Genomic DNA, 72089 nt, shown 5'->3' with positions numbered 1-72089 from the left:
TTTGAACCCCCCACCAACAGACCCAGGCCCACCGCACGCATGCACACAAACAGCCAAATGCATCCGGAGTATTCTGTGGTTGACCCCTCCTTCTGGCAGAAAACCCCGGATTAATTTGGACACCGTGATGTCATTGTATACAGTTTTCCTAAGGGTTCCCATCTCAAATATAGAAAGTAAAATGTTTTCTTTCTTATGTGTGCGTGACTTACAGCTGGAATCCTTAATGGTGAAACAGCCACGTCCGTTTACGATATTACAACAGCAAAGTACTCCTAGTTCTTGTACTGCAAACAACAAACACAGTTTTTTCCCCTCTGACATTATTGTACACTTGATAGAAGAGCACAATATGTATGTACTGCAAAACAAATGTACTATGATGTGCGACGCTCCTCAGCGCAGCAACAAAACTATAACAACGGTGGTGGGGCGGTCAGTGGCGCTGTTTCTCCCTCCTGTGGATTCCAGCCACATGACTCATGGATGGCCTCTGGCGTTGTAGCCCGTTGTATGTATACATTTCAGGAGACCGATAATATACTGTACAATACATGTCTTTCAACACTTGTGTCATCCGAAACAGCCCACACAAGTCTATTTTTTTATGTCTTAGTCAATGAAATAAGATGCTGAGAATGATAACGTCAGACTTGACGCGCGAATGAGAAAGCTATCAACCTTTTGGCTCAAGGGCTCTGGCAAGAGATGATGCATCGAAAAGGAGCCCCTCCCCCAAAAAAGAACGTTTTATGCGTCCCTATACGTCATCGCTTCACTATTGACCATCTCCAGAGGCAGCAGACAGAACCAGGCTGAAACATATTCGACCTAGATGGAGATCAACATGAACACATATCATTGAGCAATGTTTGGGCCAACGATGTAACATCACATTCACTCCTGGGTTCCACTGCTTTAGTTAAAGCTACGGTCTGGGATCTGGGAATCTGTTCAACCAAAACAAGTGGTTCGCTATTCTGCTATACAACAAATCCCAGACTGTAGCTTTACGGGATAAGAAATAGCACACGGGCCCAAACAGCAGATTCAGGCGGATTGATGCCTAATGCTTATTCCTAATTCAGGAAGAGTGTTCTAAGGGAACACATTAGCATTTTGTGGCAGATAGTTTGTGTTATAAATCACACAAACAGTGACTGAGTATCCTGTAAGATTGAATCACCAGTTAGCACTATGGGCTCATGCTCACACAAGGACACGGTAGCATTTGAGGTGAACAATGCTACAATGAGTTGGCACAATATTTGCCGTCACAGACAAAACACACACCACATGTTCATGTGCACAAACAGACACACATGCACTCATACAATGGAAACAAGGCCCAGTTTTATCCATTGGAAATATACCACATTGAACGTTCCAGTTCCACTCAGCTAGTCCTTCACATATTCCCAAACCAGCATGATCATTCTGCTCATTTTATTATTATCCCAATGATTAGTTGTTGAGGATCTCCACACTGTGTCAATCCGATTGCCAAGAGATATTCTGGAAATAGTTTGTGCGTTAAGCAATCACATGAGACTTTATCCACTGTTATATGTTAACTAAGGCATATATCAACTTCACTTCAGAAAGCATTCATACCCCTTGACTTAATCCACATTGTGATACAGCCTGAATTCAAAATAGATTCAATATATTTTTTTCTCAGCCATCTACACACAACATCCCAAAGTGAAAACATGTTTTTAGAAAATTTAGCAAATGTATTGAAAATGAAATACAGAAATATCTTATTTACATAAGTATTTACAACCCCGAGTCAATACATGTTAGAAACACCTTTGGCAGTGATTACAGCTGTGAGTCTTTCTGGGTAAGTCTCTAAGAGCTTTGCACACCTGGATTGTGATTCTTAAAGCTCTGTCAAGTTTGTTGTTGATCCTTGCTAGACAGCCATTGTCAAGTCTTGCCAAAGATTTTGAAGCAATTTAAGTCAAAACTGTAACTATGCCACAGGAAGATTCAATATCGTCTTGGTAAGCAACTCCAGTGTATATTTGGCCTTGTGTTTTAGGTTATTGTCCTACTGAAAGATTAATTAATCTCCCAGTGTCTGGTGGAAAGCAGACTGAACCAGGTTTAACTCTAGGATTTTGCCTGTGCTTAGCTCTATTAAGTTTATTTTTATCCTAAATAACTCCCTAGTCCTTGCCGATGACAAGCATACCCATAACATGATGCAGCCACCACCATGCTTGAAAATATGAAGAGTGGTACTCAGTGCTGTGTTGTGTTGGATTTGCTCCAAACATAACACTTTGCATTCAGGACATAACGTTCATTTCTTTGCCACATTTTTTGCAGTTTTACTTTACTGCCTCATACAGGATGCATGTTTTGGAATATTTTTATTCTGTACAGGCTTCCTTCTTTACACTCTGTCATTTAGGTTAGTATTGTGGAGTAACTACAATGTTGTTGATCCATCCTCAGTTTTCTCCTATGACCGCCACTAAACTCTGTAACTGTTTTAAAGTCACCATTGGCCTAATGGTGAAATCCCAGAGCGGTTTCCTTCCTCTCTGGCAACTGAGTTAGGAAGGACACTTGTATCTTTGTAGTGACTGGGTGTATTGATACACCATCCAAAGTGTAATTAATAACTTCACCATGTTCAAAGGGATATTCAATGTCAGCTTTCTTTTTTTAACCATCTACCAATAGGTGCAATTATTTGCGAGGCACTGGAAAACCTCCCTGGTCTTTGTGGTTGTATCTGTGTTTGAAATTCACTGCTCGACTGAATGTTCTTACAGATAATTGTATGTGTGGGGTACATAGACGAGGTAGTCATTAAAAAATCATGTTCAACACTATTGCACACAGAGGGAGTCCATGCAAAGTATTATGTGACTTGTTAGACTTTTTTTAACTCCTGAACTTATTTAGGCTTGCTTTAACAAAGGGGTTGAATACTTATTGACTCAAGACATTTCAGGTTTTAATTTTTTATTAATTTGTAAACATTTCAAAAAACAGAATTCCACTTTGACCATTTAGGGTATTGTGTATAGGCCAGTGACACAACATCTAAATTTAAACCATTTGAAATGCAGGCTGTAACACAACAGCATTTACAAAAAGTCAAGGGGTTTGAATACTTTCTGAAGCCACTGTATACAATGTTGCTTTGATTAATGCATAACCCAAAGGTAGACATGACACGAGGGCTGGTAATTAACCAGAGCTCTCTCTCTCTATCCTTCTCAGGCCCTACTGTGACATCATCATTAATACTGTGACTCCCCCAGTCTCACTGCAAACCCAACACCAGACACACAGTCTCACAGAGACAGAGCCAAATCTGAAAGTGAAGAGAGCTGCATTGTCTCAGAGGGAGAAGAAGTTAAAAAATGGCTCAGATATCTCTGTGGTTTGATGCATTAACAGACACACGCATGCATGGGGGCGCACACAGGCACACACTTGTTTTTAGCGTGTCGAGCAGAGTTTCCTGCTCTGTGGAAATGCCATCGCTGTCACTCACTGCAGTTATAAAGAGAGATTGTCCATGTTCACACCTCCCTCCTCTTAACGAGGAGTGGAGGAACAACGCAGGCAGGTAGATGCTGCTATAGGTGACTGCAGAACATCAGACTGGATCAGATACACACGTTTACATGCAGAGGCACAGACATACTGATATAGAAGGACAGACAGACATTGGGGGGGGGGTCAACATCTTTGAGTCGATAACTACTGTCAGCAGCAGCAGCTAGCCACTTCATCAAACCACCCTGAGTCGATCTGCAATGGGTGGACTGATGCTGTGCTTAGCCGCGCTGTCCAAGCAGTGCCCATCGATTTCCCCTCAACTTCGGCTAATGCATTACAGTACAGACATGGAATGGAGAACAGTCAACACCACTAGCCATCATTGATCTCCAGTCTACTGAGGCTAGTCTAATAGAGTAGGGTGTAGACTACAGGAGTGCTGTCCACAGTTTGGCAGCAATCTCTTTACTTTAGCCAACTATGTAGTGCTACACCCTTTTCTCCTGCACACACAGCGCATAGATACGAGGGCAGACCCATTTCTCCCCGACTTATTCTGCAGAGACAAGCATTGACACGCCTTTCTTTCTTGGGGCAGGGCAGAGAAAACAGAAAATATCTCTTATCTATGATCTCAGAGCCAAGCCAAGATACAACTGATTGCAGAGATGAAGATGTCGGTCATGGCTCCTGCTTAAGGACAGGACATGGTTTTAGAAATTACATGAAATTTGATGAGGAAGACACAGACAACCAATGACACGGTGACAGATGAGAGATTGATAAGAGATCGTTTCAAGTAGCAAAGCAACAAGGGTAATAAATGCTGACAAGAGTAAAGCCACAATTTCCCAACTGCATTATTAGGGATAGTACAATCCTGCCTCAATTTTTTGGTGTTAACTCACATTATGGGAATACCTATCACCTGGCAAGACAGGGATTCCTGACAGATCCCTGCAGTATGCCTCCGGTGATGCGTTGGGATGACCGCACCACCCCCTGGAGAGCCCTACAGTTGCGGATGGTGCAATTGCCGTACCAGACAGTGATACAGCCCGACAGGATGCTCTCAATGGTGCATCAGTAGAAGTTTGTGAGGGTCTTAGGGGCCAAGCAAAATTTCTTCAGCCTCTTGTCTGTGTGGTTGTCAGTGATGTGCACGCTGAGGAACTTGAAGCTTTTGACCCTCTCCACTGGGATCTCACCTTTTCCCTGTAGGCTGTCTGATCGTTGTTGGTAATCAGGCCTACCACTGTTGTGTCGTGAGAAAACTTGATGACTGAGTTGGGTGAACAGGGTGTACAGGACGGGGCTGAGCACTCACCCCTGTGGGAGTGTTGTTGCCTACCTTCCTGTCAGGAAGTCCAGGACCCAGTTGCACAGGGAGGGGTTCAGACCCAGAGACCTGAGATAAGTGATGAGCTTGGAGGGCACTATGGTGTTGAAGGCTTAGCTGTAGTTGATGAACTACATTGATGAACTACATAGGTATTCCTCTTGTCCAGGTAGGATAGGGCAGTTTGCAGTGCAATGGCGATTAGTTCATCCGTGGATCTGTTGGGGCGATATGCAAATTGTAGTGGGTCTAGGGTGTCAGGTAAGGTGGAGGTGATATGATCCTTAACTAGCTTCTTAAAGCACTTCATGATGACAGAAGTGAGTGCTACGGGGCAACAGTCATTTAGTTTAGTTGCCTTTGCTTTCTTGGGTACAGGAACAATAGAGTGGGGACAACAAACTGGGATATGGAGAGATTGAATATGTCCATAAACACTCCAGCCAGCTGGTCTGCACATGCTCTGAGGACGTAGCTTGGGATGCTGTCTCGGCCGTCAGCCCTGCGAGGGTTAACACGCTTAAATGACTTACGTCGGCCACAGAGAACAAGAGCACACAGTCCTCGTGAGCATCGAGGGCCCTCTTCGGCGGCTCAATGTTGTTTTCCTCGAAGCGGAAGCGGGTGTGTAACTCGTCCGGGTGCAAGGCATCGGTCTCCGCGACGTGGCTGGTTTTCCCTTTATAATCCGTGATTGTCTGGAGTCCCTGCCACACACGTCTTGTGTTGTCTTTGGGAAGAAAGAAATCAAGCATCCATGAACAATCATTGGAAGATTGAAAACAGATTGTTTGTTATTTTTCATTATCTCAATGGAGCATATCAATGGTCTTAAACTAGTAAACACAAATCAGCCAAATGTTTCACAATGATATGGCATAGTTGAACACATTTTATTGCACACCATCTACAATCATCTTCCGTAGCCTACGTACCATCTACAGTCCCCAATAAGTAGCTATGCCTACCTATGACACAACAACACTGCTCTTGAGAGCAGCCGGTGCTGTTCGCTTGTGCTGCCGAGCATCGACACCCACTCTCAAACCCATCTTCATTTATCTATTTAGTGCCCAGCGCCCCAGACGTTAAAGAGCACTGACCCTGTGCAACCGCCTGTGAAGAGCTAACCGGCCTCCCGTTGACCTCTGCAGGGTATGTCTGCAGTCAGGGAAGGAATGATTGTACAGGGACCATTAATCATTCTATCAATCCATCAATGAATATGGCCATCGCTCTATCTGTGCCCAGTTTCAAACAATAGATGACTTCTGTGGAACTGGACCCATGGAGGCGGTCACAGATTTAAAAATCCACAGTGGAGAGAGGGATGAATTTAAGAGATGGAATGAGCTCATTCTAGATGGGTGCCATAAATGTTTGTCTGTGTATTTCTTTCTCACACAACTCCTTAAATGAACAATATGGGATATTTCCTGCTGTTCAATGATCATTTCAATGAATGATATAGGACTACCCTACCCATTGACTGCCATTGGAATGAAACGCAAAGTCCAGATTGTGGCTTTAAGATGGGTAGAAATAACAATAAAGGTTTTTCTATTTAGACTGCAAACCCAGGGAAAGTGCTTGGTAGGACACTGCAATCATCCACGACAAGCATCAGAGTAATAAACCAGGAAGTGACTCAGCAGCAGTTCCATGCAGCAGTTACCATGGGTTACGGGGTAGGTCATCCCGGCCCCATCCTCGGTCCTCAGACACCCCGGTGACACATCTGACCCAATGTACAGCCCTGTCCTCTTCCCGCCCCCACCTCATTATGCATGCCCAAATGCACATAGGCATATCACATATGCACATACTAAGACATAAAATATGAGTCACCACACTATTGGATTGCTAATATTATTTAGAGATTATTACACAGTACATTCATCTTGGTAAATAACATCCTTCAATACGGTCTGTCAGTTGCTGACTACGAACAAGAGAGAGAGAGAGAGAGATAGAGACAGAGACACACAGAGAGAGAGAGACACACACACACAGAGAGAGAGAGAGAGAGAGAGAGAGAGAGAGAGTTAGTTAGTTATGGGGTTAATCCAGGGAGGTCACGGTGCCCGTGCATGTGAGCAGCGTGAGGCGCGAGAATGAGGCTGTGGCCCTGGCCTACTCTCTCGGACTGTCTCAGGAGTCCTCAGCCTTGTCCAGCCCGGGCAGCAGATGAATGCCTTATTAAGAGTAACTGATTTAACATCAATCCACTTACACTGACGTGTGATTAACCTACTGTTAGGTCTTGTACATCTTTTTTGGACACCGCAGGCTGGAATGAGAACTGGATTGAAATCCTTATACAGTACTCAGTGTTCTTTTGTCTTTTCACCAGCACATGGCCGATGGACAGAAATGTCAACAGAGTAGACTGCAGTATTCGTCTCAAGATTTCATTATTTTCAGTCATCGTAATTGATTGCTGTCGCAAAATACAGTATGAGCAGTGTCATCATTAAAAGCCCAATCCGCAACTTGTCTTTTTTATATTGATAAGGACGTGAAGTGAAACAGCCCTGGCTTGTGTACGGATGGAGGTGAGTATGTTTGTCATCGGTCTGTCCATTTCCAGGAAGTGGAGTGTCTGATGTCATGATAATACCATTAGGCTTTGCAGGTGAACACTAATTCAAGCTGAAGGGAGTCGGGCTGAATAAATCCCCAACTTAGAGAGGCAACACCCTATTGACCACACCGAGGACAAAGAACTGCTAACTCATACAAAACCTAATTCAGAGGTGAATCTTACTCATGTTTATTATGCGCTTACTTCATTTCTTTGAACGTTTGAGATAAAGTCTTCTGTCAAGAGTTTATATCTACACTGTGCCATTGAAATGTGTACATCCGTACATTTGTTCACATGGCTTTACAAACAAATACTCTATGAATCAATGTGTATTTCATGAATAACAGTAGATATGAATGCACCCACTCCTTTTTCACTCAACTCTAAGTGCCTACAGTGCCTGAGCTGATACTGAATGTGTGATAATCAATGCTGAGTCAGATCTTATTCCCCAATAAATATGGGATAAAAGGCCTTAATCATCAACGTGCCCGTGGATCTTTCTGGAAATAGAGTACTGCATTGTTCATTGAAATGTCCTGGATACGACTTTAAAAAGGAAAGATCTACTCAAAATCTCTCTTTAAAAAAATATTAACTAGTCCCCTGTTGATACAGTCCCAAAATGTTTTGCATGTCAGTTTTCAAGATATAGGATTTTCAGGAAGCAAAGTATCACCTGCCACATCATCATGATGTTGCGTGTTGAAAACTTGACTGCTGACATGCAAAGAAATGTGGGACTGTATCAACAGTGGACTAATGTGTTAAATACCCAAAGATATTACCGTTTTTGAGTGGATTTTCCCAGTGCAAACAGCCTCATCGCCTTGCAGGTTCAAGGGTCATGTAGAGTATGAAATGTGGGTTACCATCGGCAGACCAGAGTATTGGCCTTAGTTGACAAATACAGAACGTGGGTGGTCCACCAAGTATGCATCCCTCAATGTTAAAAAATGTATGGATAATAAGCATGTCGCAAGTCACTTCATAGAAACACTTTTTTATTACAACATTTCACTGTTTCCATTCTTGGTAAAGGTATGTGGCAGATTAACATGACCGTTGGGACTTTAGAAAACTCCAAATAATTTGATCGAAGCAGAACACATGGAATTAATTTCCAGTAATAATATTTTTTTCCTTACAATATTAAACAATTCAGAGACAGGGTGCAACACAAAAAGCTATCCCAAATCACATCGCTAAAAAAGGTCAACGTACAATAACGCTTTAAAAACATCAATGTAAATAAAATCCACACGAGTATCTTCGAAGACTAGATGGATTCTGTTTTTTCATCCTTGGTTCGATAAAAAAATATCTGACAGAAAACTTGTATTAACCGATGGGTATGTTAATCATATTACCAGCGTAAAAACAAAAAAAGGTTGTGCATTTTCCCCGAAAAGGAAATGAAAAAAAAGCCGGACATGGTTGGGGCGTGTGTTACCAGGTCGACAAGAGGCCACACAGGAAATTGGATGTCGAACGAGGGATGTAACTTCCTAGATCCAATACCACGCCCCCATCCTGTAGCCCTCTCTACCCCGTATCGATGTTTGGACACCACACCCCACACCTTTGGGCCCCATCCACCATACCGCCCCTGGTTGGTTGGTAGTACTTCCTCATTCCTGGCCTGGCTAGGGCCTGCTCCTCTATTGGTGGAGGGGCGGGGTCAGCGCCTGGACATGGATGGTCATCCATCGCAGTGCAGCTTTGTGTTGTTGGTGGGGGTTTTTCTTGACAAGTTATACAGCTAAAAAGAAGTGAGTGAAAAGAAGGCAATGGAGGAGGAGGGGGTGTACAGTGCATGATGGAGGGATGGTCTTCACGATGACGCCTGCTTCTCCTGTTCAATGGCTGGGGACAGAGAGAGAGACAAAATAACAGTGATGAGAATCTCAACACCCTTGAGGCGTAAATGGGTCTTTCACTTAGCCTAGGCCTATCATGTCTTCTGTAGCATAGCCTAGACCCAAAATGTTAGCGTTGAAAAGGTAGGATTATATTCTATAGCAGTACCAGTAGGCCTACAGTACAGTAGCCTTCTTATGATGCATCCCACTGGGCACTGATGTCAATGCAACTTCTATTCCACATTGGCTCAAGGAATTTCATTGAAATTATGTGGAATCAACGTTGATTCAACCGGTGTGTGCCCAGTGGGTTAAGTCTATTCAATAACAAAAACTCATTTTAAAATATAGTATTCATGTGTCATATCATAATATCAGACTATTGTATAAATGTCTGTATCCTTACTTTCTTTAGTCGGCAGCGGATTCTTCTCCTGCGTTTCGGTCTTTTTCAGCTTGGTCTTGTCGAAGCTGGCGACCTCCTCGAGATTTGGCTTGTCAGACATGATTGCGAAGTGTCTGTCAAAACGAGAAGCATTCTTTTAATTCAAAATATGCGCAGACAGCACTGCAGCCACAATAGCTTTTCCTCAAGTGCGCAACTAGCGACGTGACCAAAACGTGTAAGTGGTGCGCCTGCATTCTTTTGTTCGCCTCAAGCAGAGCCTGGTGCAATTTGCCTCACATCCCGTTACCCAATTCAGGGACCATGTCACAGACAGGGGCACAAAACCGCACCCCACAATGAATGGCGCCTAATATTCCCCAAAATGTACATTTACATAACAATAAGCGTTCCCATGCTGAGAACGGCCGAAAAGAGAAAAAGCGGTTGGCCACACATAACCAACCATGCGTTCACATCAACGGCTAAAGTATAAAGATACAGTATATTAAATCTATTTATTTTTTAAAATATTTGTCTTCAATGCTGATCAGACTTTAATTCCACGTGTATGGTCTAAGACTCGCCTCTCCCTTGGGCAGCGCAATCTGGAGAACCACCGCCCAGATCCGCTTTATCTTCGAAGATAGGCTTCCCAAATTGTACCCCAATTCCCTCAAATTGGCACATTCATAACTATACGTGTCACAACATACTATCTAAAGGCACATTTCAAATGTTATTACGCATGATTTAGACAATTGACCGTAGCCTATCACCACCACAAATAATCTGAACAAAGGATATGGATAGATATGGCTAGTGTTACACAGCGAAACTCAATTAGAACACATATCCATTCGTTTCTATTTACTAGTTAGATGTTTCTTTCAACAAAAAAATAGGTATACATCTGAACATCTTTATAGTCGCATCTTTTGTCCTTGGCATGGTACAGGTTAGAATGTTCTCGCAAGGATAAATTCAGGTTAGTTACACTATTCTGGCAGCATTTCAGCAGATATTAGTTATCCTACTTTTGTATAAGCAATACCATAAAGTTAATACGAATATCAGTGCTTACCAAAGTTGGACTGATTGACTAGTTGTACTTCTCCAGGCTTTGCGTTGCAGCAATGTGTCGCGCCCTTGCGCAAGCATAGGAGATATACTGGGCAATATGCAAATGAGAGTCTGACGTGACGACACAGCTCCCATCCCAGAACGATTTGGAAATGAAATACACGGTATATTAAAATTAGATTACATTTCAACCTCACTTTTCAACGGCGGGAATTTGAACAAATTACGGAGACGTGATACATGTGTCCAAATGTTCACAAATGTGTTTTTAGATCACTTTATTCACCGAGTTTCAGGCACCACTGAGAGAAGTATGCACAAGACGCCACCTGTCGGAAAACTGAGGTATGTACCACATGTTGTATTTATCGCCATCACCATGTTACTTTTTCTTGCATTCTTTCATTTCTAAAAGAGCAAAGAACATGTCCCTTCTATTAACTCGGTGTGGGCAAGTATTCATACAGTCTCTATAAACAGACGCATATGATTATTACCACTGGCAAAGTGAATCTATAGTTATAACTCAGATGTTTTAATAATAATCTAATAGCACTTATGTCTTGTTTTCTCGATTATCCTCTTTGTGAAGTATGTTATGGTTACGTGACAGTTTGGCCTGGTTCAGATGAAATACCTTGTAAGCACGTGGATGCCAGCTATGGATCTTTTCATCAGCCACTATCTATCACCAAGAAATAAAAAATGACATCAGTCCTCATGTCTACTGAGAAACTGATTTTGTACATTTGCCCACTGATAAAGAAATGATCAGTCTATTATTTTAATTGTAGGTTTATTTGAACAGTGAGAGACAGAATAACACAAAAAAAATCCAGAAAAACGCATGTCAAAAATTGATTTGCATTTTAATGAGGGAAATAAGTATTTGACCCCTCTGCAAAACATGACTTGGTGGCAAAAACCTTGTTGGCGATCACAGAGGTCAGACATTTCTTGTAGTTGGCCACCAGGTTTGCACACATCTCAGGAGAGATTTTGTCCCACTCCTCTTTGAAGATCTTCTCCAAGTCATTAAGGTTTCGAGGCTGACGTTTGGCAACTCAAACCTTCAGCTCCCTCCACAGATTTTCTATGGGATTAAGGTCTGGAGACTGACTAGGCCACTCCAGGACCTTAATGTGCTTCTTCTTGAGCCACTCCTTTGTTGCCGTGGCCATGTGTTTTGGGTCATTGTCATGCTGGAATACCCATCCACGACCCATTTTCAATGCCCTGGCTGAGGGAAGGAGGTTCTCACCCAAGATTTGACGGTACATGGCCCTGTCCATTGTCCCTTTGATGCGGTGAAGTTGTGCTGTCCCCTTAGCAGAAAAAACACCCCCAAAGCATAATGTTTCCACCTCCATGTTTGACGGTGGGGATGATGTTCTTGGGGTCATAGGCAGCATTCCTCCTCCTCCAAACACGACGAGTTGAGTTGATGCCAAAGAGCTCCATTTTGGTCTCATCTGAGCACAACACTTTCACCCAGTTGTCCTCTGAATCATTCAGATGTTCATTGGCAAACTTCAGACGGGCATGTATATGTGCTTTCTTGAGCAGGGGGACCTTGCGGGCGCTGCAGGATTTCAGTCCTTCATGGCGTAGTGTTACCAATTGTTTTCTTGGTGACTATGGTCCCAGCTGCCTTCAGATCATTGACAAGATCCTCCCGTGTAGTTCTGGGCTGATTCCTCACCGTTCTCATGATCATTGCAACTCCACGAGGTGAGATCTTGCATGGAGCCCCAGGCCGAGGGAGATTGACAGTTCTTTTGTGTTTCTTCCATTTGCAAATAATCGCACCAACTGTTGTCACCTTCTCACCAAGCTGCTTGGCGATGGTCTTGTAGCCCATTCCAGCCTTGTGTAGGTCTACAATCTTGTCCCTGACATCCTTGAAGAGCTCTTTGGTCTTGGCCATGGTGGAGAGTTTGGAATCTGATTGATTGATTGCTTCTGTGGACGGTGTCTTTTATACAGGTAACAAACTGAGATTAGGAGCACTCCCTTTAAGAGTGTGCTCCTAATCTCAGCTCGTTACCTGTATAAAAGACACCTGGGAGCCAGAAATCTTTCTGATTGAGAGGGCATCAAATACTTATTTCCCTCATTAAAATCAATTTATAACATTTTTGACATGCGTTTTTGTGGAATTTTTGTTATTCTGTCTCTCACTGTTCAAATAAACCTACCATTAAAATTATAGACTGATAATTTCTTTGTCAGTGGGCAAACATACAAAATCAGCAGGGGATCAAATACATTTTTCTCCTCACTGTGTGTGTATATAAAAAAATACTATATATGATATACTATATATGGCTGTAGCCATCAGCCACACCATCCAGCATCCCCCTTGTTGTCAGCTGTCTCAGCCTGAGCTAAACAAGGATATTCGCCCTGGTTAGCCCTTGGATAGGAGTCCAGGGCAAAGCGTCTCAGGCTCAGAGTGCTGTACTAGGACCAGTATTGCCTTTTAGATCACAATTAATAAGATTACATAGTCAAGGAGGCCCTGATCCTAGATGGTTGGGCGGTGGCGTTGCATGGCTCGTTTGATGAACTCACCCTTTTAAGACTTGTGACTGACAAACAATCAACCAAGGTCCTTTATTTTCCCAAGGCACTGGTGCTGTAAGTAGCAACACACGTTCCTCATATGGACACCTAATTACTCCCATCTTCCAATGGGATCACACAAGTCCTCCCAGTAGGGAAAATAACAGTGTACCATCTATAACAATTCATCTGAGGATCCTCAAAGAAAGGAAGACATTCAGCAGTATGAAGATGTCATTGTCAAAGTCTGTCGATGAAAATCCTGGTGGTGTAAAAAATAAAGTGTGGCCGCCGGTCCGCCAGCAGTTTTCAACTGGAAATGAACTCTGAGGAGTTACCCTTCTACATTATAACTTTATCTACAAGTAATTGGAGTGAAAAAAAGAACACTTAAGACATGAGGAAAGTAGAAGTTTGAAATTCATGACCTTTTGGGTGAGGCTTGCTCAACCATTCACCCTTTGAAAAGATGGATAAACCTGATATAGAAACTGTCCCTAGTTTCTCCAAGTTATCGGATCGAACCAAACGTATATAGAGTGATTGCATCATTGACTTGAATGTGGATACCCCTTCTATTAATTTAATCCCATCACCAAAATCTGATCAGATATCTCTTGCTGCCCAGTTTTTCAAAGTTTAGAAGTGGTGGAGTTTTAGTCAATGTGCAATTTCAAGACTGTAATGGAGCAAATGTGATCAGAAATACGAAGGTGAGCATGAGGCCCTGCAATGACACCAGTCCGTCACTAGAGGGAGCGCACCACCAGGTGCCTACTAAATGAAGGAAACTAAAATGGCAAATCAGATTTGGCCTTGTTACGTGGCACTAAAGAAAGGTGTTTTAGCAAGAATGTCAGAGAATGCTTACGACAATTCTCTCATATCGCAAGTTGAATTCCATGATACGATTTTTGTGACTTTAAAAGGAGACAATTCTAGATGCTTATAGACATTCCATAGGTATCTGCAGGTTGAACAAATACAGCCTCTACTCTGGATCTTTCTGAGAAAAAAACTAAACTCCAACACTATCCAAATGTTGCTGGTTAAAGGAATTAAAAATCAGCTGTTGATGACTAAACAACCCTGGGTGGCATTGATTAGCACACACCGTAGCAAAACATCGTGTAGATAGCAAACGGGGAGGGACTACCGTTTTGAGTCTAGTGAATAGGACCCTGGTATTTCGTAATCGGCGTGTATTGATGAAACAAATGTGCCTCTGAAACCAGCAGCGTTGCAGATTCCCCACGGAGCTGGTTAGAACAGTCAGATGACTCAAGAAATGACATCACACAATGGAATGCTTTCATTTATAGTGAAACGGACAGAAAATGAGGTACAACAAAACAGGAACATCGTTAGGCAATGGACCTTTGGTTAAAATGACAGCCAGATCCATTGGCTGGCAAAGCATGATATTGAAAACAAACAATAAGGAAATGTTAACATGGTAATATGCATAAATAGAAACTTGCTGGTCTCAAAGAGGTGATACTCTTTCTTGGGTCTCCACACGGAACAACGGAGCTGGGAAAGTGGGCGTGGCCTTTAGGAATCGGTCACGCGTAATTGGCCCAAATCATCAGGGCTTAAGGACTTCCGGGAGGGCGTGGCCGCTGAAGGTGCGAGCTGATTGGACCATGAGGAGAGAAACGGCCTAAATTGGCCGTTGTGACCTCTTCCTTGTGACCATCCTTTATAAGGGCACGTGGCTGAAGAGGTAGGACACCGACTCGCCATTGTGGGTTCTCCTGATCGCCTCAGCCAGGATCATGGCTATATCTATGATCTGGTGGAGACCACAGAAATACAACATCATATACATCTCTATGGCAGACCACCATCAACCAGTGCCTCAGGTCAGGTAACCTATAGGGCAGCCAATCAATCCTGGTTGGAATGGTTAGCTTTAACAGCAGCAGCAAGCTACAGATACTTCAAGACATGGGAGAGGCAAAATGCTGTATGTATCAACAAATGGATTCCTCATCGGCTAAGAGGTAGAAGGACATGTGAGTAAACAGAAAGTGCCTATCTGGACTGTGGGTACCTGTATCTTTGGGCAAGACTTCATCTTCTCCTCCTGGGGGATGGTGTTGGTGACCACCACGGCCTCGAAGGGAGCGTCGTTGATGCGCGCGATGGCCGGACCGGAAAATATGCCGTGCGTGAGGATAGCGTAGACCTTGATCGCACCGGCATCAATCAATCTATAAAGAGAGATATGAGTTGTGTAATATATGTTTTAAAAGTGACAGTAATATGGAAACTGTGTTTGAAATAATGCATGAGCAAAGTAGAAAAATGAAATATCAAACATCAAATAGAAGAGTGAAAGGTTGAGGATTTTCAGAGAGAGTGAAACGGGAGCCATGGTTGAGACTGGAACAAACGATACTGACTTCCAGGCCTTTAGATCCCCCCCCCACCCGGGCCACCTATGTCCAAACAGTAAAATAAAAATAGCTTGCTTTAAAACAGCTACATTTTGTCACTGCAGCAAACAGGAGAGCCTTACATGTTTAGGTCAGCGACTGTACCATTGGCCACACCCATGGCCAAGCCCCCATTTTGATGCAGAAACAAAAACCCTGAGTTGATTTTGAATCCCCACATCACTTCTCACCCTCTACACAATCTCTCTCATTAGGTTTGATACAACGGTTCAGGTCAATAAACCATACTGTGATTTGAGATCAACAGATGAGCCTACATAGCAACCTTCTATAAATACTGACTTGTATTGACACCACAAGCCAAACACAAATAACCTAGAGCAAGGACATGGCAGAATAATTTTGGCGATATTAGAGTTTGTGTGAGTGTGTGTGTGTGAGTGTGAGTGTGAGTGTGTGTGTGTGTGGTTGCTGTGACTCACTTCTCAGCAGCTTTGCAGATGGTACCGCAGGTGTCGGCCATGTCGTCGACCAGGATGGCCACGCGGTCCTTCACGTCTCCGACCAGGACCATGCGGTCCACCTCGTTGGCCTTCTTCCTCTCTTTGTGGATGAGGGCAAACTCCACATTCAGACGGTCAGCGATGGAGGTCACTCTGGATACAGGGAATTAAAACAAAGAGATGAGAAATGCATGTCAGCGCTCAGCTGAAATAGCACCGCATTCGCATGACCTCCAGAAGTCGAGCACAAGTCACCTCGAAGATGGACAAGTACAAAGAAACACCCAATGAAAAGGGTGAAACGCAAGGGAGAGATGAACGGGTCCAAACATTTCTGACTTTCCCCATAGCTTTGCCACATTGTTGGAGACCTCAGGACCAGCCGTATCTGGTTCATGTGACCCTGCCACATGGAATTGTTTATTACCGTTTGGCTCCTCCAGCGTCAGGGGACACAATGCAGCTGTTCTTCCACTCTGGAATGTTCTCCCGGATCCACTGGAGGACCGCGGGCTCTGCATACAGGTTGTCCACGGCGATGTCGAAGAATCCCTACGGAGAGATCAGAAAAAGTGAATATACTGCCTCTTTGATTAGCTTAATATTGAGCAAAAACATTGCGACAACTTTAGACTTCACTGCATTAACTAGGAATGAAACAAATGTAGCAACTACTAGTCGTTTCAATTCAATATAACTTCATTTATCGGCAGGGGAAACAGCACCCTGCAATTGCCTTGCTGTGACGGTGATGTGTTGGATGCTGCCTACCTGGATCTGCGAGGCGTGGAGGTCCATTGTGATGATGTGGTCGGCGCCGGCTACAGACAGCATGTTGGCCACCAGCTTGGCTGAGATAGGAGCACGACTCTGGGACACAGAGGGAGTTACAGGCTCTTTCAAATGAAGCACACAATTCAATTATTCAGCGTGACAACAATGGTTGTACTACAGTAAAATGCCCTGGATTGAAATAACTAGCGAAGTCTAAACCGTCCGCTCCTCCACAAGGAACACAATCCAGGTCAGGCGACGGACAACAGATGATGGTGATTGGCTACAGGCTGTCGCGTGTTCAACACAGACATCTCGGTCTTCTGTGGTTAATGCACACAGCCCTCTGTAGCAAAATAGCAGCACAAGGTGACCGTAGAGATTCTGGTTTCAGGGGACAACTCACTTCAACCCACAGGTTACTTTATTTACACACACACAAGTTCAACTCTGGCAGGACGCTTGTTTCACCATCTATTTTGTGCTAGGTCACATTCCACAGTGCCATGTATTGATTTAACATGCCTCGGGGAAAAGACAACAGTGATAGGCCAACATGTGGACTTAAACAGCCACCATTTGGTATAAGCAAACATACCCCGTCCAAATCCTTCTTGTATTAAACTTAGATTTACAAACATAAGTAGACCCTCTGTCTGAAATCTGTAATGTCCTGTTCTAGAACTTGTAGTTGGAGGGTTTGTATAAGATACAGATGTATTTCCCAACTCCAGACCTCCAGTAACCCCTACAGCAGACATTTTTGTTGTAGGCTCAGACAAGCACACCTGCTGCAACTTGTCAACTAATCATCAATGAGTTGAATCAGGGTTTTGACTAGATGGGATGCCCCTAATGTCAGAAGTGACCTTTTCAAAGCAGGTTAGGAACATTCAATTAAAGTTAGGAAGTTAGGGTTTGCTAAATTGCAAAGATTCTCCAACATGACCTCGGATATGCAAGTTATGACGTCAATTTGACATTAGCAAGATTCCTGCTAGACACGACCTTGAAATCAAGTCAGTCAGCCCAGGGCTACAACAAAATGGTGTGCTGTTGGGGGTACACTGGAGGACTAGAGTAGGTAAACACCGGGCTACAGTGTGCCACTATGTTAGAGGGGCCTTTGAGGTCTGGCATGTTACACCGTCATGTTCCAAAACATAACAGGGCTCCCGAGTGACGCAGAGGTCTACGGCACTGCGTCTCAGTGCAATAGGCGTCATTGTAGTATCTGGTTCAAATCCAGGCTGTATAATATCCTGCCGTGATTGGGAGTCCCATAGGGCGGCGCACAATTGGCCCGGCTTCATCCGGGGTTTGGCCGGAGTAAGCGGTCATTGTAAATAAGAATTTGTTCTCAACGGACTTGCCTAGTTAAATAAAGGTTAAATATGCTCCAAAACATTAGATCTCGTGCTTAGGGTCTCATGATAGTAACTGGTGCTTGATACACTGTCTTTGGGTTGATAAAGAAAGAGGGAGAAAAGGTGGAATATAGGTTAGGCCTGAGAACAACTGCGGCTTGCTACATGAGGAAACTTGTTTGTTACTTTATTAACTGGAACAGTGTGTGAATCATTCACCAGATAAGCGGTGTTCTGAACCTTTTCTCCCCTCTTGGAAAGCCTGACGTCACCTTTCAGTTAAGTAACATTTACATGAACTGGACGAGAATTTGGCCTAATTGTTGTCAGGTGATGAACCATGCTTTAATTCAAACCTACAGCTATATTTGGTTGTGGCTGTATTTTCCGTATGTTTTTTGTGTAATAACACAGAAGTTATTGGATGACATGCCAATCAACTCTGTCTGGGGAAAACATTCAATAGGAGGAGGTGTGTATGTTTATATATACAGTGCTATTCTAAAGTTGACACAACTACTCATGCAAAGGTTCTTAAAAAAATAATAAAATAAATAAATAATCTACATTGCAGAATAATAGTGAAGACATTAAAACTACGAAATAACACATGGAATCATATAGTAATCAATAAAGTGTAAAACTAATTCAGAGATACTTCAAAGTAACCACTCTTGCCTTGACAGCTTTGCACACTAGGCATTCTCTCAACCAGCTTGACCTGGAATGCTTTTCCAACAGTCTTGAAGGAGTTGCCACATACGCTGAGCACTTGTTGGCTGCTTTTCCTTCACTCTGCGGTCCAACTCATCCTAAACCATCTCAATTTGGTTGAGGTCAGGTGATTGTGGAGGCCAGGTCATCTGATGCAGCACTCCATTACTCTCCTTCTTGGTCAAATAGCCCTTACACAGCCTGGAGGTGTGTTGGGTCATTGTCCTATTGAAAAACAAATGATAGCCCCACTAAGCGCAAACCAGATGGGATGGCGTATCACTGCCGAATGCTGTGGTAGCCATGCTGGTTAAGTGTGCCTTGAATTCTAAATAAATCAAGTGTCACCAGCAAAGCCTCCACACACCATCATGGTGGGAACAACACATCCGTTCACCTACTCTGTCTCAAAGACATTGGTAGGAACCAAAAATTCAGACTCATCAGACCAAAGGATAGATTTCCACCGGTCTAATGTCCATTGCTTGTGTTTCTTGGCCCAAGCAAGTCTCTTCTTATTGGTGTCCTTTAGTAGCGATTTCTTTACAGCAATTCAACCATGAAGGCCTGATTCACACTGTCTCCTCTGAACAATTGATGTTGAGATCTGTGTTACTTGAACTCTGAAGCTTTTATTTGGGCTGCAATTCCTAAGGCTGGTAACTCAAATTAACTTCTCTTCTGCAGCAGAGATAACTTCAGGTCTTCTTTTTCTGTGGCAGTCCTCATGAAAGCCAGTTTCATTATAGCGCTTGATGGTTTTTGCGACTGCAATTGAAGAAACTTAAGGTTCTTGACATTTTCCGGATTGACTGACCTTCATGTCTTAAAATAATGATGGACTGTCGTTTCTCTTTGTTTATTTGAGATGTTATTGCCATAATATGGACTTGGTCTTTTACCAAATAGGGTTATCGCCTGTATACCACCCCTACCGTGTCACAACAACGCATGAAGAAGAAATTCCACCAATTTACTTTTATCAAGGCACACCTGTTAATTGAAATGCATTCCAGGTGACCACATCATAAAGCAGGTTGAGAGAAGGCCAAGAGTGTGCAAACCTGTCATCAAGGCAAAGGGTGGCTACTTTGAAGAACCTCAAACACTTTTTTGGTTATTTCATAGTTTTGATGTCTTCACTATTATTCTACAATGTAGAACATAGTAAAATATGTAGAAAAATCCTTGCATGAGTAGGTGTTCTAAAACTTTTGACTGGTACTGTATATATGCTACGTTTTGCACTACATACTGGACACCACACATGTTGAATCATTGTAGTAGACTTCTTTGGGCCTGCGAGCAGCCCGGCAGGCAGGCTTACCTTGTCTTTTTTGTCCTGCCGGGCGTAGGGGAAGCAGGGGATGACAGCGGTGACGCGGGACGACGAGGCGATCTTGCACGCGTTGATCATGATCAGCAGCTCCATCAGGTTGTCGTTGATCTCGCCGCAGCCGCTCTGCACAATGTAGACGTCCTCGCCGCGCACGCTCTCCCCGATCTCCACGCTGACAAAGAGAAGCAGCAGCATTATTTAGTGTCATCTTAAGGAAAAGGATGAGGATAACTCTTACCACCACGCAACCTCTCACTCATCTCCACACTGAGGTAGAGAAGATCGCTCTCATCACTCCACACTAGGCCTATAGCTCGTATACCCTGACGGAGAAGGCTGATCATAATCTTCTCGCCATGGACATTTATCAACTAGGGCATCTCCCTCCCTACAAGGTATGCTTAGAAAAAAGGGCAACTTCTACTCACTCATGAACGATACAGCACCACAAAACACTTTCCAACAACACAGTATCATAACTGCACGCCAAAAGCAGAGGACTGATGGAGGTCTGGTGCAGTAAATTGGAGTGACCAGAACATTTTTACATTTACATTTTAGTCATTTAGCAGACGCTCTTATCCAGAGCGACTTACAGTAGTGAATGCATACATTTCATACATTTTTTCCATACTGGCCCCCCGTGGGAATCGAACCCACAACCCTGGCGTTGCAAACACCATGCTCTACCAACTGAGCAAACACCATGCTCTACCAACGAGCTTAACGTTGACAAACTAGCCTCACATGAGAACTCATTTGAAAGTGCGTGTGGAAAAGCAGACTTCTGGGAATCAGTGCACACACACCATCTCTCCACAAGTTGCAGGCATCAAAACAAGTAAACAACTGAAACATTCCAGACAGGACAACCCCCGTTCCCTGCCTCCGCTGGAGTCATGTGCTCACATCTGATCAATAGAGGCAACAGCCGGTCTACCTATCTGAACCACCCAGAAGAGGAGGCACGAGGGAATCTGTGTTCTAAGGGGAGAGCGTAAGACAGACGTGAAGAGGCACGAGACCCACCGCTACTGTACAGACTAGGACTGTCGCAGAGTATATTAAAAAAAATGTGGTCGACAGTGTTCTTTCAACCAATCGATCGGGCGAAAATTTTAAAACCTGTATTTTTCCCATATATAAAATAAATAAAATCAACAATATGCACTGAGCTTGTCTGATGCTTTAAGCACATTGTTTGATGAAATAATTATGAGAGACCTGTTCCTGACCCTCCTCCCGCTGCTGGCCATCGCAGATTCTGCCGCAACGCTCCTGAAGTTGCCAGTAACAGGCCTGGTTGTAACTATATGTGAAAAGGCTAAGTAAAAATGAAGAAGTACGTTGTTTAACCTGCAAACTAATTCAACGGTGCATTGAAGATTGTTTCAGAACGGACAGCAACCGCAATCCAACGCGGGAGAAAGCGCTCACTGACGATTCAGTTCAGAACCTTGGAGAGTGCCACTGCAGCAGCCACTGTCAAGCATATAAAACCTGTCAATGTTTTAGCATACAACTAGAAAAACAAAGTAGACTACTTTCGAATGGTATGTCATATTGGTTGTCGAACTATGGTAATCAGGTATTGTAAGGGGCGGAAGGTTGCTAGATCGAACCCCCGAGCTGACAAGGTAAAAATCTGTTGTTCTGCCCCTGAACAAGGCAGTTAGCCTAGGGACAGTGGGTTGTCATTGTAAATAAGAATTTGTTCTTAACTGACTTTCCTAGTTAAATAAAGTTTAAAAATAAAACCGCTGTTTACAGAGTTAATATTCCACTTTATTTTTTGGCATCAATCCCTTACTACAACAAAATCCTGCCATACTGCAAACTTTTTCAACATTTTGTCTTAAGTATGCCTAAGAAAAGTATCAAGTATTTACTGTGTGTGTACCGGTAGATAAGTCCTAAGCTACAATTAGGCTCCTTTGCTTGTGCAGTCTGAATGTGCCATCCCCGCAGCCTAGTGGCTAGCTAGCACAATATGCTAACGTTAGCGAGCTAGCAAAACATTTGGCTATAGGCTGGCACTGGCAGTATGGGATTATGGAGAGTGCATTCAATTGTTTTTTCGTCATCTTGCTACGTAGATATCTAGCTGTGGGACACTGCACTAACTCGGCAGCGAACAAGCAGCTGTTTCATGGAAACTAGCTAATCTATTGTCTATAATGTTATTAGCTACAGTGGTTAGCCAGCTTTGAAAAGTATTTACTGTTGTGAGCATTCTGTCTGTGCAATTAGCAAGCTACCATCCCATAGCCTACATTGGATATGAAGTGTGACTGGCTCATCCATGGATGTACGGAGAAAATACCCCCGTTATTTTTCTTTTTGTTAGCTCCCCCACGCTGGGGTTTGTGCTCTCTGATTGGCTCAAAGTCAAATTGAGGGCCACCGACGAGCATTGCGATTCTACAAGTAGAATCAGTAGGTTCGTCACTACAGGTTCCGCTTTTGTTCTTGCAAGAGAAGGAACGGCCTCCCACTGTGATAAGTACCTATCGGCAGTGAGATTTCTAGGTCTGTTTCATACTTTTTATTTATTTAACTAGGCAACTCAGTTAACCTGTTAGGGCTAGGGGGCAGTATTGACACGGCTGGATAAAAAAACATACCCGATTTAATCTGGTTACCACTCCTACCCAGTAACTAGAATATGCATATACTTATTACATATGGATAGAAAACACCCTAAATTTTCTAAAACTGTTTGAATGGTGTCTGAGTATAACAGAACTCATTTGGCAGGCAAAACCCTGAGACATTTTCTGACAGGAAGTGGATACCTGATGTGTTGTATTACCTTTAAACCTATCCCATTGAAAAACACAGGGGCTGAGGAATATTTTGGCACTTCCTATTGCTTCCACTAGATGTCACCAGCCTTTACAAAGTGTTTTGAGTCTTTTACTGTGAGATCTGACCGAACAAGAGCCATGGAACGATGATGGCCCATTAGACACCTGGCGCGCGAGTTCATGTTGGGTACCCTCGTTCCAATACGTTATAAAAGAGTATGCATTCGTCCACCTTGAATATTATTCATGTTCTGGTTAAAAAAGGCCCTAATGATTTATGCTATACAACGTTTGACATGTTTGAACGAACGGAAATATATTTTTCCCCCTCGTTCATGACGAGAAGTCCGGCTGGCTTAGATCATGTGCTAACAAGACGGAGATTTTTGGACATAAATGATGAGCTTTTTTGAACAAAACTACATTCGTTATGGACCTGTGATACCTGGAAGTGACATCTGATGAAGAGAATCAAAGGTAATGGATTATTTACATAGTATTTTCGATTTTAGATCTCCCCAACATGACGTCTAGTCTGTATCGCAACGCGTATTTTTCTGGGCGCAGTGCTCAGATTATCGCAAAGTGTGATTTCCCAGTAAGGTTATTTTTAAATCTGGCAAGTTGATTGCGTTCAAGAGATGTAAATCTATAATTCTTTAAATGACAATATAATATTTTACCAATGTTTTCTAATTTTAATTATTTAATTTGTGACGCTGACTTGACTGCCGGTTATTGGAGGGAAACGATTTCCTCAACATCAATGCCATAGTAAAACGCTGTTTTTGGATATAAATATGAACTTGATAGAACTAAAAATGCATGCATTGTCTAACAATGTCCTAGGAGTGTCATCTGATGGAGATTGTAAAAGGTTAGTGCATCATTTTAGCTGGTTTTATGGTTTTGGTGACCCTGTCTTTGAATTGACAAAACATTACACACAACTCTTGTAAATGTACTGTCCTAACATACTCTAAATTTATGCTTTCGCCGTAAAACCTTTTTGAAATCGTAAAACGTGGTTAGATTAAGGAGATGTTTATCTTTCAAAGGGTGTAAAATAGATGTATGTTTGAAAAATTTGAATTTTGACATTTATTTGGATTCAAATTTGCCGCTCTTGAAATGCACCTGCTGTTGATGGAGTGCACCACGGGTGGCACGCTAGCGTCCCACCTAGCCCATAGAGGTTAAGAACAAATTCTTATTTACAATGACGGCCTCCTGCGGGGACAGGGGCTGGGATTAAAAATAGGACAACCCATCCCGACAAGAGAAACACCACAACTCTAAATAAAGAGACCTAAGACAACATAGCATGGCAGCAACACATGATAACAACAGCATGGTTGCAACGCAAAACAGTACAAACATTGGGCACAGACAACAGCACAGAGGGCAAGAAGGTAGAGACAATACATCACAAAAAGCAGCCACAACTGTCAGTAAGAGTGTCCATGATTGAGTCTTTGAATGAAGAGATTGAGATAAAACTGTCCAGTTTGACTGTTTTTTGCAGCTCGTTCCAGTAGCTAGCTGCAGCGGACTGAGAAGATGAGCGACGTGTGCGCTTTGGGGACCTTTAACAGAATGTGACTGGCAGAACGGGTGTTGTATGTGGAGGATGAGGGCTGCAGTAGATATCTCAGATAGGGAGGAGTGAAGGCGGAGTGAGGCCTAAGAGGGTGTTATATATAAGCATCAACCTGAAACAGCAGATTTTCTGACTTTATACACTGCACTCAGAGAGGTAGTTAGCAAACCAGGCCAAAGACCCCCTCAGACACCAATACTGCTTAGCCGGCCCATGAGAATGTAATGTTCTACCGTATCAAAAGCTTTGAACAAATCAATAAAAATAGCAGCACAATATTGCTTAGAATCAAGGGCAATGGTGACATCATTGAGGACCTTTAAGGTTGCAGTGACACATCCATAACCTGAGCGGAAACCAGATTGCATACCCGAAAGAATACTGTGCTTCTTGTCAGTAACAACCGCATAATCAACATTAAGGGACATGGGCAGCTGTGAGGAGGTTTTGTTCTCCAGGTCTTTAACCGTTTCACAGAACTTCTTGGGGTTAGACCCACAGAGAGAGAACTGCTCCTTAAAGTAACTAACTTTGGCCTTCCGGATAGCCCGAGTACACTTCTTTTTCATTTGCCTGAAAGATAGCCAGTCAGCCTGAGTATGCGTGTGCCGAGCCTTTCGCCAAATGCAATTCTTGAGGTGGAGTAACTCTGCAAGATCAAGGTCGAACCAGGGGCTGAACCCGTTTTTAATTCTCATTTTCTTCTTGTTAACAATACCACTGAAAATATCAAAAAAGGTTAAAGCCTCTTTCGAATGGGGATCAAGCTGATTTCTATGCCATTTTACAGAGGACAGATCAGGAAGGAAGGCTAGCTCATTAACCTGTTGGGGCTAGGGGGCAGTATTTTCACGGCTGGATAAAAAAGGTACCCGATTTAATCTGGTTACTAATCCTACCCAGTAACTAGAATATGCATATACTTATTATATATGGATAGAAAACACCCTAAAGTTTCTAAAACTGTTTGAATGGTGTCTGTGAGTATAACAGAACTCATTTAGCAGGCAAAACCCTGAGACAGATTCTGACAGGAAGTGGATATCTGATGTGTTGTATTACCTTTAAACCTATGCCATTGAAAAACACAGGGGCTGAGGAATATTTTGGCACTTCCTATTGCTTCCACTAGATGTCACCAGCCTTTACAAAGTGTTTTGAGTCTTTTACTGTGAGATCTGACCGAACAAGAGCCATGGAACGGTGATGGCCGATTAGACTCTGGCGCGCGAGTTCATGTTGGGTACCCTCGTTCCAATACGTTATAAAAGAGAATGCATTCGTCCACCTTGAATATTATTCATGTTCTGGTTAAAAAAGGCCCTAATGATTTATGCTATACAACGTTTGACATGTTTGAACGAACGTAAATATATTTTTTCCCCTCGTTCATGAAGTTAAGTCCGGCGGGCTTAGATCATGTGCTAACAAGACGGAGATTTTTGGACATAAATGATGAGCTTTTTTGAACAAAACTACATTCGTTATGGACCTGTGATACCTGGAAGTGACATCTGATGAAGAGAATCAAAGGTAATGGATTATTTACATAGTATTTTCGATTTTAGATCTCCCCAACATGGCGGCTAGTCTGTATCGCAACGCGTATTTTTCTGGGCGCAGTGCTCAGATTATTGCAAAGTGTGATTTCCCAGTAAGGTTATTTTTAAATCTGGCAAGTTGATTGCGTTCAAGAGATGTAAATCTATAATTCTTTAAATGACAATATAATATTTTACCAATGTTTTCTAATTTTAATTATTTAATTTGTGGTGCTGATTTGACTGCCGGTTATTGGAGGGAAACGATTACCTCAACATCAATGCCATAGTAAAACGCTGTTTTTGGATATAAATATGAACTTGATAGAACTAAAAATGCATGCATTGTCTAACATAATGTCCTAGGAGTGTCATCTGATGGAGATTGTAAAAGGTTAGTGCATCATTTTAGCTGGTTTTATGGTTTTGGTGACCCTGTCTTTGAATTGACAAAACATTACACACAGCTATTGTCAATGTACTCTCCTAACATAATCTAACTTTATGCTTTCGCCGTAAAACCTTTTTGAAATCGGACAACGTGGTTAGATTAAGGAGATGTTTATCTTTCAAAGGGTGTAAAATAGTTGTATGTTTGAAAAATTAGAATTTTGACATTTATTTGGTTTCAAATTTGCCGCTCTTGAAATGCACCTGCTGTTGATGGAGTGCACCACGGGGGGGACGCTAGCGTCCCACCTAGCCCATAGAGGTTAAAGTGTTTTAGCAAGCGTCTGACAAATCAGGACAGGTCGTTTCACTGAGCAACCATTACGAACACAGGCTGTAAAACAGTGATCACTAAGGTCATTACAGAAAACGCCAGACTGATACCTATCAGGATTATTTGTGAGGATAACATCGAGGAGAGTAGCCTTTTCTGGTTGTTTGGAGTCATACCTTGTGGGATTGGTAATAATCTGAGAAAGATTTAGGGAGTCCCATTGCTTTAGGACTTGGTCAGGTGGTTTAAGCATGTACCAGTTTAGGTCACCTTGCGGGACAAATTCAGGCCAGGACAAATTCAGGCCAGGAGAGAGCTTAGGGCAGGTAGGGTACAGTCAACAAAGAGCAATTTGAACGTGTAATGCTTAAAACCAGAAAAGCAAGTTGTTTAGGGACAGACTTTGTGGAGACAACCGAGCACTGAAAGTGATCCTTCGTAAAGATTGCCACTCCCCCACCTTTGGAAGATCTGTCTTGCCAAAAAAGGTTAGAACCAGAAAGGTGAACATCAGTATTCTAAACACTTCCTTAACCACGTCTCAGTAATGACCAACACATCTGGATTGGATCTGTGAACCCACACTTTCAATTGATCCATTTTAGGTAATGAGCTTCTAGCGTTAACGTGCAGAAAACCCAGGCTTTAACGAGAGCAGAAATCAGTAAAGCAAATATCAGAGCATAAGTCAGAATTGGGGCTAGCAAAAGTAGGTGGGCTAGGGTGTACACGCACATTTCCAGATATCATCAACAGTAATACAATCAGGGCATAGTACAGGGAGAGCTCTGCAGTGCTGATTTATGACATCTGAATGCACATCAGATGGCAACAAGATCATATTGTACAGCAATTCTATCAGGTAACATGAATACAAATCCTGCGAGAGGTGGTTAGAATAGGATGGGAGGCCAAAAGTCAGTGTCACAAATAGAGAGTCAGAGTCCAGAGTGTGGGAACAAACAGTCTGTCCAACGGTTGGGTAAAGAAAGTTTCTAGTCAAAGTACGCATGAGTGAAATAGCAAAACGCACAAGATGTTTATTTTTTTATATAACGAGGGGGTAGCCATTGTAAGTTCAGAGTAGAGGTTGACCGATTATGATTTTTCGACGCCGATACCAGTTACTGGAGGACCAAAAAAAGCCGATACCGATTAATCGGACGATATTTTATTTATTTATTTGTAATAATGACAATTACAACAATACTGAATGAACACTTATTTTAACTTAACATAATACATCAATAAAATCAATTTAGCCTCAAATAAACAATGAAACATGTTCAATTTGGTTTAAATAATGCAAAAACAAAGTGTTGGAGAAGAAAGTAAAAGTGCAATATGTGCCATGTAAGAAAGCTAACGTTTAAGTTCCTTGCGCAGAACATATGAAAGCTGGTGGTTCCTTTTAACATGAGTCTTCAATATTCCCAGATAAGAAGTTTTAGGTTGTAGTTATTATAGGACTATTTCTCTCTATACGATTTGTATTTCATATACCTTTGACTATTGGATGTTCTTATACGCACTTTAGTATTGCCAGTGTAACAGTATAGCTTCGGTCCCTCTCCTCGCGCCTACCTGGGCTCGAACCAGGAACACATCGACAACAGCCACCCTCGAAGCAGCGTTACCCATGCAGAGCAAGGGGAACAACTACTCCAAGTCTCAGAGCGAGTGACGTTTGAAACGCTATTAGCGCACACCCCGCTAACTAGCTAGCCATTTCACATCGGTTACACCAGCCTAATCTCGGGTGTTGATAGGCTAGAAGTCATAAACAGCACAATGCTTGAAGCATTGCGAAGAGCTGCTGGCAAACGCACTAAAGTGCTGTTTGAATGAATGCTTACGAGCCTGCGGGTGCCTACCATCGCTCAGTCAGACTGCTCTATCAAATCATAGACTTAATTATAACATAATAACACAGAAATACGAGCATTTGGTCATCAATATGATCAAATCCGGAAATTATCATTTCGAAAACAAAAACATTTATTTTTTCTGTGAAACACGGAACCGTTCCGTATTTTATCTAAACGGATGGCAACCCTAACTCTAAATATTGCTGTTACATTGTACAACATTCAATGTTATGTCATAATTAATTAAGCCCTTTGTTAGGAATAAATGGACTTCACACAGTTCGCAATGAGCCAGGAGGCCCAAACTGCTGCATTTACCCTGACTGCTTGCACGGAACGCAAGAGAAGTGACAATTTCCCTAGTTATAAGAAATTCATGTTAGCAGGCAATATTAACTAAATATGCAGGTTTAAAAATATATACTTGTGTATTGATTTTAACCTCTTACATCTAGACGTTCCGCTAGCGGAACACCTGCTCCAATAGCCAATGATGGGCGTGGCGCGAATTACAAATTCCTCAAAAATACAAAAACTTCAATTTTTCAAACATATGACTATTTTACACCATTTTAAGGACAAGACTCTCCTTTATCTAACCACACTGTCCGATTTCGAAAAGGCTTTACAACGAAAGCAAAACATTAGATTATGTCAGCAGAGTACCCAGCCAGAAATAATCAGACACCCATTTTTCAAGCTAGCATATAATGTCACATAAATCCAAACCACAGCTAAATGCAGCACTAACCTTTGATGATCTTCATCAGATGACACCCCTAGGACATTATGTTATACAATACATGCATGTTTTGTTCAATCAAGTTCATATTTATATCAAAAAACAGCTTTTTACATTAGCATGTGACGTTCAGAACTAGCATACCCCCCGCAAACTTCCGGTGAATTTACTAAATTACTCACGATAAACGTTCACAAAAAGCATAACAATTATTTTAAGAATTATAGATACAGAACTCCTCTATGCACTCGCTATGTCCGATTTTAAAATAGCTTTTCGGTGAAAGCACATTTTGCAATATTCTCAATAGATAGCCCAGTCATCACAGGGCTAGCTATTTAGACACTCAGCAAGTTTAGCACTCACCAAAGTCAGATTTACTATAAGAAAAATGTTATTACCTTTGGTGTTCTTCGTCAGAATGCACTTCCAGGACTTCTACTTCAATAACAAATGTTGGTTTGGTCCCAAATAATCCATTGTTATATCCAAATAGCGGCGTTTTGTTCGTGCGTTCAAGACACTATCCGAATGGTAAAGAAGGGTGACGAGCACAACGCATTTCGTGACAAAAGAAATTCTAAATATTCCATTACCATACTTCGAAGCATGTCAACCGCTGTTTAAAATCAATTTTTATGCAATTTTTCTCGTAAAAAAGCAATAATATTCCGACCGGGAATCTGCGTTTAGGTAAAAAGACGAAAATAAAGCATGGGGTCCACTCGTGCACGCGCCTAAGCCCATTGTCCTCTGATCGGCCACTTACCAAAGGCGATAATGTGTTTCAGCCAGAGGCTGCCTCGATATCATTCAGCTTTTTCCCGGGTTCTGAGAGCCTATGTGAGCCGTAGGAAGTGTCACGTTACAGCAAAGATCCTCAGTCTTCAATAAAAAGAGCCAAGATGAACAAGAACTTGTCAGACAGGTCACTTCCTGTATGGAATCTTCTCAGGTTTTTGCCTGCCATATGAGTTCTGTTATACTCACAGACACCATTCAAACAGTTTTAGAAACTTTAGGGTATTTTCTATCCAAAGCCAATAATTATATGCATATTCTAGTTTCTGGGCAGGAGTAATAATCAGATTTAAAATCGGGTACGTTTTTTATCCGGCCGTGAAAATACTGCCCCCTAGTCATAACAGGTTAACCCACTGTTCCTAGGTCGTCATTGAAAATAAGAATGTGTTCTTAACTGACTTGCCTAGTTAAATAAAAGGTGTATAAAAATAATAATAATTTAAAAAAATTGGCTAATCGGTGTCCAAAAATACCGATTGTTATGAAAACTTGAAAAATCGGCCCTAATTAAATCGGCCATTCCGATTAATCGGCCGACCTCTAGTTCAGAGTCACTCGCCCAAACAATGTGTGTGTGCTGGAGGTACTTGTACCAGACAGGGGGAGACAGGCCAGGGCAGACGGTGAACAGATCGCCAGGCGGAATCCAAGCAGCAGTGCAGCAGGTAATGGGAGTAGGTGTCACACCCATTGGAAGAAGCTTTTATTTCTGGAGGCAGATTTCTTGTAGAAAATGCCAGTGAATGGTCTGAACAGCAGGAGGGGGCTTCAGAGGACGCTTCAAAGACTCCTGACATTTGTTGGGCCAAAAGCCCTTTTACGTCACACCTTAGTGCTAATTGAATTTGTATCTGGTCTGTCCTTTCAAGCCTGGCAGCTCAGTTCCACGTTGGATTGTGTCCTCAGGCCTCTGCTCTTTGTTTGCTAGAGCACCCTCCATATAACTTGGGAAAATAAAACATTGGAAGCAGTAATCTATCCGGTTAATTTTGGTCAAAATTAGGTTGTAGGTTAGGAGTTTTGATCTGGAGCAAAGGCCATGCTGTGGAGAGTAGCATCCTGCATATGTACCTGCCGAAAAATCCAAGTTTATCTAACTCCAAATCTATCCGTTTGTAAAAAAAAAAACATGTTGAAAGATGTGAGAGCTCACATTAAGCTGTGTGTCTCTCTCTGAGGGGGGGCGTGTCTCATGACCTTTGTTTTGGAGGTGTTCAGAACAAGGTTAACGGCAGAGAAAGCTTTGATGTTGAGCGTTTAACACAAAATCCAGGGAGGGGCCAGCTGAGTATAAGACTATCATCTGCAATGATCTACTTAATACTATGTCCTTGCTCCCACTTTTCATCCTTGCAAGGAGGACATCCCACAATAATATCTTATTTATCTGTGTCCTTGTACTCACTCCCACTATCAGGCCAAACTTTCTCCAAAAGTATCCACAAATTCTAAAGCAGATCATTGTATTAATATAGCTGACAAAGACCCACTATTGCACATAGGGGACAAGTAATGAAGCTAGGCTAAAAATCAATAGGAGACCGGAGTTCGCCTTGGTTCATGGGGCAGTGCAGTGAACACGCTCACACCCATTGCATCATATTGCGAGTATTGTAAAGTCTACATGCACCAGTGCAGGTTTATGTAGTTACCATCTCTACTGAACAATTAGGTCAGCTTGCTTACTTGCTGGAAATGAACCTAGATTACGTGCATGACATCATTTAGGCTAAAATGGAACCAGGGGTGGCAGCATGGCAAAAAAAATATAGGAACAAATCAGATAAGGAAAATTATGTATGTATATGTATTTCACATTTGAGTCATTTTAGCAGAGGGTCTTATACAGAGCGACTTACAGGTGCAATTTGGTTTAAGTGCATGACATTATTTAGGCAGAGATGGAACCTGGGGTGGCAGCAGGGCAAATAATTCTAGGAACAACTTGGATTAAAAAAAAAACATGTATAAATAAAAACATTCTTATTTGATCAGAGGATCTAATACAGAGCGACTTACTGGTACAATTAGGGCACATCGACCGATTATTCACCTAGTCGGTTCGGGGATTCAAACCGGCGTTTTTTTTGGTTCCTGGCCCAACCCTCTTACCCACTAGGCTACCTGCAGTTATCACTCTTCTTTTCATTCTCTTCATTCCACTTTATCTGCAACGTTTCAAGGCGTTTGGCTACTGAACGTGGCCTCGTTCTCTGTTGCTGCAGTAGTTGGTTCTGTTTACCCGAACTATGTTGGCTGTTATTAAGTCACGTGAGTCTTGTCGCAAACTAACTAGCATGGTGAATCTTGCAAAGTTACGACTCAACAATGAACACCAGCACGTGTGACCATGGGATTACATAACTAACTAGCCAATTTAGGTGTTGATGTAATAACCGCAGCAAGGTAACGTTATTTAGTGCCGTTAGCATAGCTGGCAAACTTACTACTCCTGCGCACATGTGCATGCATGACCCAGGCTGCTGTAAGTTAACGTCCAGCACCAGATAGCTTGCTAGGCTAGCTCAGCTAACGCAGTTGATAAATTTGCTATTCATGCACTTATCTAAAGGCAGACGATAAATGCGTAAAAAAAATAAACCTACCATGTTTCTTGGTTGGAGAATTTCTTCGTTATCACTTTCCCCAATTCCAGTCCGAGGCGATCAGCCACTTTTTGTGACAGGTCTTGGTGGGAGCTCCCGCTGAAAAGCACGATGTTCGGCATGTCCTAAATATTTCTGTGCAATTTGGTTAACTTATTATCGCTGTAGCCCACTCATAGCAGAACAGCACGACAGGACACCTCAAACTGAAAAGGAAGTGAGAACAGTGTTTGCATGGTAGAGCGGAAGTGCCACTTCCTAATTCTTCTTCTTTTTCTTCTTATTTGGGATTGTTTTGGCGGATCGCATCCGATTTCTGCCACCTACTGTATTGGAGTGTGAGGCTATTCACAGCCTACCTACATTAAGTTATTTGTGATACAGTATTATACAATTGGGGCAAAGGAAAAATTATCCTGCCGACTATTAGCCCTAAAAAAAAGATAAAAAACACCACCGTATTCCATTATTTATCCTATCTAATCCTACTATGGTCTGGGGGGACAGAACACTACCAATCAACACTCCCTGCAACTGTTCTGCAATAAAACCTTGCAAACCCAAGTATTTCTCTGCGGCTACCATCCTCTTCCTCATTGGACAAAATCGATGCCTTTCTTCTTAGGTGGGTTTTTTTCCACGGTTGGCATCCAACGTTATGGTCCATGCTATTTGGAAGGCCAAAACTCCATCCCATCAAAACAGGCTGACATTTCAGTCAGTGTTTTCAAACAGCTTTTACACTAATAGGGCATTATCATAATTTAAAAAAATTCACAGTATTATTCAAACCTCATACTGTGGAAATATATATAAAACAAGGAAAATTGAAGTTTTGACTGCACTGGGCCTTCAAAAAAAATACATGTATTTGCTTGTCCTGCCACACATACATCAGGCCTACTATGACTGACTAACACCTCAATCACACGGACAGCGTCATTGCATTTTGGTACACCAGAAGTACATTCATTTCCAATGTATGTGTCAAACTGTATGCGTAGACAGCTTGACAGACATGGTAGCAGAAGGTGAATGTTGAACTTTTGTTGCACACATATCCAGATGATGACACCATTGGTGTGATCAAGGCATAATACACTGCTCAAAAAAATAAAGGGAACACTTAAACAACACAATGTAACTCCAAGTCAATCACACTTCCGTGAAATCAAACTGTCCACTTAGGAAGAGCCACTGATTGACAATAAATTTCACATGCTGTTGTGCAAATGGAATAGACAACAGGTGGAAATTATAGGCAATTAGCAAGACACCCCCAATAAAGGAGTGGTTCTGCAGGTGGTGACCACAGACCACTTCTCAGTTCCTATGCTTCCTGGCTGATGTTTTGGTCACTTTTGAATGCTGGCGGTGATTTCACTCTAGTGGTAGCATGAGACGGAGTCCACAACCCATGCAAGTGGCTCAGGTAGTGCAGCTCATCCAGGATGGCACATCAATGCGAGCTGTGGCAAGAAGGTTTGCTGTGTCTGTCAGCGTAGTGTCCAGAGAATGGAGGCGCTACCAGGAGACAGGCCAGTACATCAGGAGACGTGGAGGAGGCCGTAGGAGGGCAACAACCCAGCAGCAGGACCGCTACCTCCGCCTTTGTGCAAGGAGGCGCAGGAGGAGCACTGCCAGAGCCCGGCAAAATGACCTCCAGCAGGCCACAAATGTGCATGTGTCTGCTCAAACGGTCAGAAACAGACTCCATGAGGGTGGCATGAGGGCCCGACGTCCATAGGTGGGGGTTGTGCTTACAGTCCAACACCGTCCAGGACTTTTGTCATTTGCCAGAGAACACCAAGATTGGCAAATTCGCCACTGGCGCCCTGTGCTCTTCACAGATGAAGCAGGTTCATACTGAGCACGTGACAGACGTGACAGAGTCTGGAGACGCCGTGGAGAACGTTCTGCTACCTGCAACATCCTCCAGCATGACCGGTTTGGCGGTGGGTCAGTCATGGTGTGGGGTGGCATTTCTTTGGGGGGGCCGCACAGCCCTCCATGTGCTCGCCAGAGGTAGCCTGACTGCCATTAGCTACCGAGATGAGATCCTCAGACCCCTTGTGAGACCATATGCTGGTGCGGTTGGCCCTGGGTTCCTCCTAATGCAAGACAATGCTAGACCTCATGTGGCTGGAGTGTGTCAGCAGTTCCTGCAAGAGGAAGGCATTGATGCTATGGACTGGCCTGCCCGTTCCCCAGACCTGAATCCAATTGAGCACATCTGGGACATCATGTCTCGCTCCATCCACCAACGCCACGTTGCACAACAGACTGTCCAGGAATTGGCGGATGCTTTAGTCCAGGTCTGGGAGGAGATCCCTCAGGAGACCATCCACCACCTCATCAGGAGCATGCCCAGGCGTTGTAGGGAGGTCATACAGGCACGTGGAGGCCACACACACTACTGAGCCTCATTTTGACTTGTTTTAAGGACATTACATCAAAGTTGGATCAGCCTGTAGTGTGGTTTTCCACTTTCATTTTGAGTGTGACTCCAAATCCAGACCTCCATGGGTTGATAAATTGAATTTCCATTGATTATTTTTGTGTGATTTTGTTGTCAGCACATTCAACTATGTAAAGAAAAAAGTATTTAATAAGATTATTTCATTCATTCAGATCTAGGATGTGTTATTTTAGTGTTCCCTTAATTTTTTTGAGCAGTATATTTACACGCACTATTGGTTTGAAAAGCACATTGGCCAGAGATTCAGAAAGGAATGGTCTCTTACAGATTGTGGTTTTTCAAAATGTCCTCACAGTCTCCCCCGTTTACCCTTTAAGGCCTTTGGATCTGTGTGTTTTAACTTGACTTAACTCTGAGATTGATACCTCAAGTGCTTCTTTTATCCACACACAGAAACATTTGTCAAACCCTTGGTGATACACCCCCTCTTACTATGCTCACATGAGAAGCATCACGCTAGGAAAGAAGGGCGTCCTGTTACTTGAAATTAATAGATGGTTTAATGTCCAAATAAATAAGACGTAATTTGGAATTAAACATTTTCATGTTCAAAATTACATTAGCTTTTTTTGGTAGATAGAGAAAGCTACTAGGCTTTCTGTAGAAAAATGAGACGGTCCACAAGTTAGTATTTTTTTTACTGAATGGAGTTCTTCTACAAGATGTTAGTGGAGCAAATTAAAGAGCAAGTGAAAACACACCATGACCCTCAGATATGTAAAACATTTTAATGGGTCAGAGAAGCTGAAAGAATATTGAGTGGATTTTTATGTTTATGGTCGGAGAAATAAAATGTAATCTGATACATACAGTTGAAGTCGGAAGTTTACATACATTTAAACTCAGTATTTCACAATTCCTGACATTTAATCCTAGTAAAAATGATCACCACTTTATTTTAAGAATGTGAAATGTCAGTATAATAGTAGAGAGAATCATTTCTTTCAGCTTTTATTTCTTTCATCACATTCCCAGTGGCTCAGAAGTTTACATACACTCCATTAGTATTTGGTAGCATTGCTTTTAACTTGGGTCAAACATTTTGGGTAGCCTTCCACAAGTTTCCCACAATAAGTTGGGTGAATTCTCACCCATTCCTCCTGACAGAGCTGGTGTAACTGAATCAGGTTTGTAGGCCTCCTTGCTCGCACACACTTTTTCAGTTCAGCCAAACATTTTTTTTATAGAATTGAGGACAGGACTTTGTTGTCCTTAAGCCATTTTGCCACAACTTTGGAAGTATGCTTGGGGTCATAGTCCATTTGCGAGACCCATTTGCGACCAAGCTTTAACTTCCTGACTGATGTGTTTAGATGTTGCTTCAATATATCCACATAATTTTCCCTCCTCGTGATGTCATCTATTTTGTGAAGTGCACCAGTCCCTCCTGCAGCAAAGCAACCCCACAACATGATGCTGCCACCCCCGTGCTTCACGGTTGGGATGGTGTTCTTCGGCTTGCAAGCCTCCCCCTTTTTCCTCCAAGCATAACGATGGTCATTATGGCCAAACAGTTCAATTTTTGTTTCATCAGACCAGAGGACATTTCTCCAAAAAGTACAATCTTTGTCCCCATGTGCAGTTGCAAACCGTAGTCTGGCTTTTTTATGGCGGTTTTGGAGCAGTGGCTTCTTCCTTGCTGAGCGGCCTTTCAGGTTATGTCGATATAGGACTCGTTTTACTGTGGATGTAGATACTTTTGTACCTGTTTCCTCCAGCATCTTCACAAGGTCTTTTTCTGTTGTTTTGGGATTAATTTGCACTTTTCGCACCAAAGTACGTTCATCTCTAGGAGACAGAACACGTCTCCTTCCTGAGCGGTATGATGGCTGCAGGGTCCTATGGTGTTTATACTTGCAGACTATTGTTTGTACAGATGAACATGGTACCTTCAGGTGTTTGGAAATTGCTCCCAACGATGAACCAGACATTTTCTGAGTTCTTGGCTGATTTCTTTTGATTTTCCCATGATGTCAATCAAAGAGGCACTGAGTTTGAAGGTAGGCCTTGAAATACATCCACAAGTACACCTCCAATTGACTCAAATGATGTCAATTAGCCTATCAGAAGCTTCTAAAGCCATGATGTCATTTTCTGGAATTTTCCAAGCTGTTTAAAGGCACAGTCAACTTAGTGTATGTAAACTTCTGACCCACTGGAATTGTGATACAGTGAATATAAGTGAAATAATCTGTCGGGAAACAATTGTTGGAAAAATTACTTGTGTCATGCACAAAGTAGATGTCCTAACCGACTTGCCAAAACGATAGTTTGTTAACAAGAAATTTGTGGAGTGGTTGAAAAACGAGTTTTAATGACTCCAACCTAAGTGCATGTAAACTTCCGACTTCAACTGTAGATGTTGAAGGACACCATTGAGTCCAGAGAGGATCATATTAAAACGCATACAATGAAATAACTTTAAAAAATGATTAAACATTACACACTGCCTGATCGACTTAAAAGCGCTTTAATAAGATACTTGCTTACATATTTCATGTCTTTTCATTATAATTTTATGTCCTCTGTATTTGTTTTAAAAAATATGTCAAAATAATTTAGAAATTACACTAAGGAGTGTTAAATGCAGTGCAATTTCAGTGCTACGGTACATCAATCCTCTCCACATTGCAACCTATAACTGCATCGTCAATATCACATTAAAGAGTACATGTCTTCCCAATGACTTCTCAAAATGTCTTTAGTAATTTATATATTCATATAGTGTATCATATGTACTGTATGTACATTATTTACATGGAAAATAAATTGTACACAGGAAGAAGGGTGTCTATAATAACATCAGTTCTTATTACAAAGGTCTGGACTTGTATGGCTTTGTATAATGTACATAACACTAAAAGACGGTGCCGCCGGCTGGGCGTCCTACTACTTGCTAAGCAGCGTTTTGAGGGAGCGGGTGAGTGCGTTGGCGATGGCTGACATGGTACTAGAGTGGCGGACCAGGGCATTGACGCTGTGGTCGCTGGGCGCTCCGATGGACGCCGCCTCGGCTGCGCGCAGCAGGCAGATGTAGTTCATGACCAGCTCGTCCACCTTGGCCACCACCTCCCTCTGCTGTTGGGCGGCTGATGCCCCCAGGCCCCTCACCAGGCACATGCAGGCCTCAGACAGGCAGCACAGCACCTGGAAACTGCAGGTGATGGCCAGCAGCATCTCCTCTGGGCTGCCGTGGGCCTGGGCCATCCTGCGACATGCCCTCCCCAGCTCTTTAGACTCGATGGATAGCAGCTGCTTGTATTGGGACAGGTCTGCTGTGATCTGTGGCACCTGGCCGCTGCGGTCCCCCCTGCCTACGCTTGAGCGCACTAGGGCGATGAGCTCGCTGGCGTCGCGGTGTACATCCGAGAAGCCAACGGGGAAGACGTACATGCGGTCTTTGAGCGTGTTGATGCGCGACAGCCGGTCGCTGAAGCTCATGTTGGTCAGGACCTCGCTGTAGAGCTGGTCGCCTGCTGCGTCCGTGGCCGGGCCATAGATAGACACTGCTTCCTCCATTTCCCCGCCACGGCAGCGCCTGGACCTCTCGCCCCTCTCGTCCCTCTCGTCCCTCTCGCCCCCCTCTACCTCATCCTCCTCCGCCTGGCTCTTCCTCTTGAAGAAGCAGTAGCTGAAGGGACCGTGGCACCTCCAGGGGCTGCCCGAGTCCAGCTTCTGCGAGCCCTTCATGTGCTTGGTGTCCTTAAGCAGGGGGAACATCACTGAGGCCCTCCGGCTGTCTCTGCCCCCAGCCGACCAGCAGGTGGACGCTACCGAGCCCTGCGAGTAGCTCTTCGACAGCCTCTTCCTTGTTGGTCTCCTTTGTAGTTTGGGGTCAACTTGTGCTTGCTGTTGCTGGCACTTGGTTCTGCCTTTGTCAAAGAGCACCTCCACACTCCCGGAGCCCGCAGTTACATTACTGGTGCTCCGCCTGAGCTCCCTGCACCGCTGCAGGCTGTTGGTGCTGGGCTCCCTACCCAGGTGGAGGCTGTTGGTGCTGGGCTCCCTGCCCAGGTGGAGGCTGTTCATACTGGAGTCCCTGCCCCGCTGGAGGCTGTTCATATTGGGCTCGCACTGGTGGTGGAGGCTGGCTGTGACTGACTGGATGTGGTTTTGTCTGTATGTGACGGTGGACTCCTGCTTTGGCACAGTGGAGTTGTGGGTGCTCATGTTGGCTGGTAGGGGAGGTGGTGGAGGTGGTGGAGGAGGAGGAGGGGGTGGAGCCGTGGCACAGGCTTTGGCCTGCTTAGTGAAAGCTGATGGGTGATCTCCTGCTTCCGCTCCCAGTGACGTCCCCAGCTGCTCTGTGCGAGCTACACTAGGGGCAGTAGAGAAACAGAGAGAATCGTTAAGAGCCTGTCGGACGGCATGCTTTGTCCTGCAGTCAGACCTGAGCCAGTCCTCTGGGCCACAGATGCTGGCACCGCTTTGGGACATCACACTCCGCGCTCTGGAGGGGGGCCTGTGGACCATGCCCCCACCCCCTCCATGGATGCTGTCCCTCAGGGACAGGAACCGCTCGACCTCAGGGTCAATGGCGCCCCTCTCTAACTCACTCTCAAGGCCCGAAAAGGAGCTCCTCCTCTCTGTGCCACTGGGCCTTACTTCAAGACTGTCAGCGGGTCTCTGAGCATGCAAGTCAGGATTGCTCTTCAATTTAGTGGGCAGCGTGGCGGAGTGATAAGGTCGGGAGCCTTTGTCACCCCGTGAGGTGGCTGCATTGGGGTTCACTAGACTCTGGCTGAGGAAGGGTGAGGAGGACAAGGAGGGCATGCAGGGATAGCGGTGAATGGTGTTCCCTTTACTCCTAACCATCTCTATCAGTTGGGGATTACTGGTAATATATCTCCTAGTGTCCTTCCTGACTCCCCCTCCCAAGCCTGCACTGTGCAACCTGCCTCCCTGGTGCATCTGGCTCACTGTCAGGTAGTTAATGAGCTGCCTATAGGACTCATTCCCCTCCTTGGGGTTAGCACCCCTTACACAGGCTGTCTTGGCATGCAGATCATTTTGAAGGTTACTCCTTCTAGCTGTACTACCTGTGGTTTCTTTCATCTTGGCCGACCGGAGGGAACCCTCTCTGCTGGTGTCTGACCCAGGAGGGTGTATGTTGGGCAGCATCTTCCGCAGGAGTGTGGTGTCTGCTTGGGGGTGGAGGTCCCTGCCCCCAGGGATCTGGCCCGGGGTGCCGTGGGGAGCCTTGTCCTCATAGGTGAAAACCCTGAGGGACGTGGAAGATTCAGAGAGAGGATGGTGGTTGCCGTCAGGGGCACAGAGGGGCGAATCCGTTGGGGTGCCACAGGCGCTGCTCCCCGTGCTGCAGCCCGCGTCCAGTGATGAGCACTGGGAGCCTTGCAGGGAGTTGTGGGCCTCGTTCTGGAGGGACGAGATCCGTTTGGCTAGGTGGTATTCACACAGCCGGGCAACTCCTTGCCTCACTTGCTGCAGCTGCTCCCCTGGGGCATCTCCCTGCCCACCGGGGGGGTCCCGGGGCTTCTTGGTAGGGGAGGAGGGGAAAATACCTGCCACTCCCCCCAGGTACTCTTCCTCCTGGCCTCCCATCGCCCCAGTGTCCCCCCCTGCAGCCTCCCCAAGTTCCTCCTCAGGCTCTGTCTGTTCAGGATGTGGGGGAGGGGGGCACGGCAGCCTGCGGTGACTCCTCGCCAGGCTGTTCACCGCCAGGTTCTCCGCCATGATGGAGATGGAATTCTCTGGTAAAGGAAGAGGCGGCCTTCTCTGCAACCTCTCGCAGAACGAGGTACGCTCCACATCCAGCTGGCTCCCCCTGTGGCCGTCTCTGGTACTGAACGTGTTGAACTTCCCGTTGGTGTCGGCCAACTTTTTTAGCCGTTTCCCTCCAACAACCATGGAGTTAGGTCGCTTGCTGAAGCCGGAGGAGAGGTTAGTCAGAGAATCGGTGGTTTCTGGATCCAGCTCTATGTCATCTGGATGGAGGGTCTGTTTAGGGAGCGTGGCGGACGACGGCGGCTCGCTGTCTCGATGGTGGGAGGGGCTGTGGGCTTTCTTTTGGGTGGCCACTCTGGGCGAGACGGGGAAGTCTGTCTTTTCCTCCGTCAGAGGCTGGTAGCCCTCGGAGGTGGCGATAAGGAGGCGCCTGTGGTTCTCGTGGATGAGTTTGTGGGCGGCGGCCTGCTCCATGGTCTCGGTCATCTCTGAGGAGTTGGTCTCGTTGCCCGAGTCAGAGGAAGACTCAGGACTGAAAGCTCGAGATATATGCACACCTATGTGAGCCAGAGAGAAGAAAAAAATATAATTTGAGCTTCTTTCAACCTTATTTACATAAAAGTAATATAATTATATTATATCACTTTAAACAAAGTTCAACATATAGTTTGAAGACATCCTAATTTGGGCTAGGTCTGATCACAAAGCACAACAGTGAGCAATGAAAAACCAAAACTAGAGTGAGGCCATGACACTATATGCACAACAGCTGTAAGCTGTAAACTATAAGTGATGTTGGCATAATGATGGTAGTATTAAAGACCTGGGTTACTGTTGGGCTGTGGTCGCTGTGGGCGTGGTGGGTGTGGCCTCTCCTCGGACACGGTCAGGGCTTCCAGTGCCTGCAGGGTTGTCACCATGGCATCCTCCAGCCTCCTTTCACCGCCGCTCCCCTCGCCATGCGACCCCGTGGGGACAGCGTCGATCAGCGACACGGGCATGTCATCGTTGTCGGCAGTGGCCAAAGGGCGACCCTCGGGGCTCTCCTCATCAGAACTGTCTCTAAACCCCGGGGGCGGGGCGGCAATGGCGAGATTTAGCGAATGGAGGACGCCGTCAGTATCATCATCGTCGTCATCGCCCCCCTCGGGGGGGGGAAGTGAGGTTAGGTCGATGATGTCATCGCTGGAGCCCGAGAGGGTGAGGAACGTGGCTTTGCTTGCCGCCATCGTGCCGCCCCCTCCACCTTTGCCGCCATCCTCCCCCCCTCCTCCCCCGGTAGAGTCTTCCTCACAGCTGGCGTCGTCCTCATCCTCGGCGTCGTCCGTGGTGTCTGCATAACAAAGGTCCCTTAGCAGCGGTTCCTCCACCAGCTCCTCACCGATGTTGCTGTAGACCACATGCGAACTGCAGTCGGCGAACTGGAAGGGCACGGGCACCTGGGTCCTGAAGTCTCCTGTGTTGTTGACGTTGTGCAAGTAGGCTATGGGCCTGTTCTCGGGCACCTCGGGACTATCATCCATCAGGCGCTCGTAGCCTAAGTTCTTGGGGTTCACAGTGTTCAAAGGGGGGTCTCCGAAGATGAAGGAGACCTTGGCGCTCCGGGGGGAGTCTTGGGGTTTGTTTCTGGCGGGGGGGAGAGGTGGGGGCTGGGGACTCCTCCACCCCTCCGAAGGCCTCTCGTTCTGCTGCAGGGTTAGGGTATGGTGTTGGGGCTCGGGGACGTAGGGAGAGATGTTGTTCTCTCTCCCTCCATTGTTAGAGAAGTCCATGTCACTGCTGTAATGCTCGTCCTGGCCAGCAGCATTGGGGTCCTCACAGTTGCCTAACGAAGTGCTGTACGGCCACTCCAGAAGATTGTCCTGATCTGTTGTTTAATAGAAGAACTCCCATCAACAATTTGACGAAATTCTGATAATAATAGACATTTATACAGAAGCGCACACACGCACGCACACACACACACCGCATAGTACTAGGTTGACCAACCCATTTCTTCAGCAATGCTGTTGCAGTGGGCCATGTTGAAGATAGATCTCCTAGAGTCCACTAGGAGTCGATAGTACCCTGCTGTCAGACACGCCAGGTTCATGGCATCACTAGACTCCATTATCAACGTGATGGGCTTCAGATCAAACATAAAGAAATAAAAACATTACAGAACACAAGGATGTGGTCTTGCAAGAATAGCATTTATGTACAAACTGTTTTTTCTACTTATTAGCCAGCTAATATTGACCAGGGCATGATGCCTTATGGGTATCTGTAGATTGTTAGGGAATGGGGATACCTAGTCAGTTGCGCAACTAATATGATTTCAACCAAAAAGTTTATTTCCGTATTTAACCCAACCCCCTTGAATTACAGAGGTTTGGGGGGCTGCCTTAATCGACGTCATCGGCGCCCAGTTGTTGTTGGGTGTTAACTGCCTTGCTCAAGGGCAGAACGGCAGATTTTCCCACCTTGCCGGTTCAGGATTTGAACGAGCGACCTTTCGGTTACCGGTCCAATGCGCTTAACTGCTAGTCTACCTGCCGTCCAAGCCTCAAGCCACTCACTTAACTGTGTCAACTCGACACCTCAGGCCCCACTCCTTACCCTGACATCCATGACGTGTAGCTCCACGCGGACGTTGATATCATCCTCTGTGAGGATCTCGATGCGGTTCACGTGGCTGAAGTCTGCCAGCAGGGCCATCAGGTTGGTCTTGGTGTTGATCACGTGACTGATGCCGTACCTGGGCCCCACTAGCAAGGTCACCTCTGTCTGCTTCTCCCCTTGCTGTGAGGGTGTGTGTTGGGGGTGAGGGTGTGTGTATGTGTGTGTGTGTGTTGGGGTTGAAGAGGAGTGTGTATGTGTGTGTTGGGGTTGAATAGGGGTGTGTATGTGTATGTGTGTGTGAGAGAGAGTGTGTAAAATAGAGAAGGCAGGATATGGATTTGGAACAATATCTACAGGGATACGGATTGTTTTTCTATTTGACAAATGACTGAAATAGGGAAAGCTACAACTAGTGGCCTTACCAAAAGTATGGACTTGAACACTCTCCCTCCATACAACCTCAGGTCACTGAGATACTTCAAGTAGTGCACCTTTGCCTGCAACACAGTCAACTGCAGGGGAAAAAAGCCAGAGGAAAATATCTTGGGGTTAACAAAAATACACTAACTGTTTATAGGTTTGACTGTATCTCTGTCTCAAATACACAACTGACATCATCATTGACGATGAAGAAAAAAAAAGAAAGCAAACAGACAGACAGCTACACTCCTCTAGAGGGCAGCTCTGCTAAGCATACGAGAGAGAGAAAGAGAGAGAGAGAGATGCGACGACGGAATCCGTACTGTACCTTTTTTCCTGGAGGCACTAGGTTCTGATTGGTTTTGAGGATGTGCGTCAGTGCTTTCTTGATGTTCTTCTCCTTCATGCTGGTCATCACTGCTGGTGGGATGAAAAGGGCCAGACCCCACTCCTTCCTGGAAATTAAGAAGGCATTTGATATTCAAGGGCGTGGAAATAATGCAAATTAGTGTTCACCTAGTGAACACTAATGGTTAGAGCGTTGGACTAGTAACCGAAAGGTTGCAAGATCGAATCCCCCGAGCTGACAAGGTAAAAATCTGTCGTTCTGCCCCTGAACAAGGCAGTTAACCCACTGTTCCTAGGCCGTCATTGAAAATAAGAATTTGTCCTTAACTGACTTGCCTAGTTAAATAAAGGTCAAATAAAAAAATAACAGTAAGGAGCTGAACCTACTGGATGTATTTGAGCGAGACCTTCTGCGTCTGCCTGGTCGTCATAGTGAGGACGTACATCTGCAGGGCGGCCAATCGGAGTGCGGCGTCGTACTTCAGCTCCGAGCCAAAGCGCTCCAGAACCACATCGTTACAGCTCTACGGAAGACCAGGAGGGACAGTTAGAACCAGTGGACTCAAATCCATTCAAAATAGATGCATTTTGTTCTATTTACAAGTTGAGGAAGGACAAGCTAGAAACCGGCATTGTTGTCAGTAACATAGACAACCAACCAATTTTGGATGGGAACCTTGAACTTGATACGCATGTACCGAAAATTGATCAAAAGGCCATTATTTACAAGCTAAAGTCTCAATGCTTGTTAGACAAGTTCACCTGAGAATACAGTCTTGTGTTATGCTCCACTATGATTGGACCAGGTCTCCTGTGGTGCTCTCACCTGAACGTAGAGGTATTCAAACGCCACGGCATCCCGTCTGAGCAGATCCACCGGGTCCTTGGGGACGAAGCTGATTCTGAAGAAACATTTCATCTTATCAGACCCCGGCCTCTGTGTCACCTGAAACAAAAAAGAGGATGAGAGGATGTGAGAAAGGAGGGGGAGGAGTTGAGAAAGCGTTACAGAGAAAATATTGAAATGTTTTACCGCACTGTAAATGTATACTGATGTGAAAGAGATAGACACATAAAAACAAAAAATATCATACGCAAGATCCCTCAAGGTGCTAGGTCAAACTTCATAAAATGGCCAGGTAAATTCATTCCCGAGGACATAATGGGATGGTAAGGCCAGTGCTAAGGACAGGGTGAGTCATTGTTGCAAATACAAGTCATGCAAATTTACATCCATTGGACAGGTTCTTGGCCTCTGTCAAGGGACAGGAATTCATTAAGACACGCAGAGGGAGATATATTGTAAGTGCTACACTGGTCAGTAGTTTGCCCTCGTTCCCTATTTCCTTCACAGGTACACTCTTAGAAAAAAAGGGTTCCAAAAGGATGCTTCGGCTGGCCCCATAGGAAAACCCTTTTTGGTTCCAGGTAGAACCCTTTTAAGTTCTACGTAGATAGCGCCTTTTTTTTCTTCTAAGAGTAACGTCTTGAGCATTGAGCTTACAGATTTCAGGCCCTTACAAGAATCATAACAAAACCTATTACATAACTCTTTTCATCCTTGAAAAGAATAATAATTTGTTATTCGTCAGTTAGAGCTGTCTATGCAGGATGATGGTGATGCATATTAAAAGTATCCTCACTATGATCGCAGTACACTTTCATTAAAACATTGAAAGCAGAGGCGCCCTGCTGTGCCGGACTTGATAAATCATGCTGTGTTCTTGAGTCGCTCTATGAATACTGAGCAGGAAGTGTTTGCGTACGTCTCAAATGGCACCCTATTCCCTAGTACACTACTTTTGACCAGCGCTCTATGGGACGCTCTATGGGCCCTGGTCAAAAAGTAGTGACCTATAAAAGGGAATAGGGTGCCATTTGGGATGTGTACTTTGTCTGTCTCAGCTAGAAGCTTGGAGTGTGATTGTGGCGTAGTGCTGGAATAGAATTGCCTCTTATCTTAGGCTAGTAAGTGAAGAGGCCGAGGTGGGAGTGCGTTTAGGAAGCAGAATGGGATCACTAGGGGGACTCTGGGCTAGCAACAGATGAATGACTTTCATTCTCTCTATTCTCTCTGGGACGTTGATAACCTGGACCTGTAGCTATGAGCTACTGAGACCTATCCTCCTGATATGGGCTAGTGGTGTCTAGATCAGTTACATATATGATTCTCTTTCTTCTGCTCTTTTTCAAACTATTAGGACTTATGGCAGAAAGCAGAAGCTCCATTTGCTTCTTGTTAGATGAAATGCATAAGTGTATACTGCAAAGCACTAGTAAAAAGGGCTTTATAAATTGATTGGTTGACTGAGTCATTGATTGATCTCTGTCATGAATTGCCCTCTTGGCCAGGTACACCTTACATAAGAGGTCGCTTGACCTCAATGGGACTTCCTGGATAAGTAAAGGTCAAACCAATGACTTAGCGTTAGCATGCCTACAGTAATTCCTACCTGAGTTAGCATCTCCTGTTCATGCAACAGTAGCAGCTTGCTGCCCGATCCCTCTGTCCGCTGTTCCAGCATCAGGGAGAAGTGCTCGATGCACTTGATGGACAGCTTCTCTTGTAGGGTCATGATAACATCCTATCACACCATAACCAAAGGTCAATTTCAATGTCCTAATACCAAATGATACATTTTTTTATTTGTATTCTCGTTTTCTGCCCCTGTGTAGGTAAGATGGTTAGAATGCAATTTGCATTTCAAGTCAAGGTTGAGTCCCCACGCCATATTCCATTAATTTCCTCCCACTTACACACACCTTGATGGATGTGCTGCAGTCGAACCGGAACGACTTGGTCTGCCCGTTCTCCAGGTACACCTTCAGAACGTTCTGCATGAAGAGGAGAGAGTTGTCCTTCACTGTGTTCTGGGTGGAAAGGAGACACAGAAGAATGACATACAAGACATACAGTAGCCAACATGAAGAGAACAGAGTTGCACTGCGTTCTAGGTGGAAGCAGGACTTACAAAGGAATTACCTTATATTGCTTGCTAGCATTGTTGAACTGTCTGGATGTAGTCAGATAAACAAGTGTATACCAACACAGAAAGTATTCAGACCCCTTGGCTTTTTCCACATTTTGTTACAGCCTTATTCTAAAATGTATTAAATTGTTTTTTTCCCCCTCATCCAGCTACACACAGTACACCATAATGACAAAGCAAAAACAGTTTTTCTGAAATGTTAGCAAATTCATAAAAATTTCGAACGGAAATATCACATTTACATAAGTATTCAGACCCTTTACTCTGTACTTTGTTGAAGCACCTTTGGCAGTGATTTCAGCCTCAACTCTTCTTGGGTATGACGCTACAAGCTACAGGCACACCTGTATTTGGGGAGTTTATCCAATTCTTCTCTGCAGATCCTCTCAATGCTCCCCATCCTCTCAAGGTTGGATGGGGAGCGTTGCTGCACAGCTATTTTCAGTTATTTTCAGAGATGTTCGATCGGGCTCAAGTCGGGGCAATGGCTGGGCCACTGAAGAATATTCAGAGACTTGTCCCGAAGGCACTCCTGGCTATGTGCTTAGAGTCGTTGCTATGTCTTGGCTATGTGCTTAGGGTCGTTGTCCTGTTGGAAGATGAACCTTTGACCCAGTCTGAGGTCTTGAGCTCTCTGGAGCATGTTTTCATCAAGGATCTCTCTCTGTACTTTGCTCCATTCATCTTTCCTTTGATCCTGACTAGCCTCCCAGTCCCTGCAGCTGAAAAAAATCCCCAAAGCATGATGCTGCCACGAGCACACTTCACCACAGGGATGGTGCCAGGTTTCCTCCAGATGTGACGCTTGGCATTCAGGCCAAATAATTCAATCTTGGTTTCATCAGACCAGAGAATCTTGTTTCTCATGGTCTGAGACTCTTTAGGTGCCTTTTGGCAAACTCCAACCAGGCTGTCATGTGCCTTTTACTGAGGAGTGGCTTCCATCTGGCCACTCTACCATAAAGGCCTGATTGGTGGAGTGTTGCAGAGATAGTTGTCCTTGTGGAAGGTTCCCCCTTCTCCACAGAGGAACCCTATTGCTCAGTTTGGCCGGGCAGCCAGCTCTAGGAAGAGCGTTGGCAGTTCCAAACTTATTCAATTCATGAATGATGGAGGCCACTATGTTCTTGGGGACCTTCAATGCTGCAGAAATGTTTTGGTACCTTTCCCCAGACCTGTTCCTCGACACAATCCTGTCTCGGAGCTCTGCGGACAATTCCTTCGACCTCATGGCTTGGTTTTTGCTCAGACATGCACTGTCAACTGTGGGACCTTATATAGACAGGTGTGTGCCTTTCCAAATAATGTCCAGTCAATTGAATTTACCACAGGTGGACTCCAATCAAGTTGTAGAAACATCACAAGGATGATCAATGGAAACAGGATGCACCTGAGCCTAATTTTCAGTCTCATAGCAAAGGGTTTGAATACTTATGTAAATAAGGTATATTTGTTTTTTATGTTTAATAAATGTGCGGAAAAATTCAACAACATTCAAAGTTGACATACACTCAATTAGTATTTGCTAGCATTGCCTTAAATTGTATAACTTGGGTCAAATGTTTTGGGTAGCCTTCCACAAGCTTCCCACAATAAGCTGGTGAAACCGACTCAGGTTTGTAGGCCTCCTTCCTCGCACATGCCTTTTCAGTTCTGCCCACAAATATTCTATGGGATTGAGGTCAGGGCTTTGTGATGGCCACTCCAATACCTTGACCTTGTTGTCCGTAAGTAATTTTGCCACAACTTTGGAAGTATGCTTGGGGACATTGTTCATTTGGAAGACCCATTTGCAACCAAGCTATAACTTCCTGACTGATGTCTTGAGATGTTGCTTCAGTATATCCACATAATTTTCCCCCCTCATGATGCCATCTATTTTGTGAAGTGCACCAGTCCCTCCTGCAGCAAAGCAGTTGGGATGGTGTTCTTCGGCATGCAAGCCTCCCCCTTTTTCCTCCAAATATAACAATGGTCATTACGGCCAAACAGTTCTATTTTGTTTCATCAGACCAGAGGACATTTCTCCAAAAAGTACGATCTTTGTCCCCATGTGCAGTTGCAAACCGTAGTCTGGCTTTTTTATGGTGGTTTTGGAGCAGTGGCTTCTTCCTTGCTGAGCGGCCTTTCAGGTTATGTCAATAGCCCGTTTTACTGTGGATATAGATACATTTGTACCTGTTTCCTCCAGCATCTTCACAAGGTCCCTTGTTGTTCTGGGATTGATTTGCACTTTTCGCACCAAAGTACGTTCATCTTTAGGAGACAGAACGCGTCTCCTTCCTGAGCGGTATGACGGCTGTGTGGTCCCATGGTGTTTATACTTGCGTAATATTGTTTGTACAGATGAACGTGGTACCTTCAGGCATTTGGAAATTGCTCCCAAGGATGAACCAGACTTGTGGAGGTCTACAATTTTTTTCTGAGGTCTTGTCTGATTTCTTTTGATTTTCCCATGATGTCAAGCAAAGAGGCACTGAGTTCAAAGGTAGGCCTTGAAATATATCCCCAGGTACACGTCCAATTGACTCAAATGATGTCAACTAGCCTATCAGAAGCTTCTAAAGCCATGACATAATTTTTGGGAATTTTCCAAGCTGTTTAAAGGCACAGTCAACTTAGTGTATGTAAACTTCTGACCCACTGGAATTGTGATACAGTGAATTATAAGTGAAATAATCTGTCGGGAAACAATTGTTGGAAAAATTACTTGTGTCATACATGAAGCAGATGTCCTAACCGACTTGCCAAAGCTATAGTTTGTTATCAAGAAATTTGTGGAGTGGTCGAAAAACGAGTTTTAATGACTCCAAACTAAGTGTATGTAAACTTCCGGCTTCAACTGTACACAAATCACTTTTGTCAGTTCAGTTGGTGGTCAAAGGTCAAATGGATAAATTCAACGGTCAACCATGTGACAGGAGGAGAACTTACCGGAACCTGACCGTTAATGATGACCTCTTCTGCGAAGCGCACTTTGACCGGATTGGACTTGAGCTTGGCTTTTTTGGCTGCACTGATGAACGCTGATTTGGGCGACTGAGAACAGAGAGATTTAGCATGGAGGTCAGGATGAAACCAATCCCTGTGTCGGGTGTGCAGCAATCATACATCCTGTTATTATAAACAACATAACCAACAGTTCAAAAATAAAGATACTCACAGGGTACGGCTGGACAACAGTCAACATAATGGACTCCTTACAGTTTCTGGAGGGAGAAAAGCACATTTAATTGACTGATAGTTACAGTGAATGACTTCAACTTAATGGCAACGTAAACAGGAAATCAATGATTTCCAATCCAATGTAATGAACTAAGGGACACGCCTGCGCACACAGGCACAGACGCGCACACACGCACGCATGCACACATGCTTGGAGGCACACACACGCATGGACATACATACACACATGCGCGCAGACACATATACACACACCATATTCTGGTATCTGGGGGGGATGAGATGTTATTAAAAATGTTCACGTCTCCACAAACAAACAGGCAAGAACACAGCCTCACTTCAGACTCTGACATTTATCAATTTCTAATGAAATGTCATGTCTGCTACGTTAGAAAGTATAAATACCCAAGCTTTTGGCTGAGTTTTGTTCAGTAATAATTGGCTCTGAATATGTGAGAGAAGCCCAATCAAGTAATGCAGTCACGAAAATGCAATGTTCACTTTTCAGAGTTGAATACATAAACGACCGAAGGCAGACGCTAGCTCTACAACATTCTGACCCTTTGAGAAAGTCTGATCATCCCTCAGTAATACAACAACTGTCAGCCATGTTTACACTCTACACATTTCTGAGAGCCTAATGACAAAATAAAAACTACAACGTGAATGCCGGACACAAGATATTCTCCCCTAAGGGCATGGTTTGGATGTGTCCTGGAAATTACAGCCATCAAATCACCAAATACTTTGTAACGTCTGTACTTTAGTAAGGTAACAGAAATAATGGTTTATGAAATTATTATCTTAAAAGGAATAAAGTGCCTGTAAAGTCTGGTGCCTGAAGGGCCATGGGAGATAACAGCTGTTGGCACAACTGGACATAGTTACCCATGCTGAATACCCTAGATAAACAGAGACAATAAGACAGACAGACAGGGTTACCTGACGAGGTCGATGACGCGTTCCCTGGGTGCTGAGCTGACTGCCTCATCGTTGATCATGATGATCTCATCTCCTGGGATCAGCTTTCCCTCCGAGGGACCTCCTGCGCACACACACACACACACACACACACACACACACACACACACACACACACACACACACACACACACACACACACACACACACACACACACACACACACACACACACACACACACACACACACACACACACACACACAGATTGTCAGGGATTTGTACATACATTTGTAGTAAACAATGCTGATGCACTGAGACGTTTAGGCTCCGTGTTCACGTTATCTTCGGTTCAAATCTGGTTTCAAACATCAGCCCTACCCGCTAACACCAAAGAAAAGTGAACTCATGACATTTTTCTCAAAAACTCAGGTTCACTCAATTCCCAGGTGTGACAGTCTCTCTGCGTACAACTCTCTCCTGTGGAGATTACGAGCTTCTCAGCCGGCAATTGAATCTCTCTGCTTGTGTTGTAGAGGCACAAGACAGATGAAGATGGGACCTTTGTTCCCGATGCCTGCACCGATTCTGAAAGCGCTAATTATTTTCCAACAAGAAAGCCTATTTCCCGTGATAATGAAGTTCTGAATAAATGGATGGATGGATGACACTGGGTGAGGAGAGGAGACGCGGGGAGAGCGTAGGGGGCTTCAGAAACTCTCCCAACATCTGAATAGAATAGAGAGACGCTGAGAGAGAATCCTTCTGCCTTACTTAGTCATAGAATGACAACTGTTTTGTAGTCTCAGTCTGTAGTCACACTAAGCTCCGGATGAGCAACACTCAAAACGTCGACTGATAATGTTTCATGTGTCAAAGTCTTTCAGTAGATTTTTGGGATAAAAAGAAAACATGGAATACCTAAATGATCGACTGTCCAACATCCATCATGTAATCCATCAATGATTGGTGTTACTCACCAACTAATAATCACTGTACCTCACTAAAATTGTCATATGAGAACAAAAAATAATTTGATTGGTGTCACTGCATGTCCAATTGCATTGTGCCATTGTAATTATCACACTAATTGACAGGAAAAGCCACCGGTACAGCACTGTGTTTCAGTGAGCTCATACACAGCATAGTGGAGATTCAGTTCAAGAGGTAATTGTTCTGTCAAGAATTCATAATTGCTTAGCGGCTGCTATAGGCAAGATACAATCCATGGCAGTGGCTGCCTCATGCATTTATTTAGTCAGGCAGATAGGTGAAATAAAAAATAAAATCTTTATTTAACCAGGTAGGCCAGTTGAGAACAAGTTCTCATTTACAACTGCGACCTGGCCAAGATAAAGCAAAGCAGTGCGACACAAACAACAACACAGAGTTACACATGGAATAAACAAATGTACAGTCAATAACACAATAGAAAAAGTCTACATACAGTGTGTGCAAATGGCGTAAGGAGGTAAGACAATAAATAGACCATAGCAGCGAAGTAATTAGAATTTAGCAAATTAACACTGGAGTGATAGATGTGTAGATGATGATGTGCAAGTAGAAATACTGGTGTGCAAAAGAGCAAAAAAGTTAATAAAAACAATATGGGGATGAGGTAGGTAGTTGGATGGGCTATTTACAGATGGGCTGTGTACAGCTGCAGCGATCGGTAAGCTGCTCAGATAGCTGATGCTTAAAGTTAGTGAGGGAGATTTAAGTCTCCAACTTCAGCGATTTTTGCAATTCGTTACAGTCATTGGCAGCAGAGAACTGGAAGGAAAGGCGGACAAAGGAGTTGTTGGCTTGGGGATGACCAGTGAAATATACCTGCTGGAGCGCGTGCTATGGGTGGGTGTTGTTATGGTAACCAGTGAGCTGAGATAAGGCAGAGGTTTACCTAGCAAAGACTTATAGATGACCTGGAGCCAGTGGGTCTGGCGATGAATATGTAGCGAGGGCCAGCCAACGAGCGCATACAGGTCGCAGTGGTGGGTAGTATATGGGGCTTTGGTGACAAAACGGATGGCACTGTGATAGATTGCATCCAGTTTGCTGAGTAGAGTGTTGGAGGCTATTTCGTAAATGACATCACCGAAGTCGAGGATCGGTAGGATAGTCAGTTTTACGAGGGTATGTTTGGCAGCGTGAGTGAAGGAGGCTTTGTTGCGAAATAGGAAGCTGATTCTAGATTTAGTTTTGGATTGGAGATGTTTAATATGAGTCTGGAAGGAGAGTTTACAGTCTAGCCAGACACCTAGGTATTTGTAGTTGTCCACATATTCTAAGTCAGAACAGTCCAGAGTAGTGATGCTAGTCAGGTAGTTGCAGGTAACGATCGGTTGAAAAGCATGCAATTAGTTTTACTTGCGTTTAAGAGCAGTTGGAGGCCACGGAAGGAGTGTTGTATGGCATTGAAGCTCATTTGAAAGTTTGTTAACACAGTGTCCAAAGAAGGGCCAGATGTATACAGAATTGTGTCGTCTGCGTAGAGGTGGATCAAGGAATCACCCGCGCAAGAGCGACATCGTTGATAAATGCAGAGAAAAGAGTCGGCCCGAGAATTGAACCCTGTGGTACCCCCATAGAGACTGCCAGAGGTCCAGACAACAGGCCCTCCGATTTGACACACTGAACTCTATCTGAGAAGTAGTTGGTGAACCAGGCAAGGCAGTCATTTGAGAAACCAAGGCTGTTGAGTCTGTCGATAACAATACGGTGATTGACAGAGTCGAAAGCCTTGGCCAGGTCGATGAAGACGGCTGCACAGTACTGTCTTTTATCGATGGCGGTTTTGATATCATTTAGTACCTTGAGCGTGGTTGAGGTGCACCCGTGACCAGCTCGGATTGCACAGCGGAGACGGTACGGTGGGATTCGAAATGGTCAGTGATCTGTTTGTTAACTTGGCTTTCGAAGACTTTAGAAAGGCAGGGCAGGATGATATAGGTCTGTAACAGTTTGGGTCTAGAGTGTCACCCCCTTTGAAGAGGGGGATGACCGCGGCAGCTTTCCAATCTTTAGGAATCTCGGATGATCCAAAAGAGGTTGAATAGACTGGTAATAGGGGTTGCAACAATGGCGGCGAATAATTTTAGAAAGAGAGGGTCCAGATTGTCTAGCCCAGCTTATTTGGACAGGTCCAGGTTTTGCAGCTCTTTCACAACATCTGCTATCTGGATTTGGGTGAAGGAGAAGCTGGGGAGGCTTGGGCAAGTAGCTGTGGGGGGTGTGGAGCTGTTGGCTGGGGTTGGGGTAGCCAGGAGGAAAGCATGGTTGATTATCGTGGATTTATCGGTGGTCACAGTATTTCCTAGCCTCAGTGCAGTGGGCAGCTGGGAGGAGGTGCTCTTGTTCTCCATGGACTTTACAGTGTCCCAAAACTTTTTGGAGTTAGTGCTACAGGATGCAAATTTCTGTTTGAAAAAGCTAGCCTTTGCTTTCCTAACTGACTGCGTGTATTGGTTCCTGACTTCCCTGAAAAGTTGCATATCGCCGGGACTATTCAATGCGCGGGGACATATCGCGGGGACTAGATAGATGACATCACACCAGGGCCAGAAGTCTCATTAGAATTAACACGACCCTCATATTCCTTAACAATACTCGATCATGACAATTGTGGTTATTGAATTGTATTGTTGATCAAACAGTGATTATTTATATACCCCCTAGGCTGATAGAGACGTGACATGTGCTTGGAGCCAAGGACCACTGCTAACAAAGTGCTGAGCGTGAAAAGCCCGATGGCATCAATGTCATACCACAAACGTGTGACAACGATTGAACTGCTCTTATTAACCAAAATACAGACAATGTTACTGACACTTGAAAGGTCGATGGGTAAGCCAGAATTAACCCAAGGATGTAAAGGTATCCATAACACATACACAAGAATGGAATTTGCATTGACTAAAATGTCTTTGAACACTTTGTACCAATATCATGTTCAGTAGATTTCTAAACTTCATGTAGGAACATATCTGGATATGATCCCATGAAACAGCTATGGCCCTGTTCTGATGTGAGAGTGTCATGTATATTGATATGGCTTTAAATTAGAGATCTTCAGGTGACTTCGGTCAGTGATCATCTTGGGAGATGTAGGCGGAGGGATATACCAGGAGGGGTCATGGGAGATGTAGGCAGTTGGTGGGACATTGATGCATACCAGGCGTGACGGAGCGGACCACCACCGGTTTCTCGCTCCCGGCCACGAAGCCGAACCCCAGGACGGGGTCCCGTCTCATCTCCACCAGCCGGGGGTCAGGGGGCACCAGCTGCACCCCATCCAGACGGTGCACCTCCTCCAGGGAGCTGCTCTGGGACACGTGGCTGAGAGGAAACAGGAACAGGCAATGCATCATCAGAGACAGACTCAATAGGGCAGCTTCTCAGTCCAAACTGATCCAACAGGAGACTAAGGACATAGGACTCTCCTGACTAGAACATTGTTTTCCCTAGTATTGGGTAGGCCTCACGCCAAACTCTTTTGTTCCCTGCCTAAAAAAATTGTCTTCAGTCCCAAAACTGAGAGGAACCGGCGAGAGGGTAGTGGGATCAGTTTGGAATTGGGCCCCAGAATGATTCTGTTATTAACTCCAGTAATTCTGATTTTTATTTTACCTTTATTTATACAGGTAAGTCAATTAAGAACACATTCTTATTTACAATGACGACCTGATTCATAAAAACAATCAGCAGTCTGGCACCCTGTATCTGGGTGGGGTCAACATTCTACAAATATACTCTTCCCACTTAGATAACTCACACGTCTAATTTACACTGTGCTACATAACACTCCTAAACCATCTGACACACTTTCTCACGCAAGCACGCACGAACAATGGGTCAAAGGTTGAAGTTCCCTGTCACATCCTGACCATAGAGAGCTCGTATTTTTCTATGGTAGAGTAGGTCAGGGTGTGACTGAGTTTTTTTTGTCTAGTTTATTTATTTCTATGTTGTGTTCTTGGTAATTTTTTCTATGTTGGGGTTTTTGTCTAGTTTACATTTTCTATGTTGTGTTCTAGGTTCTTTTTTCTAGATGTGGAACGATACTGAAGGGCGTATTCCCAGTCAGGTATGTCCTGTGCCTCCTCCTCGCACTCTCCCTGAGGTGCGTGTCACTAGTCCGGTGCCACCTGTACCGGTCCCACGCATCAGGCCTCCAGTGCACCTCCCCAGTCTAGTACGTCCTGCGCCTGCTCCTCGCACTCGCCCTGAGGTGCGTGTAACTAGTCCCGGTGCCACCTGTACCGGTCCCACGCATCAGGCCTCCAGTGCGCCTCCCCAGTCTAGTACGTCCTGTGCCTGCTTCTCGCACTCGCCCTGAAGTGCGTCACCAGTCTGGTTCCACCTGTCCCGGCTCCACGCACTAGGCCTCCAGTGCGCCTGCCCAGTCCGGCGACGGTCCTCACTCCGGAGCTTCCGGCGACGGTCCCAAGTCCGGAGCTTCCGGCGACGGTCCCCAGTCCCGAGCTTCCGGCGACGGTCCCCAGTCCCGAGCTTCCGGCGACGGCCCGCAGCCCGGAGCCTCCTGAGACGGCCCGCAGCCCGGAGCCTCCTGAGACGGCCCGCAGCCCGGAGCCTCCTGAGACGGCCCGCAGCCCGGAGCCTCCTGAGACGGCCCGCAGCCCGGAGCCTCCTGAGACGGCCCGCAGCCCGGAGACTCCTGAGACGGCCCGCAGCCTCCTGAGACGGCTCGCAGCCCGGAGCCTCCTGAGACGGCCGGTAGCCCGGAGCCTCCTGAGACGGCCGGTAGCCCGGAGCCTCCTGAGACGGCCCGCAGCCCGGAGCCTCCTGAGAAGGCCCGCAGTCTGGAATCTCTAGCGACGGTTCCCAGTCCGGAGTCTCCAGCGACGGTCTGCAGTCCGGAGTCTCCAGCGACGGTCTGCAGCCCGGAGTCTCCAGCGACGGTCTGCAGCCCGGAGTCTCCAGCGACGGTCTGCAGTCCGGAGCCTCCAGCGATGCTGGCGGGTTCGCAGGATGAGAGGGTTCTTCGTCCCGCACCAGAACCGCCTCCGATGCGGGAGGATCCGCGGGATGAGAAGGTTCTTCGTCCTGCACCAAAGCCGCCACCAACACTAGACACCCCCCTAACCCTCCCTTTTGGTTTCAGGTTTTGCGACTGGAGTCCGCACCTTTGGGGGGGTACTGTCATGTTCTGACCATAGAGAGCTCGTATTTTTCTATGGTAGAATAGGTCAGGGCGTGACTGGGGGGTTTTGTCTAGTTTATTTATTTCTATGTTGTGTTCTAGGGTCTTTTTTCTAGGTTGGGTTTTTTGTCTAGTTTACATTTTCTGTGTTGTGTTCTAGGTTCTTTTTTCTAGGTTGGGGTTTTCGTATGATTCCCAATTAGAGGCAGCTGGTCATCGTTGTCTCTAATTGGGGATCATATTTAAGTTGTTGTTTTTCCCACTAGTGTTTGTGGGAGATTATTTTGAGTTTATGCATGTAGCACCTCTTCGTCACGGTTTGTTGTTTTTGTTTATAGTTTATTGTCTGTCTTGCATTGTTTCACATAGAAAAAAAGATGTGGAACGATACGCACGCTGCGCCTTGGTCTCTTTCATACGACATCCGTGACATTCACTGTCTGGCATTAGTGATGTGATTGGGTGTGGCATCTTACATTTGTGCTTCTGATGTACCCACCCACTGCACCATATCCACAGTCCACATTCTCCATGTTCATGTTTTTTGCCCTCTCTTTACCTATTCCAATTGGTTCTGTCCATTCCCCTTTTAAACTAATGTCTATTGGTTCTGTGATAATACGAAGTATCTCTGGGTTATATAATCCATTCCCTCTTTTGGCGTCTCCATTCTCTCTCTGTTCAGGTCCATTTTCTCAGGGCTAGTTTCAATACAGCTTCAATACTTTACTGTAGCTCTCCCTCTCCTAAATCTGTATTCTGATGAATCGTGTTCAATCCCGTACCCTAGGTGAGCTACACGCAGGCATATCGATCATGGTTTCATCTCCAAGAGCTGGGCAAATGGTCAGAGTTCAGAGTTCACTGGCATCTGTGCCACGGAAGGTGAAATGCTGATGTTGCAGCGGATCCACACAGACCGGGACCAGGTAATCCATACATGGGTATACCAAGAGCACAGTAAACACCGGAATGGCTAATATTCCCTGGATAGCAAAGGACAATATCAATACTGTGGACTGTCTGGGATTCAGGATTCAGAGGGTTCAGTGTACTATCATTATCCCAAGCGCACAGAGAGGGTGATGTATTTGAAATCCACTCAGTCCTTTATGCCCAATAGGGAGACCCATCGATTACACTCAGGCCAAATCAGAGAAATATATCGCCACAAAGCCAGATATATTGCCCTGAGACCAGCCATATATTATCCTCCTAATAGCTGTCTCACACCTCCGATGGTACGGCTCGCACATACACGCCCACGTGCACACACACACACGTAGGCAGGCAAGCATGCACGTTCCCCCTTTGCCATGGAGGAGAACAGCAACATTCACTAAACCTGTAACAGTAGGCTGTGCTAGGTTAGGTTAGGAGAACAATCTCGTCGGTTTACCTGTCCTCATCCATTTATTTCTCACGCCTAGAAATCCAATTGTCACGCTCCCTTATCTGCACTCCGGTGTCATCTCTGTGAACGTCACCCCATTCTCACTGGGATCAAATAAGCCTCCACGCTAGTGACACGTCTAGAGATAGGAGACAGCACCCTTTCCTTGTTCAGAGCTCCTGCGTCACTCAGTGGGGAAAAGGTGTGTTTTATGTATCCACAGAAGTAGTAAAAGAAATCAGTATTCAGAAAGAATTCAAGACACTGAGGCAGAGTGCGTCAGACAGGGATGAAGGGATGGAGGTGGGGGGGGGGGGGGGGAAATCAGTATTCCATTGGCATACTGTTGATATAGGACACGGGAGAACATGACGTGTCTAGAATTTCCAGACAAAATTGGAACGACAGACCTTTAAAAAAAACACATAGGAATCTCCATTACAGCGCAGACGTTCACTAACACCTGTCATAACTGACGTTTTGAGTAATCACATTACGAAGCACGTGGGGGAAATTTGATCAGAGGTTCATTTAAAGTTTATGTCAGGACCGTTAATCAAACAATGCAGGTGATCACACACTCACTAATTATATTGTAAGACACACTCACTGAGCAACAGTGTGTCATGTGTTATAATGCTACAACAAGTGATTTGAATGTTAATAGCTGAGTGAGGTGGACTTGAATTAGGCCTAGAATGATTTGCAACTGTTGGGGGGGAGGGGATGTGGTTCGGGCCTGGACACTGTTGTTGTACACCCCCCTGGGGAAGGATGGTACTTACTTGCTGAAGTAGTCTCGGCCGTCCCTGGAAGAGCCCATGTCCCAGCCATAGGGGGGTCCCGGTAGGGAGCCCCAGGATCCAGAGGGGGGAGGCCAGCCCGATGATTTGGTCTTGTGGCTGAAGCAGAGCAAAATGAGGTGTAAGGATGATCGTATGGACGTCTTATTAATATGTGACGTTGCTGTAAGGAGCACCTTTCTCAGAGCCTACCCACTACTGGACCACGGGACATTATTTTTCCTAGTCCTTCAAGCTGGATATCTACATAGCTTAACATAATTGGCTGCTACGGTCATTACATAGCCGCTGTAGCCAAGTCCTGCCATGAAATTGTGTTAAGAGTGTGAAGGCATGAGACGGTCAGAGAACCCCGAGACGACCGTCAGACGGCTCCCCGTAAATTAAATTAATGATGTAACCGAGACGTCAAGGGAAAACAGGCTTTAAACTAAGGCTTGGAGATTTGTGAAATTGGTTGTGTGTAAGGAGCACTAAAATTGGCATCCTCTGGATAGAGGGAGAGGATAAACTTTGCATCAAGTGTGCCTAGAATCAAAACGTATCATTGCCACTCTCAACTCTTCGCAGGGCCAAATCATACAGAACATACAATAGCCACCATTTGTTGATTTTTTATCACATACAAAAGATTGGCCCCCACACTAACTCTTTTCCAGATGACTTCCAAGCCTTGAGCTGGAAATAACAGTGTTGTGACAGTTCAATGACAACGCCAAGCTAGGGCACAATGGAACACGGAGGACATCATGTCAGAAACACACAGTAGGTGACAAACACCTACAGATTGATGTGTCACAGTGTGTTCGTTCACACTCTAGCCTCCAGCCACCGACACGCCGCGCTGCATTGATGTCCGCTGAAGACTTTACACATGTAAAGCACAACGTGGTAGCACAACGTGGTAAGGCACCATACAGCGATATGTAGAACAATAAAGACAAGATCAGAAAACATATTTTCATCAGTAGCCTTTCTTTATGGACACAAAACCCCCAGTGAAAACAATTTAACATGGATTTTTATCAGCTGATGCTTAAATATCCCTAAAAAATATCATCCTTATAGACTTAATGGGTTGACTACATTAAGCCATCAGTGGGACAATATCACCCCCATTATCCCATCATGGGGGTGGGTTTCAGAGAGCCGGCTATGCAGTCGGTCGGCATGCTTGTGTCTCAGCGTGTCTCATTGTGTTGAAGAGGCTTTTGGTCTAAACCAAACTGCTGTGGCGGATTCCGAGCTGAGGCCTTCATCTCCTAATCCTCCTCATCAGAGCCAAAACAAATCCACCACTGACTGACTGACTGTCTGTCTGTCTGTCTGTCTGTCTGTCTGTCTGTCTGTCTGTCTGTCTGTCTGTCTGTCTGTCTGTCTGTCTGTCTGTGTGTCTGTGTGTCTGTGTGTGTGTGTGTGTGTGTGTGTGTGTGTGTGGTACGAGGATTTAAAGGAAGGGGAGGAGGAGAGGGAGTGTATGAAAAATGCCCCTCCACTAGAGATCTGATGTCACAGCCTAGCAGGGAAGGGGGGAGACTGTTCCTCAAAAACAGTTTATGTACAGAAGGGAAAGGGATTTGGGTATTGATGTGGGAACCCTGTTGTCTCAGTGCAAATATGATAATTGTTTTTGCAGGAAGGAAAAGTTGTGGGAGGGATTTAAAAAGAGGAGAAGACTATGATAATAAGAGATTCAAATGATCAGTTCAATGATGATGATCATCATCATCATCATCATCAAACAGAGTGGCTGTACTTTGCATGAATAAAAAAAGCAACCATTGACCCATGAAGCCTGTAATCAATATGGAACGTGGTCCATGTAGCAACACTTTAAGGAAATCGAAAAGCACTTTCCCTTTCAGAGGTAGAATTGGTCTTTTCTGAAAAGCTTTTGCTGCAAAAAACCCTCCCAAAAGACAGCAGAACCACTCAAGGCCTTGAATCAATCATTCTGATTCAACTGCAAAAAGATCCCAAAGAACTAAAACTGAGCGTCAAATTTAAATACAGACCGATTATCTCTTGGCCATTCTGAACAGAATGATGGTGAATCGAGTCATTTCCAAAAGTTGTTGTAAGATTTGGGCTTGTAGCCTAATACTTGGCTGTGAATGACAGTCAGTTTCATGATGACACAGTCTGTTGTTTGACGGCCGAAGCCTCCTGAATGAAGTCTTACATCCTATTGCTTGGTTATACCTTCAAAGCCTGCCATTTCATCCACTGATTTTCCCTTCTTTTGAACAGGTCTGTAAAACGCTTGAAACAAACAACGGCCTACAGTGGCAAATTACACAATCAGCAATCTCCCTGCACCGGATGTGTGTGTGTGTGTGTGTGTGTGTGTGTGTGTGTGTGTGTGTGTGTGTGTGTGTGTGTGTGTGTGTGTGTGGTGTGTGTGTGTGTGTGTGTGTGTGTGTGTGTGTGTGTGTGTGTGTGTGCACGCGCACTGGGAGGTAACAAGTATTCTGGTCTCTGGACAGTTTACTCATTGCGCAAGCACTGCCCAGCGAAATATCTTTGCTATGTATAACCTACATGCTTTGAAAAGGATCTTTCAGATCACATGTGTCACGCACACTCTCCAGCTTTCACCCAAACATTTCTAAGAACAATCTCTGTTGGAGCAGAAAGGTTTTCGCGAGGATGGAGTCTAGCATTGTCCTATTCTTCAAGCAAGAAGTGTGTCAAAAGCCATTTTCCTTTTCCTGAGTGCTCCCATCCTCATATACCCATCTAATTGTGGACTATTCTGTGGCACCACCGCCAGCTATGATCATCAGAACAATTAACGCTTGGTTCAGAGAATTGCATTCTTGTCAAGCTCTGATGGCTGAGGAGACCTCATGCCGTTAGTGCTAGCAGGCTTCGTCACACTCCACACAGCAGTATGTTCAGCTTGGACGGCTACTCACTCACCATGCTCCAGCAAGCAGGGGTAAAGAGGCTGGACAGACTGAGAGAGAGACAGTGAGAGAGAGAGAGAGAGAGAGAGAGAGAGAGAGAGAGAGAGAGAGAGAGAGAGAGAGAGAGAGAGAGCGAGCCCTGGTTAAAAACCCGTTCTCCCCCCACCACCTAGACCTCTACCCAGACATTCAGCCAGTCACACACATGTTAATAGCTTTTCCATGATGCGTTAGTCTCCATTAGCACAATGTCAAAAAGAGATGCTGCCACCTCCCTCCCCGGGCCCCGCCTCTCTTTTTACACTCTACGGAATAACTAGGCTAATACCCCCTTCACTCCAAGACTGGATGGAGGGCATAGAAATATTCAACAACAAGAGAGCACCTCAGTCATAAAATTGAGACAAGTCTTGACCTCGGTCATTTTAAGGAACCAAAACGAGCCCTTTTGGGGACAGGAAACATTAACATTTGTGAAAAATCGGCCTCAATTTTGTGTTTCTTTACAGCATATTTTCACAATATAGTTGTTTTTCATTATTTATTGGCTAAAAGGCCTCCCTTGTTCGGCGGGAGTTCTACAGTTGCAGAGAGCAAAGGCTAAAGTGATCCTGGACGAGTATATTTTAGGCTTTTTCCCCCCGAACAACCTAAGTTACTCTCCCTCCATCTGGGGATCATCCATCTAAAGTGTGTAGAGGTCTGGTTCCCTGCCATGAATTATAGAAACGGACACAAAGGCAGTGGCTAGAGAGCATCAGTGTGTCCCTATGTGGTTCTGCAACATTCCCTGTGGATGACTAAAACACTCTGCTAGGAGCCATTTTATCACTTGTGCACTCTGCTCCAAGCTGTAGAAATAGACACGGCAGAATGGAGAGGGTTTTAAATTCTACTTAGACCTACCTAGACGGCGTACATCTTCACAGGTCATGTCGTCAGAATGTGGTATAAAATCAGTCAAGCTAGAGATACAAACAGCCCCACCAATATGGCCGCCGTCGGCCACGTATAATGCAAATTCTACACATCGTAAATCTATGATCTTGACTTCATCTCCATCCAAGTGCTGTGACTCAAGGCATCCCATTAACTTTTTCCACCACCAGCAGCCTACTAGAGATTCCTCTCCCCTCCCACATCGGTCTGTGGTGCTTCAGAGAGTCATAAATGAAACATCCCTCCATGTCTTTAAAGGATGCCCTCAAAGTGCTCCCTATTAATACAGCATGGCTTTCTGAAGAAGACAACATGCTTCAGCTCTCACAGCGACGTTTTATGTAACCAGGCCATACCACAACCCATGCTCTGCTCTGAACATTTTGTCCAGGGAGGATACACTATAGGCCTGGACGAGGGAATGCTGAGGACCACATGAAAACGGCAGGCGTTTCGCAGAGGCAGCTGCCGTTAAAATGCAATGTATGAAGCTTTGAGTTATCAGAAATTTACATTTTAAGTGGATAACCTTGCAGTTTTATTGGGATTTTGTTACTCAGAGTTAATTGCATTTAGAGTTCATTGCTTTAGAGGATGGGAAAAGCATGATGTTCCACTATGTAAAACAAGGGGTTTAGGCTTCCATTCAGCACCACCAGTAGCCCTGAATTGTTCAGCACCATGGACAGCACTAGTGCTCAACCCAGCCACCATACTGAAGCCGCACTACTCACTGCAATCACCTTGATGCAGCAATTTACTCAAATGGAAGGTCAAAAAGCACATTGCTAGAATAACAAAGCCCGTAAATTCTCTTTCTTCACTGTCACTTAGTGACTCTCTCTCGCTCTTTCTGTCACTCACACACACACTAACATAGCCCCTGAGCCTTTTGGCCTCCTTTCCGGCACACACAGACCATGACAGGCTATGGTTCTCACAGGCCTCCCCATGCTCTTATTTTGATTGCTATTCATTCATGGCTCTGCTATGTATAATGATGTACGTTAACTGGCTAAATGAACAGTCTTGGTACTCAGTAACAAACATAATAATACAGTTACAGCTATCAGCTACATTCTCTGGGTGACGCCATGATACTCCTTCGTTTCCGTGTAGTTCACAGTCACACCAAGTCAAGTGTGTGTATACCGCACACGTGCACGCACACACAACTCCATTGACGCCGATTGCTCTGATCTTACAATAAATGACAGAACCTGTTCTGACATGCCCACACCTATCACACTGTGCTTCAAGGGAGCACAGATCAGAAGGAGAAGAACATGAAAGGCAGAACAAAACAAAGCCATGCCCCTCTTCCTGTCCCCGAGTGACAGTAGCAGGAAACCCATAGGCAGAGCAAAGAGACAGAGAGAGGGTCGTGGGGGTGTGCATGCTGTAGGAGGCTGCCATGGAGGCTGCTGGTGGTAATGGTGGTTGTAGCGAGGGTTGTTGTTTTAACCCTGGCACATGGTCTGGCAGGCAGCCCACAGCACAGCATGACCCTCTGCAGTAGAACAGTAAGAACAGTACATCCTCAGTTGGCTCCACCAGCCAGCCAGCCAGTAAGACTCACTCACACACAGAGGGAGGGAGACTATCAGTATTCAGCTCAAGACTCAAAGGCTGGCGCTGAACACCTTTGAGATTCCGTTCTGAAGAATGGTCCCCTAGGGAGCTGATCCTTTGCTCTTAGTCTTATGGCAAGTGTGTGTGTTTTGTAGTGCTCTCTCTATATTGTTTGTCCTAGTCCTTCAAACAACCATCATATAGGCCAAATGCCTTCTTCAAGGGGTGTCCTTGAGTACTGAATGATGTGGAAAGGAAATATTCTACTAGGGCACTCAATATATTTGGCTTGACTTCCTATAATCTAGAGGCACCTGTCCATTGAATATTTCAACCGGTATCGTCCTTCAGTTAAAAGATGCATTAACATAAAGTTATGACATTAAATTATAGCCCATTATTTGGCCGGCTCACACACACCTCACTCATTAACAAATTGATTCAGAGGGCTAGGTCACATCTGTGAAAGTTTGTAATGGCCATGCTAATTCTGAATATCACAAACTCTGTAGGTCATTCAAGGGGGATATTTTAAATCCACAGATTAGAGATGATCACTGTCATTTTATTTGTTGGAAAATAATTTCATCCAGCCATTTCTCACATTATTGTTCTCCAACTTCAATGTACTGGTAACCCCGAGATAACCTGATCACTTCTATGTTAGTAGTACAATGTGGACATGGTTCGTTTAGATAACATTGTTTACATTGTTGATCTATTATCAGTTGCAGAACAAGATGTATTTGTAAATGTTCTCTTTCTGCCCAAACTGATGATGGGGTTAAATAGAACACATTCCAGACAGTATGATTCTAGCCGAGCCCTGGTCCCAGACCTGTTTGTGCAAACATGTTTGACATGCCAAAGTGTGACAGGGAGCTGGCCTGATAGCCAGGCTGGCACATAGGATAGTATGATTCATTTCAGTATGAAAACTGACTAAACATATCACACGCATACAAAAAAGGGAGCGCTTATATTGCAGTCAGACATCGTAGACCTAGATCTCCTAAATGTCTCATAAAAGCTTGTTTTGATATTCATCCATTTTAAGAAATGCTCCGGGTTGCCAGATTGGGTTCAGTCATTATTATAAATTCTCCAGGAAGCCAGATTGGGTTCTTCGACTTTCTTAAACATTTAGGAAACACATGTCTCGTTAAGCGATCATTAAGAGATCGGTGCTGGTTCTGGTTGACAAAGCCCCAGCTGATGGTAGCAGCTTGTGTGCATACATCCAGATTTTGTGGTGGGGTTGGGGTGCATCACGTTCGCCAGTGTTAAACACAGATGAATGCAACATCTGCATTAGCAAAACACTGGATCACAAATCCCACAGATAAAAATCCCACAGAACAAGCATCACTAAATACAAGACAAATATATCCCAAACAAGACCACAAAAGATAATCATTAGTGCTGAAGAGCAGTGCTGTTTCAGTGCTGTTTCAGTGGTAGTATTTAAGTGGTGTAAAGTAACTAAGTAAAAATACTTACTGTACTTCTGTATCTGTATTTTGACAATTTTTACTTTTACACTACTACATTTGTACAGAAAATCTGTAGTTTTAACTCCCATACATTTTCCCTGGCAACCAAATGTACTCATTACATTTTGAATGCTCAGGCAGGACAACAATATGATCAAATTCTATACATAGTCACTTTACAAATGACCTCGACTAATCTGTACCCCCGCACATTGACTCGGTACCGCCTGTATATAGCCTCGTTATTGTTATGTAATTTTATTGTTACTTTTTTTTTTTTTTCACTTCAGTTTATTTAGTAAATATTTTCAGAACTATTTCTTCAACTGCATTGTTAGTTAAGGGCTTGTAAGTACGCATTTCACGGTAAGGTCTAACCTGTTGTATTTGCGCATGTGATAAATAACATTTGATTTGAATTCACGTACCTATCAATATAATACGTTATCTTACCTACTGCCTCGTACCATGCGGACTCACTAAACACTAAAGTAGTATTTTACTGGGTGACTCACTTTTACTTGAGTCATTTCCTATTAAGTATGACAATTGAGTACTTTTTCTACCACCATCAATGTAGTATTCAGCAAATGTGTGTGTATGTGTGTCTGTCTGTCTGCGTGTGCGTGTGCCTGTTGACATCCACTAATGTATTGGGCTCTTTCTCTCAGCTTGTCGTTAACTGTGAATCCATGTGGCGAGGGAGTGATACTATCCAGAGCAAAACAAATCACTGAGTGAGTTGACATCATTAGCGGATTAAACGCTAGACCGGAAAGTCCTAAACCAAACAGGTCCAAAACACACTAGACTAGAGCATGAGACAATAACTATATTATAATGAGATGCAAATTATCAATTTGAATGAATCGTATAAAACATTTGAATAATATAAATAATTGTATTTTATAGCTGTTTGTTGAGCCAAGCTGGACTCACTGGACAGGCAAAGGCTGTTTTACGTAAATGTGTGTACCTCCATTAAGTATGATATGTTACGTTACATCAATAACGGTATGGTTACAGAAACAAAATAAATGACAGAAACGAAAGTAGGGTGGTTGGTCCATGCAGACCCGGTGCCAGAACGAATCAGGTTGCGATATGAGGTCCAGCCATTTTTCACCGGACCTCCTATGTGTGCACGTGCTAGCGCATTCACACATTTTTTTTTAATGGGTGTTATAGTAAAGACCATAGGCAGCTCCTGAGTTTCAAGTTTGGGAAAGATTACAATTTAACCTATCATTTCTACCGATCTGAATGACAGTTATGAACTTTCTTATATGCACATTTTCGTGGAACAGTTTAATTTCATTAATAACGGTTTCGTTTCTAAAAATCATTGTCACGTGATTAATCATAAAAATCTGAAGTAAAATAATACAAATCTAAAAGTTAAAATTCAACTATGAGAACACTAGCCTCTGCCATATGGACACATTGACACACGGGGATCAATTGGCGGCTAAAGAAATGAAAGCACAAAACTAGAAGCTGTCACTAGCGAACTTGCAACATTGTGTCAAATAGACTATTCCGGCCCCTCAGAGTTTCCTGTGCTCGTGTGCTCCGGGCACAAAGCTGTTTTTTTAATGACTGAATATATGGGATCATCAGATCATGATATTTTGCTCTTTCACATCGAGGCTTGGTGATTATCGAGGCTGGGAGTGTTGGAAAGATTTTTCAAATAGTGAGGAAGTGTAATTCTCCATGGATGTAACCCCCCCCCCCCCCCAAAAAAAACAGACTTCGCTGACTTGTGTGAGGCGAAGAACAAATGTGTGGTGTATGTGGTGAGTTAAGACAATCAGAAATAAGACATTGCCAAATGGGCACTCAAATATGCATGCATTATGGAGAGAGACGCACCATATCTTCGCCACACCCCCCTCCCCTTCTTCTTGATGCAACCTTTTAATTTAAAAAATGTAAGTGATCTTCACACATATTTTAGATGCTTTTCACTGACATCCGCAACTCAATCAGCTAGACCTATTGTCACGCGCGCTACCCAAATTGCGGGCTTCAATCAACAGCTATTAAAAAATATATATAATAATGATCCTTTGTGGCTAATGCTTCCTGGTGAAGTATTTTGAATGACTTAATTTAGACAGGAGTACTTATATATGGGGCGCAGTGGTCTAAGGCACCGCATCTCAGTGCTAGAGGCGTCACTACAGACCCTGGTTCGATTCCAGGCTGTATCACAACCGGCCGTGATTGGGAGTCCCATAGGGCCGCACAATTGGCTCAGCGTCGTCGTCCGGGTTAGGGTTTTCCCGGGGTAGGCCGTCATTGTAAATAAGAATTTGTTCTTAACTGACTTTCCTAGTTAAATAAAGGTTAAATAAATAGATTAAAATAAATAAATGTAATTTTGGCAAAACATCAATTTACTTTAGAGCAATCCAGCATCCTAACATTGCACTGAGCATTCGCCAACTTTCCTTTCCAATTCGCAGGAGGCTGAAACAAGAGATCTGGAAATGATGAGATGCTCATGTCTCCGCCCTAACAATGGGAGTCTTTGTCCCAAAGGCGGGAAGGCAGGCGACAAGGTTAGGCCTGCATATTATTCCCATAGAAACGCACTGGGTTTACACTGGACAGATTGTGAGTGAACCCTCTCGCTTCGCCTCTTCCTCTCTGCTGAAACTATATCACCAGAGAAAGTTTCCGTGCGAGCGAAACAGCGTCCATGTATATGTAGCTCATGTATCTGATGCTGTCTGGACAGAAATAGTATGACATGTTTTGGTATTTTGGTCCAGACAGCATCAGATACATGGTCTACACATACTGAGACAGAGCGGCGCTGTTTCACTCGCTCGGATGCTTTAACAGATTGATGAGTGTTTCTGTCTTCGTGCGTCTATGTCAAATAAATTATCAATATTTCAATATTTTATTTGGACGGGCAATGCGATACGGCAGGCCGGGCTAGTCCTCTAAGGCCCGCACATAACGCCGGCCATGGGTCGGGGAGGACCAAGGTTGCTTGTTCAACGGGAACTGTACAATTTTTGCTAACCCTTCCCCTAACCTTAACCTAATTCATCTAACCTGCTACGTACATTCTAACCTTTGTCATTAGTTCTTACCAGCAACGTAAATTCACCTCGGAATTGTCCTTTGTTGTTACAGAGCAACAAACAGCCTGGTCTCAGAGAAATACGTATAGTACTATACATCCCTAAATGTATGATACATTACAGCATCCAATTCCTATGATATTGTATGACTGGGTAAGACGTATGACACTAGAATTTTTCTAATTCGTATCATATTGTACGACCACTATTTAATTCATAGTGTAATGTAATGTAATATATCATACTCCCTCTTTAAGGAATACCTGGGATAGGATTAAGTAATCCTTCTAACCCCACCCTCCCCCCAAAAAAGATATAGATGTACTATTGTAAAGTGGTTGTTCCACTGGATATCATAAGGTGAATGCACCAATTTGTAAGTCGCTCTGGATAAGAGCGTCTGCTAAATGGCGTAAATGTAAATGTAATACTCAATGGATAAAAGGAATGTACGTACTAAATCCTTCCCTGTAGCCTTCCCTGTAGCTCAGTTGGTAGAGCATGGTGTTTGCAACACCAGGGTTGTGGGTTCGATTCCCACGGGGAGCCAGCACAGAAAAAAAAAATGTATGAAATGTATGCATTCACTACTGTAAGTCGCTCTGGATAAGAGCGTCTGCTAAATGACTAAAATGTAAATGTAAATGTAAATCTTACAAATTGCTCTGAGGCCAGGTTGGTTGAGCACAGAGTGCCAATATATCCCTTATAGATGATTCTCTCTTCAAACATAGAGGCTTATTTATAAATCCTACTTTATCCCACCACTCAGAGAGACACTTTCTATATACTCCAAAACAAGATGTTATATATTTTTAAAACAGCTCAGTTGCTCAGAACTGAAGGCTGTGGTTGTAATCCAACATAGAAACTGATAGAACCCTCAATTGAAGGTCAACATTAAAAACATTCAACATTTTCCAAACAGGATAACTCTAAGTTGATCAGTGCTCAGGAGCAGAAACACTGCACTCTCCCCTCCACAAATGCATGTTAAGTAAAACAGAGAGCAGCTGGAAATAGCATCTCCTAAAAGGCACTATCGAAGAGCATGTAGGGATCAGCCCAAGATCTGACAATTACTTTGACACAAACTGCTGTAAAAACAAAGGCCTAAAAAAATACAAAAATGGACTAACATCTAAAACTAACTAGAGGACTTGGGACCCAAACTTCAGTTCTGTTCCGTTCAGTCGCTTGGTGAAAATCATAATGTAAAAGTGGTTAGCCAGCGCACTCTCCCTGAAAGCGAATTTATTTTCCTGCCAGAGCGGCGTAAGCTAGAATTGAAATTGAAAGCAAAAAAAAAGGTTGTTTGCCTGCTTTATTTCCATAATTGATCTGGGGGACGCTTGTGATAAATGGAGGAGAGAAGAGGATGTGCTTGGTCTCTTCAGTGTAACCAGAAGTTAGAAATGCTACTGTTTGATTAATCCTCTGTCTATACAGGCTATCATTTTGAATACGGTGTTGTCGGCCATATTTGTCTCTTCGACACCACATCTGATTAAGACTTGGTGCAGGTGGCTTCCGCCGAGACGAATGTTGCTTCCACTAAAAACAAAACAAGCAAACTGATTGATTCCAAGCAGTGGACTTAATTTCCTTGGCTGAAGATGACTTTCTAGTTTAAATCGATGCTTTGGAGCTCCACCTTCATGAGCTCAAGTTTGGTTGCTAACTATTTGTTACTCTATACCCCCGGAAGGTGGGCAGGATAATCAAACATTTCCTTCTGTTGCTTGGCAAAGGCAAAAAACAACAACAATTGAACAGATAATTACAATAGCTTCATTTCAAGATATTGCCAAAACCCCGAACAGCCCAGTAGCCATTTTCTATTCCAAGTATCTTCTTACAAACATATAACTGACCCCCCCTGGGTGCACATTTTGTTTTGCCCTAGCACTACACAGCTGATTCAAAAAGTCAAAGCTTGACGATGAGTTGATT

General features: G+C 44.3%; 2 protein-coding genes and 1 long non-coding RNA gene across 3 annotated transcripts; all 3 read right to left on the bottom strand.

Annotated features, from left to right (window-relative positions):
* Nucleotides 1–9080: 9080 nt before the first annotated feature.
* On the bottom strand, nt 9081–10952 carry LOC106575284 (uncharacterized). Its single transcript, XR_001321721.3, has 3 exons — nt 10786–10952; nt 9723–9835; nt 9081–9320 (listed from the first exon to the last, which is right to left on the bottom strand). It is a non-coding gene; the product is annotated as an uncharacterized LOC106575284 (long non-coding RNA).
* Nucleotides 10953–14652: 3700 nt separating this feature from the next.
* On the bottom strand, nt 14653–33305 carry prps2 (phosphoribosyl pyrophosphate synthetase 2). Its single transcript, NM_001141516.1, has 7 exons — nt 33141–33305; nt 20437–20620; nt 17026–17124; nt 16682–16806; nt 16234–16407; nt 15406–15565; nt 14653–15144 (listed from the first exon to the last, which is right to left on the bottom strand). The coding sequence occupies exons 1-7, from the start codon at nt 33260–33262 to the stop codon at nt 15052–15054; spliced, it is 957 nt and encodes a 318-aa protein (NP_001134988.1). The 5' UTR covers nt 33263–33305; the 3' UTR covers nt 14653–15051.
* A 2933-nt stretch (nt 33306–36238) lies between these two features.
* On the bottom strand, nt 36239–60221 carry LOC106575283 (FERM and PDZ domain-containing protein 4). The gene is made up of 15 exons (XM_014151715.3): nt 60105–60221; nt 55938–56101; nt 51789–51891; nt 50827–50872; nt 50598–50702; nt 47437–47544; nt 47127–47258; nt 45500–45619; nt 45061–45197; nt 44654–44780; nt 44328–44417; nt 43903–44085; nt 43294–43429; nt 42128–43171; nt 36239–41861 (listed from the first exon to the last, which is right to left on the bottom strand). Exons 1-15 carry the CDS (start codon nt 60140–60142, stop codon nt 38509–38511), a joined length of 5886 nt encoding a protein of 1961 aa, XP_014007190.3. The 5' UTR covers nt 60143–60221; the 3' UTR covers nt 36239–38508.
* Nucleotides 60222–72089: the final 11868 nt, after the last annotated feature.

Source organism: Salmo salar, chromosome 17 (assembly GCF_965601325.2).
Source record: "Salmo salar chromosome 17, fSalSal1, whole genome shotgun sequence".
Classification (NCBI taxonomy): Eukaryota; Metazoa; Chordata; class Actinopteri; order Salmoniformes; family Salmonidae; genus Salmo; species Salmo salar.
Note: the sequence above shows the minus strand (reverse complement) of the source record. Positions and strands in the feature narration are given on the sequence as shown.

Excerpts from the sequence above, each read along its gene's own strand:
- prps2 (NM_001141516.1), bottom strand. The coding sequence starts at position 33,262 with ATGCCGAACATCGTGCTTTTCAGCGGGAGCTCCCACCAAGACCTGTCA. Across the intron at positions 16,408-16,681 it reads GACGCTGGAGGAGCCAAACG|AGTGACCTCCATCGCTGACC; the intron begins GTAATAAACAAT and ends CCCTGTATCCAG. Across the intron at positions 15,566-16,233 it reads ATCTGCAAAGCTGCTGAGAA|ATTGATTGATGCCGGTGCGA; the intron begins GTGAGTCACAGC and ends CTCTCTTTATAG.
- LOC106575283 (XM_014151715.3), bottom strand. The coding sequence starts at position 60,142 with ATGGGCTCTTCCAGGGACGGCCGAGACTACTTCAGCAA. Across the intron at positions 47,259-47,436 it reads ACTGCAGCACATCCATCAAG|GATGTTATCATGACCCTACA; the intron begins GTGTGTGTAAGT and ends ATGGTGTGATAG. Across the intron at positions 45,198-45,499 it reads TTGAATACCTCTACGTTCAG|AGCTGTAACGATGTGGTTCT; the intron begins GTGAGAGCACCA and ends GGTCTTCCGTAG.